This window comes from Hyperolius riggenbachi, chromosome 1 (genome assembly GCF_040937935.1).
Source record: "Hyperolius riggenbachi isolate aHypRig1 chromosome 1, aHypRig1.pri, whole genome shotgun sequence".
Taxonomy (NCBI): domain Eukaryota; kingdom Metazoa; phylum Chordata; class Amphibia; order Anura; family Hyperoliidae; genus Hyperolius; species Hyperolius riggenbachi.
This window is the reverse complement of record NC_090646.1, coordinates 442,722,258-442,791,134: the sequence shown is the minus strand read 5'-3', so window position 1 is coordinate 442,791,134 and position 68,877 is coordinate 442,722,258. Positions and strand designations below refer to the sequence as shown.

General features: G+C 45.5%; 1 protein-coding gene across 2 annotated transcripts; it reads right to left on the bottom strand.

Moving 5' to 3' along the window:
- Positions 1-17,921: 17,921 nt before the first annotated feature.
- Positions 17,922-28,653, bottom strand: LOC137519282 (T-box protein VegT-like). Of its 2 annotated transcripts, XM_068238206.1 has the most exons (9): positions 28,543-28,653; positions 28,297-28,444; positions 25,153-25,255; positions 23,899-24,063; positions 23,670-23,816; positions 21,746-21,816; positions 19,907-19,995; positions 19,624-19,801; positions 17,922-18,899 (listed from the first exon to the last, which is right to left on the bottom strand). In XM_068238206.1, the coding sequence occupies exons 2-9, from the start codon at positions 28,422-28,424 to the stop codon at positions 18,524-18,526; spliced, it is 1,257 nt and encodes a 418-aa protein (XP_068094307.1). In that variant the 5' UTR covers positions 28,425-28,444; positions 28,543-28,653; the 3' UTR covers positions 17,922-18,523. The 2 variants fall into 2 exon arrangements, with proteins under 2 accessions (XP_068094307.1, XP_068094318.1); XM_068238217.1 differs by lacking the exon at positions 28,543-28,653 and having other exon boundaries at positions 28,297-28,501.
- Positions 28,654-68,877: the final 40,224 nt, after the last annotated feature.

Here is a 68,877-nt window from a genome sequence, read left to right as displayed (position 1 = left end):
GTAATAGATACACTGGTCCAGGCAAGGAAGAACACAACAAATTCAACTTACTATCGCATATGGTCTAAGTTTATGGAGACAGCCATTAAAAATCAGACAGATCCATACAAACCAAGGGTGACAGAAGTATTGCAATTTCTCCAACAGGGTCTGGACCTAGGACTAGGAGTAAACACACTTAAAGTGAACCTAAAGTAAAAAAAAAATAAAAATGAGATGAACTCACCTGGGGCTTCCCTCAGCCCCCTGCAGCCGATCGGTGCCCTCGCAGCTCCGCTCCGATGCCTCTGCACCCGCCGGCGAACACTTCCGGCTTCGCCGTCACCGGCCGACAGGCATGGGAACGCGAGTGATTGTTCACGTTCCCAGCCTGTATATCGCCCCCTATGCTGCTATTGCGACCTCCTGGCCGCAATAGCAGCATAGAGGGGGATATACAGGCTGTCGGCCGGTGACGGCCAAACCGGAAGTGTTCGCCGGCGGGTGCAGAGGCATCGGAGCGGAGCTGCGAGGGCACCGATCGGCTGCAGGGGGCTGAGGGAAGCCCCAGGTGAGTTCATCTCATTTTTTTTTTTTACTTTAGGTCATCTTTAAGGTGCATATTTCGGCAATATCAGCACTTACAGATCAAAGGTGGGCACTCCACCCTCTAATCATCCAATTTATCAAGGCAGTTACGAAGTTAAGACCGGCAAAAAAGAATATGTATCCACAATGGAACCTGCCGTTAGTATTAAAAGGACTAATGAAACCACCATTCGAACCATTAGAACAATGTACGCTACAGAATCTAACAGCTAAGGTAGCATTCCTAGTAGCGATCACTTCAGCTCGCAGAACGTCAGAAATACAAGCACTGTCTTGCGCTAGTCCATATTTGCAATTCTTTCAGGATAGGGTAACGCTAAGACCTGTGCAGGAGTTTATTCCCAAAGTTGCAACCTCCTACCATTTTAACCAGGAATTGAACTTACCAAATTTCATAGATGACACTATGGAAAACCCCAAATCTCTCGATATTTCTACAATATTAAGGACTTACCTGGAAAAAACAAATGAGATACGAAAAACACAGAGGCTATTGATTATCCCGGTGGGGTACAGGAGGGGTCATGCGGCTACGACAAGGACAGTTGCCTCTTGGTTGGTGAGAGCAATTAAAATAGCATATAAAACGGAGGGCAAGGAGCCACCTGAAGAAATAAGAGCTCATTCGACGAGGGGAATAGCCTCATCATGGGCAGCATACTCGAAGGTTTCTCCAGAGACCAAATGCAGAGCAGCTAATTGGTCTACCATCCATACATTCATAACCCACTATAAAGTTGATCCAGCAGCAAGTACAACTGTGAAAATCGGTAGAGAAGTACTATCTTCCGTAAACAAATCGCATATTTGTTCAAAGAGTGATATTGTTTCAGCATTAAATATCGCCCACCCTGTATTTCTTTTATATTAATAGCTAAATCCCATGGTATGCTGACGGGGATTTGTATAGGAAACAGGAAAATTGTATACTTACCTACCGTAATTTTCCTTTCCTGTACAAATTCCACGTCAGCATACGGGATCTCCCACCCATATACAGTAAGAGGGAATAAGCATAGTTACAAAAGCAGTAAGGCAGGCAGCCATCTTTGAATTTATAACTACATGTCCTGAGGGGGTTAGGGGGCGGGGCTAACCCATGGTATGCTGACGTGAAATTTGTACAGGAAAGGAAAATTATGGTAGGTAAGTATACAAATTTCCTGTATGTCCTATGTCCTCCCCTTTGGCACCATCTCCCTCTGTCAGGCCACACATCTTTACTGACCTCCCTCCGGGCAGCATGATCCCTGCCTCGCTAATGCTAATTTCCGAAGTTTCGGTACCCCTCCTTCCATCACTGTTTTCACCCCCCCTCAACATCTATGCCTTTTTGGTGGTCAGTGGCAGTGCATCACTGCCTGCACACAACCCACTTTACTATAGTATGAAACTCTACAAGCCACATCCCTACTCAGTACTGACAGGTTGAAAAGCCATTATGATTCGATCATAGTGAAATAATCTGTCAGTAACAATTGATGCATGTATGGCCCGCTTTAGGTTATGGTTTCTAATAATAAGATTGGAGAGAGGAGAGAGAAGGCAAAGCAGGTGGTTTTGGTGCACGGCGCTCAGCACCGGTTACCCAAACCAGGAGCCCCATAGCAGCAATAATATGCTGCGCGGGGCACGCAAGGGAAATTCGGGGCTCCGGTGATCGCCGTACCCCAAATTACACCTCCCTCAGAGTTGAGACGACTGGGAGGGGGGAATAGTATTTATCGCCGCTGGAGAGTTTATTGGCAGCAGGAAGAGCCGTCATTCGGCGCTCCCACCGCCCAACTTACCTACAGTGTACAAATACTAAGGGCTCAGACACATTATAAGCGATTTTCTGAGCGCTTTTAGCCATCAGAGCTTTCTGAGAGCTTTTTAAAAAATGCTCAAATTGATTTACATTAAAATCATGGTAAATTGCGATCACGGTAAAAATTACAATCGTGGTAAAATCGATCAGAAAAGTGCTTATAGTTTGTGTATAGCTAGTGCCTGGATGGTGTAATGGTTAAGGGCTCTGCCTCTAACGCAGGAGACCAGGGTTCGAATCTCGGCTCTGCCTGTTCAGTAAGCCAGCACCTATTCAGTAGGGGACCTTGGGCAAGTCTCCCTAACACTCCTCCTCCACCCTATCCTCCCCTCACGCCTACTACCACTGAGGAAGTCAACCACCTACTGCAGACTTCCCATACCACTACCTCCCCCCTTGACCCTATCCCTTCTGATCTATTTCAGCCTCACTTCACGGATCTGGCCCCAGTCCTCACTACCCTGTTTAACCTCTCCCTATCCACAGGCACCTTCCCCTCAGACTTCAAGCAGGCCACAGTACTGCCCCTGCTAAAGAAACCCTCCCTCGACCCCTTGCTACCCTCCAACTACCGCCAGATCTCCCTCCTCCCCTTCGCCTCAAAACTCCTTGAGCGTCTGGTTCACAAACGCCTGACCCAGTACCTCAATGCCAACTCACTACTAGACCCACTGCAATCTGGATTTCAATGACCTTGCCTTAGCTAAAGCTGAAAGTAAATACTTCATTCTCCTCCTCCTTGACCTTTCAGCAGCTTTTGATACAGTAGATCATCCCCTACTCCTCCAGTCCCTCCAATCCATGGGCATTCACAATCTCGCTCTGACCTGGCTTTCATAATACCTCTCCAACTGCTCCTTCACGACCTCCTTCAATGAGTCCTCGTCCACCCCTAACCACCTTTCAGTGGGAGTCCCCCAAGGCTCGGTCCTTGGCCCCCTACTGTTCTCCCTATACACATCCTCCATTGGCAAGGTTATCTCCTCCATGGGTTTTAACTATCATCTGTATGCAGATGACACCCAAATCTACCTCCACACCCCTGACATATCCACCACTACCATGGACAAGGTCTCCTCCTGCCTATCTGCCATCTCCTCCTGGATGTCCACTAGGTTCCTGAAACTAAATCTAGACAAAACGGAATTTATGATCTTCCCACCCCAGTCATCCCTGAACCTCCCAGATGTGCAGGTCACTGTTAACCACACTACCATTCGCCCTACCTCTCAAGCCCGCTGTCCAGAGGCGTAGCTAGGGTTTTCAGCGCCCGGGGACAAAGACTATTAATGCGCCCCCTAAGGTGAAGGGTCGTGACCAAATGTGGGCATGGTTATGGGTGCTCCACATTTGGTCACGCCCCTTCAAATGTACATGGAGGTTAGCAGGCTCACGCTCACCCACCCTCCCTCAGTATGTACCTTCCAGCATGTTCCAAGACAAATTCAGCAATCATGAGCCCCCCCATCAAGACAAATTCCGCAATCATGAGCAAACAGGAGGCCCCTAACATGACCAACTCAGCAATCATGAGGCCCCCAACAAGACAAATTCAGCAATCATGAGGCCCCTAACAAGACAAATTCAGCGATCTTGAGGCCCCCAACAAATCATGAGGCCCCCAACAAGACAAATTCAGTAACCATGAGGCCCCCAACAAGACAAATTCAGCAGTCATGACTGAGGCACATAAATAGACATCATTTCACATAAATAGGCAGAATGCCCCCTTAATATGGTAGACACCTCTCACCTGGCAGCAGTTCCCCAAAATACACTCAATCTGACAGCAGTGCTTCCCCAAAAATAGGTAGCCCCAGGTCTATAGGTGTCCCCAGAATAGGTGGCCAGCAGTATAGATGTCCCCAGAACAGGTAGCCAGGGGTAGAGATGTCCACAGAACAGGTAGCCAGGGGTATATGTGCCCAGTATATGTAGACAGGGGTATGTGTCCCCAGTATATGTAGCCAGAGGTATATGTGCCCAGTATATGTAGCCAGGGGTATATGTGCCCAGTATATATAGTCAGGGGTATATGTGCCCAGTATATATAGCCAGGGGTATATGTGCCCAGTATATGTAGCCAGGGGTATATGTGCCCAGTATATGTAGTCAGGGTTATATGTGCCCAGTATATGTAGCCAGGGGTATAATATGTGCCCAGTATATATAGTCAGGGGTATATGTGCCCAGTATATGTAGCCAGGGGTATATATGCCCAGTATATGTAGCCAGGGGTATATGTGCCCAGTATATAATAATAATAATAATAATAATAATAATCTGAACATTTGTATAGCGCTTTTCTCCTGTCGGACTCAAAGCGCTCAAGAGCTGCAGCCACTGGGACGCGCTCAGGAGGCCACCCTGCAGTGTTAGGGAGTCTTGCCTTGAACTCCTTACTGAATAGGTACTTGACCTAGCCAGGATCCAGTATATGTAGCCAGGGGTATATATGCCCAGTATATGTAGCCAGGGGTATATACCCAGTATATGTAGTTAGGGGTATATGTGCCCAATATATGTAGGCAGGGGTATATGTGCCCAGAGTAGGTAGCCAGGGGTATATGTGCCCAGAGTAGGTAGCCAGGGGTATATGTGCCCAGAGTAGGTAGCCAGGGGTATATGCCCAGTATATGTAGTTAGGGGTATATGTGACCAATATATGTAGGCAGGGGTATATGTGCCCAGAGTAGGTAGCCAGGGGTATATGTGCCCAGAGTAGGTAGCCAGGGGTATATGTGCCCAGAGTAGGTAGCCAGGGGTATATGCCCAGTATATGTAGTTAGAGGTATATGTGCCCAATATATGTAGGCAGCGGTATATGTGCCCAGAGTAGGTAGCCAGGGGTATATGTGCCCAGAGTAGGTAGCCAGGGGTATATGCCCATTATATGTAGTTAGGGGTATATGTGCCCAATATATGTAGGCAGGGGTATATGTGCCCAGAGTAGGTAGCCAGGCCAGGTGTCCCCCTCCCCAGCAGGAGGGGAGCAGCGCAGAGAAGAGGAAGAGCTGCTCTCCCTCCCTCGCTCTCCCCTCCAATGTCCGGGTGGCTGGCAGCGGCGGGCGGAACTTACCTCCGTCTCGTCGCAGCGCCGGATGGATCTGCCACTACTCTGGTCTGTTCCAGACCAGAGCAGCGGCTGCGCACCCGAACTTCCAGCCGGCGCTGGAGCGAGACGGAGGTGAGTTCCGCCCGCCGCTGCCAGCCACCCGGACATTGGAGGGGAGAGCGAGGGAGGGAGAGCACCTAAGGTGAGGGAAGGAGGGGGGAGATGGCCCCCCTTCCCCACCGTCCGCACAGCTCTCCCTCTTCTCTGCGCTGCTTCCCTCAACCCCTGCAAAAAAAAATAAAAACCCCGAAGCTCAGCGGGGCGCCCTTGGGGACCAGGCGCCCCGGGGCACTTGTCCTACCCCGACCCCCCCCCCCTAGCTCCGCGCCTGCCGCTGTCTGGGTGTCCCCTTGGACTCCGCACTCTCCTTCACTCCCCACATCCAAAACCTCACAAAGTCCTGCAACTTCCACCTTTGTAACATCTGTAAGATTCGCCCTTTCCTGACCTCTGCCACCACCAAACTCCTCATCCATGCCCTCATAATTTCCCGCCTCGACTACTGCAATGCCCTTCTGTCTGGTCTCCCTATGACCAGAATAGCCCCACTGCAGTCCATCATGAATGCGGCAGCCACTCCTCCTATCTCTCCACCAGGGTGACTCCCCTCTGTGAATCCCTCCACTGGCTTCCTATCCGGTCCAGAATCAAATTCAAGATATTGTGTCTGACCTACAAATCCGTCCACAAAACCTGTCCAACCTACATTTCTGATCTTACTCAGAGATACACACCGCTCACTCTGCTCCTTCAATGAACCTCGCCTGACCGTCCCCCGCATCACTCAGTCCCATGCACGCCTCCAAGACTTCTCAAGAGCCGCTCCAACACTATGGAACTCCCTACCTCCACCCATTAGGGCAGCCCCCTCCTTCAACACCTTCAAGAAGGCCCTCAAAACTCACCTTTTCACTCTGGCCTATCACCCCTCACAATTGCTCTAAACCCACAGCTGAACGCTGGTCCCCTACCTCTCGTGTCCCTACCTCTCCCTCTTGATTGTAAGCCTTTGGGCAGGGTCCTCCTCCTTTAGTGTCCTACCTGATCATGCACCTCCATTACTGTGCACCCATGCTATGCATTTGAGTGAACCTAACTTGCCTAATCTCCATGCTTCCCTCCAGTGACTGACTAAGCTTTACCTGGTACTCATACTGTGCTGTGTGATCTGGTTTTCTTGTATTCCTGTATTGTCATATTGCTGTTTGTCACCCCTAAATATTGTCTGTAACCTAAATTAACCTTTTCGGGACCATGTGCATGAGATCCTACGCCGCACTTGTGGCTGTTCTAGCCTGATGCGGCGTAGGATCTACGCCGGCCCGCAATTTCCGCTCCCGACGCGATCGTGCGCACCCGGAGGGGGAGATTAAGCTGTCATATGACAGCCGACATCTCCCCCGAGTGATCAGCAGCCATCGCGTATGGCTGCTGATCACACGATCACTACGATCGCCGTCGGATCGTAGTGATCTGTTTGACAGCTGCGGCGGCAGGGGGGGAAAGAAGAGGATCCACTCACCTCCCAGCCGTTCCAGCGACGATCGGCGCCCCCCTCCGCTCTGGCCGGCATCTCCGCTTCATCTGACGTCAGCGCCGGGTCCCGGCTTGATGACGTCATCAAGCCGCGACCCGGAACTGCTCGTCAGACAGAACGGAGATGCCGGCCGGAGAAGAGGGTCCCGTGCGGCTCATCGCTGGAGCCTGGAAGGTAAGTGAAGGCTGCTGGCAGAAGGGGGGGCCCAGGCCACCAAGGAGGGACACAATGCCAGGCAGCCACACACGGGATCCGGCCGCCTGACCCCCCCAAACGTGCGCACCCCCTTCCCGCGCAAAATGCCTGGTCCTTAAGGGGGGGTAGGTGGCCGGTCCCGAAAAGGTTAATGTCCAGCACTGCGTAATATGTTGGTGCTTTATAAATACAATAAATAATAATAATAACACTGCTACTGCCTATAGAGAGCGTCCTAGTGGCTGCAGCTCTGGCGCTTTGAGTCCGCCAGGAGAAAAGCGCGATATAAATGTTATTTGTCTTGTCTTGTCTGAGCCCTTATGCAGTGAAGGGGAGAAACGGTGAGCAGAGAAAAGCTGAAAGAGAGGGAAGATGATATTTGCCTCACCAGGATTGCACTTTTATTTAGCTTTCCTGTATGACTCAAGAAGACACAAACACCCAGCACTAGGGGAAGAGGGAAACAAAGGTGAATGAGGGAGGGCTGGTGCACACCGAGAGCGATTTGAAAAGCGCTTGGCCAATGTTACCCTATGAGGGTGTTCCCACAGCAGCATTGTGATTTTTTCAAAATCGCAAGCATGCTGCATGTAGTATTTTTTGGAGCAATTCATTCAAAAATCGCTCTGAAAATCGCTTCACAAAATAGTAAATTGCAAATTGCTAGCGATTGCTATTGCGATTTTGGCGTGCACTAGCCCAGAGAGAGAAGGAGTGGAGAGAAATTGAGAATAGCCATAGAGATGGAGCAGAGAGCTTATCTGTATTGCAGTCCCACATCACACAGAGGCTACTTTCCTGTAATATGACTCCTGTCCCTGCCAGTCTCTCACACAAGTCAGAAAGCAGCCCTGCAGTCTAGGAACTGTCAAAAACTTTTCAACTTGTTTAACACCTTATCTGCACATGCAGTCATTATAACAATGGGGAGAGACCAGACAGATTTTTTCCCATAGACCAGGGATCTCAAACTCGCGGCCCGAGGGCCATTTGCGGCCCTCGATACAATATTTTGTGGCCCTCGCTGGCAAAAGCTTCCTTATAGTTCGCTTCAGTACTCCCAAGTAATCCGCCGCATCCCCGCCGCTAAACAAGGGCTGCAGAGCCCCCAAATCGCCCGGGGGGCAATCCGCTGCCATTTCCTGGAAGGGGCAGAGCTTTCAGCTTCAGCTCTGCCCCTCCTGACGTCAATCGCCTCCTCTCCCCGCCCCTCTCTGTGAAGGAAGAGTGAGAGGGGCGGGCAGAGGCGGCGATGCGCCGCGATTGTGAAATTCCTTATGCGGCCCAGCCTCATCCTGACTTTGCCTCCTGCGGCCCCCAGGTAAATTGAGTTTGAGACCCCTGCCATAGACCCTTCAGGCAAGCTTTGCATCATGCTGTGTATATTTACCAGCTTGCCTGCCCTCTAATTGCACTTTTATTAGCTAGCCTAGTGTTTCACATTGCCTTTGCCAGGGGCTACCCAACAGGTATGGTTAACAAAGCAATGGAAGGTGTGAAGAACATGGAGTGAAATTCAAAACCAAAAGTTAGAAAATAAACACAAATCACGCTTTTATATTTGATTACAATCCAATGACAGAAATGACATGGAAGATAATTAATGTCTGGCTTCTGTGCTTTTGAAGACTAGACCAAATAACCATTGTCCTCTGGTACCATTCTCTCTCACATTGATTTAAAGATTGCCCAGCAAGCTCATGGTGAACCACCAGGCGTATTTAAGGAGGTAAAAAGGATCAAAAAGCCCTCTTACTAAAATTCCATGCAAAACTGAAATTTGCATTACCTTCTATTGGAAGAACGCAAACTTCTGTTTTCCTCCCACATTGAATGACCATCTCATGGCGAGTGAATTTATGACTAGAAAATAAAAGGATCACTTCCTTAAAAACTGTAGGCAATCATAGATGTGGTCACTGCAATGAACTGATGATAGGAAATGCCATTACACTTGCAGGAAAAAAATGTTCCAGATTTTCCTAGCTGTAGATAGTGTTTTTAATGTCCAATAATCTCTCATTGTAAAAGATTCTACACAAGGAAACAATAAGACAAATGTGCTACAGTTAGCAGGAACATTTGTGATCAATCAGGATGGGAAAAGGATCTTCATTCATCACATAAATGTCTGGATACCACGTCTCAGCTCACCACAGCGTGTGCCAAATCTTGCAACAAAACACTCAGTTTTATACGTTGCGTGGGTGCGTTGAAGGTTGGATGTGTATCATTATTGTTAGAAACTGTTCTAAATCACCTTGCTTCGACACCATCAACTTCTTATAGTTGCGTCTCACAGACTGTAAGATAACTTGACTCTCAACACAGCAAGCAGGAGATAGACTTTTCGCAGGCTTCTTCAACGTTTACGGAGTTTATTCAGGAAACAGAAATACAGATAGATACAGTTCATCATATCCTAGCCACGCCAATCTTCATGTTGCGTTACAAGCTTCTTGATTAGACTTCCTGCTGAAGTCAATCAGGTACCTTCTTTCTAACCTAAGTTACACTAGACTATGTACAGCATACATTATATCAGATTACAGAAAAGAATGAAATACTTAGAAGTCCCAGTCAGCATTGTGAGCTAGTGTGAAAGTAAGAAGCAGAGTGAGCTCCCATAGCTCACTCAGGCTTTAATACCGACTAGGAAAGAGTTAAATATAACATCATCTTCGCCATCCCCTAGATCAGACTATTGGTGGACCCACTCGTGGTGTCATCATACACACCTACTCGATTAATATTCAATGAGGCTTCTGCCCCACTTACAAGGAATTTGGTTGTTTAGTAAATATGGCTGATGTTTACTGTTCTAGTGGCGTACATCCCCAGGTCAGGGAGACCTGTGGCCTTGTCCATAGAACAGCTTCTTGGTATGTTCTAGTTCTGCTGACAGAACTGCAGATTTTCTCTCTAAGAGAAAATCCCCTTAAAGGGCAGGTCTGCTCCTCAAGCCTTTTTGACTAACTCAGTCCAAATAACTGAGGCCTACTTAAATTATAACAATTATAATATGTGTGGACCAGTCCTTTAACCCCTTGCGTCCTAGCAGTCTCTCTGGCCCATAAAGGGCCAGAGATTGCTGGTACCAACAAACGCGGCTTACAGACAAATTGCCACATGGCTCCCGCCCGTCATGCCGCTCTGCCATCACTATAACAGCAGAGCTCTGTGAGCTGGTCACGGTCATCAACGTAAGCGAATGGAATTAGCTCACAGTGGTCACGTCTCCCACAGAGCTCTGTGGTTATACCGACAGCAAGGCGAGTGAGCTGCAGCGGGGAGAGCGATTGGCAGGAGTGATGAGAGCAGCGACAGTGTGTGGCGGGGGTGAGTGAAATCTACACCCTGGTAGGAATAACAGCCTCCAAATGGCTTAATTTCAATTAGAGTTGCCCGAAAGAGGTTAAGGAAACTCCCATTCATAATAATAAAGGACTACTGTAGGGGGAGGGGGAAAATTGAACTTACCCGGGGCTTCTAATGGTCCCCCGCAGACGCTCACCGATGTCCCCGCCTCTGGTTCACTTCTGAAATTTCCGACTTTAAAGTCTGAAAACCATTGTGCCTGTGCAGTCGTGTCCTCGCTCCAGCTGACGTCACCAGGAGGGTACTGTGCAGGCGCAGACCGTATTGGCCTGCGCAATACACTCCTGGTGATGTCAACGGGAGGGAGGGGCAGTGGATTTCCGACTTTAAGGTCTCAAATTACGAAAGTGAATCGGAGGCGGGGACCAGAGCATTGGTGAGTGGCTGCGTGGGCACAGGACGTCTGCGGGGGACCATTAAAAGCCCCAGGTAAGTTTAACTCTTTTCCCCCTACAGCAGGGGTCTCAAACTCGCTGCTAGCGGGCCATTTGCGGCCCTCGGTACAATATTTTGTGGCCCGCGCTGGCAAAAGCATAAGAGACATGGAAGCGAACTATTTTTCCTTATAGTTCACTTCAGTGCTCTCAATTAATCCGCCGCATCCCCGCCGCTAAACGAGGGCTGCAGAGCCCCCAAATCCCCCGGGCAAACATCCACGACTGCGCTGAGGGGCAGAGCTTCCAGTTGCAACTCTGCCCCTCCTGATGTCAATCGCCACCTCTCCCCGCCCCTCTCTGTGAAGGAAGAGTGAGAGGGGCGTGGAGAGGCGGCGATCCGCCGCGATTGACGTCAGGAAGGGCAGAGCTGAAGCTGAAAGCTCTGCCCCTTCCAGGAAATGCCGGCGGATTGTCCCCCGGGCGTTTCGGGGGCTCTGCAGCCCTCGTTTTGCGGCGGGGACACGGCGGATTACTTGTAATGGGAGCACTGAAGCAAACTATAATGTACAATAGGCAAAATAGTTCACTTTTTTTGTGAAATCCCTTATGCGGCCCAGCCTCATCCTGACTTTGCCTCCTTCGGCCCCCAGGTAAATTGAGTTTGAGACCCCTGCCCTACAGTATTCCTTTAAAGAGAGTCTGAAGCGAAAATAAATCTCACTTCAGACCTCATAAATAGCAGGGGCATGTGTGCCCCTGCTAAACCGCCGCTATCCCGCGGCTTAACGGGGGTCCCTTCACCCCCAAATCCCCTCGGTGCAGCGGGGGAGCACTTCCTGGTTGGGGCAGGGCTAACCGCCACAGCCCTGCCCCACGCGCGTCTGTCAGCGCATATCTCCGCCTCTCCCCCGCCCCTCTCAGTCTTCCTTCACTGAGAGGGGCGGGGGAGAGGCGGAGATGCGCCGCTGATAGATGCGACTGGAAGCAGGGCTGCGGCGGTTAGCCCTGCCTCCAGGAGCGACCAAATGTACGACCAAGTCGTGCAGGGGGGGATTTGGGGGTGAAGGGACCCCCGTTTAGCGGCGCGATAGCGGCGGTTTAGCAGGGGCACACGTGCCCCTGCTAACTTTGAGCTCTGAAGCGAGATTTATTCTCGCTTCAGAGTCTCTTTAAGTTTTCAAATTGGTTCATGAGTATTTGCCTTGGTTCGCAGTGGGTGTTGCGTTCCCTGTAACAGGGACTCAGGGCAGTTATACTCCAAATTGCAATTTGGAGTATCTATTAAATGCTTTTTTGTATGAAATAATAGAATTGTGTTTGGTCTACTAGGGAGGTAAGTCCACCACTACCTCCTCTTTTAAACAGTTTTTAACACGGTTTCATCCTATTTTGGCACTTCTGTTCAAGCAGCTACACCATATAATCACAAAAGATTGGCCTGGATGCTTTGAAAGAAGCTATCAGCATAGCTGGAATAACAGAGCTGTCAGGGGAAAACATATAGGACAACTTGTGTCCACAAGGATCACAACACTACTAGATCACAATCTACACCTAGTTTAGTCATGGATGTGCAATATAAATGCACTTATCTGTTATTTGCTTTGAAGTACCCAAATCGGTGCTAACTAAACTCCTGCAATGGGGAGGATTCAATAAGTGACAGGAAAAATGTCATTCGTAAACAGTGGACAGCAATTTTACCATCGTTTATGGCATCAATGTAATATACCACAATGCTATGTATATAACTCACATGCTGCAGTATGGGCGCATATATTGTAATGCGCGTTATAGAAGGAACGCATGCATAGTGTGAGTTGTCTGTGCACAGCAATTTTACTGTCATTAAGTGGACCAACCCCATGGTGTGGATCCCAGTTGAACATAAATGGGCATAACATAAGCTTTGACAGCAAAATAACATTGAAATCTCTGGATATGGTTCGGAGGGCTATATAGATGATTTGAGTCCCCAGACTGGCCATGGCTTCTCAGGCTGGGTGTTGGAATATAGGGATTGATGCTCTCTCCCCTCCTGTTTAGCCTATTTTGACAATCCCCGATGTATGATCCCAGCTGGGCCCATGGTTGCCTTCATTATTGTCAATGTTTTAGGGGGAGGCATTATCCTATTTATTGTTCTTTTCTCTTTTTAGTAAGCCCATATGTTATCTATGGTACGCTGCTTTGTTCTAGCTAGCTGTGCTGGTTTGCAGCTTTGCATTATACAGGGTTTCTGCTCAGAATGTACGCTTATTGTACTACTGTGTCCGTTATTTACTGCCTTGTGATTTCATGCCAGGTATGGCATTGTTTGTGATTGTCTTACTTCTGTTTATACTTTTTTTTTGAAAATTAAAGAATCTTTAAAAAAAGAATAGTGAAGAATGGTGTAGTGTTTGTATGTGCTCCCTGTAGTTGCAGAAATTCCTCTTAGCATTTTACATGGATGAATAGTGTACTGGTTAGAGACAACACCTTTGCTAACATATAGGCTTTTTTTCTCCTAGGATTCCTCCTAGGTCATATATTCACACTTTACTTACTTGTTGGTGGCTTAAGGCATTTTAGTAATAAATACTCAGAATAACAGTGTTTTCACCTACTTTTTCAATTGAAGAGTACTGAACAGGGGCATACCAATAGACCCTGCAAGGGATGCCTCCACAGGGGGGCCCAGAAGCCACAGGGGGCCCCATGGGGGAAAAAGTTTGAGAGACTGACAACTAAGGGCATGGAGAAAAAACTTATTCTACTCTGGTACCATTGTTATGTTGACTGCATGTGTCCACCACACAGATGGAATCATACACACTTTGGAATTTGTACACTGTCTCTGCTCCCTAGGGTTCGTAAAAAAACATCTGTCTCACACTGCAGCAGAGTTCTGATGACTTCATGTACAACTTTACAAACAAAGGAGTCACAGTTGAAAAAAAGTTCTAGACCATCCCTCAGAAGAGATTACTAGATTCTTATCACACACAGGCTAGTGATCTTATGGTGTCTAATTACTGGACAAAGTGGAATGGGTAAGATTGATGTCTGACTGTCTGCTGCCTCATTGAGAGCTTGTTATCTCATACTGAGTACAATATCCTGTAATTACAGTATCAATCAGTGACATTTTGAATGTTTTGCCAAAGTTACAGTAAATACAATATCTTATGTTCAGCATGTCATTGTTGTTCCTCCATATAGCATGTGCTCTCATGAAGTAAAATAATACGGCTGTGTGTGTATGTATGTACCGGGAGCAGAGCTGCATTGAGGGACTTGTCGGCTGCAAGGGGCTGGAGGAAGCCCCGGATAAGTAGATCTGGGGGGTAGCATAGATTGTCTGACATTTCGGGTCGGGAAATCAAGCAGTTTCAGTATGGCCACAAGATGGCAAGCTGCGTAGTAACTGCACTACCACAGAGAAGCAGTAGCATTGTAGTAGTATTGGGAAAACATACAATACACAACACTATGGGCAATTTGCAAATCCCCTTTTCTCCTAAAATTTCTCCTAGGTGAAATTTTCTCACCTTTGTAATAAAATAGCTTTTAGGACACTAGTAAGCAAGAAAATACTAAGAATAATTTTGACAATACTTTTTCACCTACCTTTTCATACTTTTTCAATTGCAAAGTGCTTAAAAGTTAGTTAAAGCAGAAGATGAAAAATTATCTCCTAAGAGGAAAAAAAAAACGGTCGATAAAGTGAATTGCATATGGCCGAAATACAATTCACTTTCTCCTGTTTTCTCCTAGGAGATAATTTTTCATCTTTTGCTTAAAGGGATACTGTAGGGGGGGGGGGGGTCGGGGGAAAATGAGTTGAACTTACCAGGGGCTTCTAATGGTCCCCCGCAGACATCCTGTGCCCGCGCAGCCGCTCACCGATGCTCCGGCCCCGCCTCCGGTTCACTTCTGGAATTTCTGACTTTAAAGTCAGAAAACCACTGCGCCTGCATTGCCGTGTCCTCGATCCCGCTGATGTCATCAAGAGCGCACAGCGCAGGCCCAGTATGGTCTGTGTCTGCGCAGTACACTCCTGGTGACATCAGCGGGAGCGAGGACACGGCAACGCAGGCGCAGTGGTTTTCTGACTTTAAAGTCAGAAATTCCAGAAGTGAACCGGAGGCGGGGCCGGAGCATTGGGGAGTGGCTGCGCCAACACAGGATGTCTGCGGGGGACCATTAGAAGCCCCGGGTAAGTTCAGCTCATTTTCCCCCGACCCCCTACAGTATCCCTTTAAAATAACTTTTCAGCACTCTGCAGTTGAAAAAAGTACCAAAAATTAGGTGAAAACTACTGTCAAATGATGTACTTTCTTGCTTGCTGGTGGCTTAAAAGCCATTTATGGATAAGATGTGATAATATCACCTAGGAGAAAAAGTGAATTGCATCGGGCCTAATGCCTCATTTTCCACTATAATCGTTTGAATAATGTTCAGCAGCATACTATATACAAAGCCTGTCAGGCCACAGCAGGAAAGAGCATGGAAGAGATAAGACTATCTTGTTACTACATGAGGCAGCCTTCCTGCAGGACACCACACACTGCTGGAATGATGCTAGCCTGGAACTGGTTGCCGCTGGCACTGTGAGATGCTTTGTTTCAGGTGTGAGGACCGTCACATACAACACAACGGTTTCGTTACACTGTTCATTTATTGCAGATGCAAAATGACAATGACCCCAAAGTGCACATTTCAGCCTCAGCTATTTAAATTAAAAAGTACATAAAAACACCCCCCTTTAGAAGGACAGGTTCCTACAGAATAAAAATCTTCAAATACTATCTATTTAGAGACCTTGCGTTCTGAACACAGGATACAAACTACAATGTCAAACAATATTTCGGGGTAACAAGTAGACCTGGTCAAAGAGATGCTAATAATGCCAGCTGGCATGCAGATTTCATGCTAACTGTATGCAGCTTGGTAACGGACTAGTCCAAATGGAAAGGAAGGTCCGGAAGCAGCATTCAGTAAGATGGAATTACTAGCATCACATTGTTTGATTAATTGGTATGTAGCATAAACAAGCCCTACGCAGCCTGAATGGCGTTCTGTAGTGGTTGACATGCAGCTTCGGTTGTATATTTGGGCAGCAATGGACGGTACTAACCTATCAGAATTGATCTATCAGTCTGCCCACTCTATTGCTACAGTTGGTCTGTTGTGGGTTGAAAAACCCAAATGCTTTATGTGAAATATAATGAAGGCAGGCAAAACATTAAAAGTCTTGCTCACACAATGGAAAAGTGTGGTTGAGAATCCCCCCCCTCCCCCCCCAGGCTTCAGAGTTGCACCAGTACGGATGGTCAAATTTATGCAGCTTGAAAATGGACCAATCATTTTAAACCTTCATGGGACTTTATTGGCCCATTTTTATGCTGCATTTTTGCACATTTGCATACAAAATTTACATAATCCTGTGTCAACTCAGAATGATTTGCAGCTCATCGACCATCCCAGCCACTAGTCTCTGATCAGCATAAGATGCAAAGTGGTGGTGATCATCAGGGTGAATAATAGGGAAGAGGACCGGGAAATTCTTGTCCAAAATGGTCCCTCCCTTACCCATCACCAAAGCTATGTGAAGTGATGCCGGTGACTTGGACAGAACTCCTGTAGCCAAAAGGCGAGTTATGTGAAGGCCCACTGAGGAGGCATTCTCTGCAGGGTCACTACAGCATTAGGAAGGACTTCGGACAATACTACCAGTTGCACACTGAAGAGTGAGGGGAGTATGAAGTGATCTCCCTCGGGGTGCGTACTGACTGTATGACGGAGGCTATGCTTTAAGTCACTTTGGGGTGTATGCAGCAAACTATGTTAAGGAGAATCACATGCGTAAAGTCTTCCCGCATGTGGAGTAGAGCATAATGCATTGCTTTACACACGTAATTTGGCTTAATGCAGTTTACTAAATACACCCCTTCAAGGGATATCTGTAGGGGGGGGGGGGGGGGGGGGGGGGGGGAGTGCCCCAAATGGATACTCACTCTAATAGCAGGAAGCCTCTGTTATCCAGATGCTTCCCCTGTCCTTCCCCATCAGTCCGTTCCAGTGCAGCATCCCCAAAAGACCATCAACAAGCTGTAGTCGATAACTCATCCCAGTAACACAGACGCGACTGAGCTTGGCTTTTTCCATCAAAGCCAGAGTGGGTCTGTGCCACCATGCAGGCACAGCGTTGCCACGCCGCGGAGGTCTCTGCGCTGGAATGGCCTGATAGAGGACGCCTCTGAAGGCCGTCTCCTCCAGAGGTAATTATCAAACCTTTTTTTTCTTTAAACAAACCTCACAGGTTTGCTTTAAGTCATGCCTAATAAAGTGAAATATGGGTACCGCAATTGCTAACCTCTTAAAAAAAATAAAAATAAAAATGTATTAAAGCTAGATTTTTCATTGTAATGCTGAATGTCAGTTACAAGAAGTACTACCCAAAGGGACACAGAGAAAAAGCCAGGGCTAGCAAACTCATCAGGTCAGCAACAGTAACCCCTTTGTTCCTGTCATGACCGTTCCTTAAAGTAATCCTGTATAGAGAGGGATATGGAAGATGCCATATTCATTTCTTTTTAAACAATGCATTTGGCCTGGCAATGCTGCTGATGCCACTTCTACTTTAAACCACTGACCCAGAAATGGTATGCAGATCAGGGGTTCTCACAGTGGCTGCCTGCCTGTTTTAGGTGCGTGATACAGACACTTGTAAAGCCAGTAAAATCAGCAGAACATACAAGCAAGTGGTATGGTTTAAAGCAAATTATGGCAGCCTCTATTATCCCTCTTAGTATAGGGTCACTTTAAAAAGGCCAGCAAAGACTACAAATAAGAAACAAATTCCCACTTACAACTGATAGGTCATAAGACACTAACACCTTTGTGTAAAACAATTAAATTAATGGCCTATGTGCTTCCCTTACATTAACTTATAATAATATCACAGCCAGAAAAATGTGCAAAATTCAAAGAAGATTAAATAGCATTAGCAAATAAGATTAAACCACACATTAAAACATGACAAAGGAGTGTGCAAAGGAGTGTTGAAACAATGGGGTTTTGTTGGCGAGGTGTACATCTACACATCTGTAGCTTCACAGAGATCCTTCTTGGTGTGTCCTCTGTGCCGTCCAGTGGCAGCCCAGTTCCTGTTGCTGGAAATGGCTCACTAGTTGCTAGAAATCATTCTGACCACCTCTGGAAAGGTTTGTGCTGTACATACAACCTTAACAAGTCCATTGTGCAGTCTCTGTTCCGACTATTGATAGCTAGTCCATGAAATAAATAAAAAGGTGCAAGTCCCTAAGATCTGGTCCCTCCTCCTTAGGGGATCTATCCTCCTGAATTATACTTGTAGCAATCCTGAGATTCTGTTCCTTTATTCCCAGGAGATGGCTATGGTCGTGGTTTCTTAACATACTGATATTTACGGTACTTGGATCAGCTTCGTCCAATCCCAATCTGAGGGGAAGCTAAAATCCTCCATTAATGGCAGAGGGGTCTCATTAAACCATTGTTTACCAGCAGGTGTATGGAAACAGAGAATACTGGCTCCAGTCTGACATGCCACTGTGTGGGTGGTTCACAGGTCCCTGTGTGCCAAAGTCTGATGGGTAGGAGTAGCCCACAGGCCGATACTGCCCTTGTGTAGGAACCATCCACTGTTCTGTGGCATATGGGCTATACATGGGACCACGCAATGCCTGCCTTGTACTTGTGTCCAGGGGAATGTTCATGCTGCCAGGGCGCTCCTGTACAGAGTGCTGTGGAGGAAATGCTGAAAGATGGCTGGCATCAGATTCTGGCACTGTGGCCACATCAGGAGTGAGGCGTCTGCCTGATACGTTATCCAAATGGCCTGAAAGTGGTTGAAGGCATCGTCTATTGGCGCTCCTAGAAAAATAAAAGGCATTATTAAATGGAGTCCTTTCAAAAAGACAGCTTTTTCAACCGAACTATAACACAGTAAACAGTCCCATTATCCCCACTTTCAAGCATGGCATGCAGTTTGGATAATGTGACAGCGACTCTGCGATATACAGCTTTGCTTTAAAAGGGCACCCAAAGTGTATAAAAGATGCCAGTATAACTTACTTGGGGGCTTCTTCCAGCCTCCTGAAGTCCTCCTTGTCCCTCGCTGTCATTCTGCTCTGCTCCGTTCAGCAGCAGTGTCCTTCTGAAAGCTGGTCGACTCTGCCAGTCGTAGGCAGGTGTGCATGCGTGGCCCCACGCCTCCTCGATCGCACTTCTGTGGCCAAGAGCATTCTGCGCATGCACATTTTACAAACTGTGCCAACACAGAACACTCCTGGCCATGGGAGCTTGATCACGCATGCAGCCATCAAAAGGCCATTGCCGCTTATCAGAGGGTGGAATGATGGTGAGGGCACAGAAGAACTGCAGAAGCTGGAAGAAGCCACAGGTAAGTTCATCTGGCCACTTATTTCATTTAAGTATCCATTCAAAAGGATTTAAAAAATTATTTTATATACAAACTGGTACTCTTTACGGTGAATTCATGATTGTGCCTGACAAATAAATCAGCGTAATACCAGATTACTAAACTGTAGCTACAACAAAAGCTAAAAGAAGGAAGTAAGAAAACATTGATGTTTACCTATATAGGAAGCTGGAGGACAATGAGGGAACCTGCTGCTCCTGCTGTGGGGACTCTGTCAGCTCCGGGGAGTTTGGAGTCAGGGTCAGACTTCCATCTTGCTCTGCAACCCAGTGGGAATACATCCCTACTGGAACCACCCCAGGCTCCTCCTTCACACGAGCAACTTTGCTGCTAACTGCAAGAAAATAAACATAATAAAGGTTTTACAAGACTGAGCGTAACCAAACATCTCCAAGTAATTCCATCAGTTAGGCGACTAATGCATCCCCTGTGACATTACCTTCATCTTCTAGATCAGGGCTGACCTCCCACTTCTTTCTTTTCAGACGCCGGTTTGGACTCTGTGGCAGCAGCCTCAGCAAATCATCTCTACAAAACAAACATTCAAGTCAGTGTTCTGAGCAGCCAGAATGTCTCTGCAGGTGCAAAAAGTACATGACAGCTCTACCTCTTCAGAGACTTTATACAAACAACCCCTTGCCAAGACCTCTGCTATAGCAGCCATAATATGGCCCTTAATATTACTTGATTTGCAACACTGATATCACAGAGATTCATTCATAATGATCAAATCTGACAGACATCAATGTTGCAACATGGCTGCCTGGTAATCATTTTGATAAATTTATTGCAGAAATCGATTGAAACCATCCATCCAGCATGCTGGAAGTATCTCGCTTGACAGCGCTCGGTTGGGTGCACGGTAGTAGCAGTGTTTGATTTCCCAACGACCGAGGTATTCCCGACCAGTCTCCCCCATATGTAATATGTACCCCCAGATGCGTGGTGAGTGTGCAGTGTAGTTTTGGCCACTGCTGTGGAGTCGGTACAAAAATCATCCGACTCCTCAGTTTATGAAACCTCAGAGTACCCAAAATTGCTCCAACTCCGACGTCTAATATTTACAAAGGCTATGGACTTGGATCAAAAATCTGACTCCGACTCAGACTCCTCAGTTTATTGAAACCACTGACTCCAAGTACCCAAAATTGCTCTAACTCCACAGCCCTGGTTTTAGCTCACCTCCTATGTCCCATTTCTTCTCTGCATTGCCGCTGCTAGTCCTGTGACCCCCATCGCATGTACTGACCACATGTGACGGGGTCACTGGGTACAGGCCCCGAAGTGGTAATGAAGAGAAGACATAAGACATAGGAGGTGGTGTGCCAACAGACAGGTGAGACAAACACATTGCACCTGGGGGGCCGGCGTGCGGAGGCAACTTCACAGATTACATGCTGAAATCCTTTGGAAATCTGTGTGCACTACACAGGCAGCAATAGATCCCTCTATGATCAAAATAGATCAGAAAGGGATTTATCTGATGATCAAATCTACTGCACCATCTGCCAATGTATGGGCACCTTCACTAATAATGCAACTGCACACCGTACAATTTTCACAGTTCGCCAAGAGAAATACAATGGCAGCAAAAAGGAAAAAAACCTGTAAAAATTACCATCTGGAAGAATCAATGTTTTTGTCAAAAAATTCAGTCAAAACCAGAAAGCTCTGCTTGCTGTAATCCTGTTGTGTGGTTCACCTGACTGAACTAAAATATTAGTCCTATTCCAGCCTCATTTATGCAAATGTGTGTGAAATATATCATTTGCAGTGTACAAAAAAAGTTTGCTTCAAAAAGTAAACCATTTTCACAAGATTTATTTCCGTCATATCTAGTTGGCTATTTTTGCAAAGGTGACTTCTTAGTTAATTTCATATGCAGCTTGGTTAGACTGAATAGCAGTATGTACTGTCAAAACTCCTACCCTCTTCTATCCTCCCCCCACATGAGCTAGGAAAGTGCCTGGGGTCGGGACAGCTACAGCCAGTGTTTTCCTGTGTATGCAGAGCTGACCCCGCCCACAGAAACTCCCACTCTGATTGCAGCTGTATCCTTTATGCATAGATCTGGGAGTCATGTGACTGACTCTGCCAAAGATAATTAATGTGAATAGCAGCAAGTTTGAAAACTGTGTGAGTAATGGCATAGCCCCCTATTCACCTTTACTAGCCATGGCAAATCCAGAAGGGGGAGCTAGGGCTTTAAAAGTGCTTACTGAGAAATCAAATAAGTCTATATAGCAGCAAAGTAGATTGCCTTATGAAATGTACACACCTCTTATGGCCTCTTTCCTGCTCCCTAAATCCCTTGGCAAATGGATTGTGATCAATTTTCAGTTTTGTGATCTGCAGAAAGACAAAAGTAAATCATTATGAAAAATGCCGTAAAATAAGCCTTACCCTCAGAGGAGCTCACAGTTATAATAAATAGCAAGTAGCCTAGATCAGTGTTTCTCAACATTTTATTGGTATGTACCCCCTTTTAAAACCCTGTACTCACCAAGTACCCCCTAGCATAGTAAACATTATCACAAGTACCCCTTGACAAATATATATATTTAATCCTAGTACATGATAATTAGTTCTAAACAATTTCCAAGCATTTACTATTGCTTTTAATTAGCTAAAACACTAATTTGGTGTTATTTAAATAAGATTTATCATTTTCTAAAACTCTAAATTTGTTATTCTTGGTTAAATATATCAAGCCCAAGTACCCCCTGGAACCATCAGAAGTACCCCCTGGGGTTTGCGTAACACACGTTGAGAACCTAGGGCCTAGATAAAACAATGCACTGCATAATCAGCCAGTCCAGAGTGCCATTCAGTTCTTCCTGATAAAAGCTCTCACAAGAAAACCGCACTCCAATCCAAATGACAAAACCAACGATTTATTGTAACAAACAGAACAACAATGCCCATAAAGTACAGGTGCTTGAAGCATAGAACACTACATATAAAAATGGATGCAATACCATCCGAATAAAACAGTACGACTCCTGCATCTGCATTATGCGTACAACACGCGTGTTGTAAATACAATAAAGGTTACGGCAAAAATCCAGGTTGCATTCACAACACGAGTGCGTTATTCGTGCAACGCAACTTTGCTTAGCTGTTTCGAGACACTGTGGCTCTGGCGTTTTAAAGACTAGACCCCAGTTTTCCCCAAGATTTCAGCTGTGATGACTGACTGGCTCACAGTGATCACAGGGTAATTGGCTCCTGACCAGTGCACAGAGCCCAAATTTCATTAGACAGCAACGGGAGATTGAATTCTACTCCCTAGCAGGAGAGGCTCCAAATAGGGTGTAGATTTCCATCATTTGCTTTCGCAAGAGGTTTAATACCCGAAAAGTTGTTGTGCATGGCAATTTTTCTACAGTTTGGTAAATATGTTCCGTAGTGTTTACTTTAAGGACATTGAAGGTAAATAAATAATATGAAGCTTTACTTACCTGGGGTATTTTCCAGCCCCTAGAAGCCTGTGTGTCCCTCACTGCAGCTTTTGTCTTTTCCAGCTAGCAGTTCTGAAATGGATTGCCAACATCTGCGCATGTGCATGACGCTTGTGCTCCTGGCAGCAGTGGTGCACGCACCCACGCATGTGCAAAAGTCACTGACTTGATGGGTCAGCGATCAATTGAGGAACTGACAGTGGGACCCAGGAGAAGACTGATGCTTCAGCGAGGGACACACAGACTTCTAGGGGCTGGAAGAAGCACCAGGTAAGTAAAGGGGTTTATCATTTCTTTACCTAGGAGGTTCTTTAAATGAATAAAAAACTGAGCAAACTAAATCACTCAAACACCACATATACATTCTGGAGCGAACTACAGATTTATGTCACCTGGAAAATATATTTTACGATTTGCTCAGGTGACAGTGTGCCACAAATCACTGTACAGACCTGCTGGCATGACTCTATACAAAGCAACACGTACTGTCCTACAGACAGGGGAGGAAGGACAAGTAGAGGATGTCCTAATGTTAGGAAACAGAACTCTTCTGAATTAATCCAATATATATACTTTATAAATCAATACATAGTATGGGAGACAGCTGAACTTCAAGTGGCCGGGGATGGAGGACACCTATATAAACAGTACACTGTCACCAGAAGAGATCATGATCTATCATTTAGGGTGCAAGAGGGCTACTGCTTTAGGTTTGTTATACGCAGGCAGTGTTCTAGTTACCTTGTCATTCTGGTAGGCTGTGACTGCAGTAAACTCAGTCTCCGTGAAGCTGAACACCTGCAGAAGTCCCCATCGGGCATTGTATACATCATCAGATTGAATGACATGGAACCGAGGTTTGTACCGGTGCATAGAGTGCAAGATGATCTGGACAGAAAGAGATACTTGAATAAGACCGCTATACACAACATGTTCTTCAGGCACTTTTCATTCCATATAGAATTCTTACATGTCCATGTTGGTCTAACGTGTTGTTGGTCAGTTTCAGCTTTTGGAAGCCAATGGCATCTTTCATCCAGTGTGCCCCGGGGGCTGGAGAGTCACTGTGGACATAAGTCCTGCATGGAGGGGGCGGCTCTGCTTTTCCTGCTGCCTCCCACTGATTCTTGTTCCACTGCCGGGAGGAAAAATACATACTTTAATAAACTGCAGAATTCTAAAATATATTGTCTTTGATAACTTATGCCAAAATCTTGCTCAGCAATTGCTAAGTAAATGTAACTGAAAAAAACCTCTTTGAAGACTATCTTACTATTGTGGAAGTTTGGGTACAAGCATTGTATAGACACAATGATCAGCAACTAGCTCTATGGAGAGGGGAGGCGGAACAGGAGGGGCCAGGCTGCAGGAATTGGCAACAGGAATCAAGAGTACAGTGTTAGGCCCAGTGCACACCAAAACCGCTAGCAGATCAGCAATACGCTAGCGGTTTTGGGAGCTGATTTCAGAGCGATTCTAGGTATGTTTAGAGAGGTTTTCTAAACATACCTAGCGGTTTTGCGTGCGTTTTTGTGTAGCAGATTACACATATTGTTACAGTAAAAGCTGTTACTGAACAGCTACTGTAACAAAAATGCCCGGCAAACCGCTCTGAACTAGCGTTTTTCAGAGCGGTTTGCGTTTTTCCTATACTTTACATTGAGGACGAAACGCTTCCGAAAACCGCAAACGCGCAGCAGGAGGCGCGTTTGCGGCTTGACAAAAACCGCAAACCGCCGGTGTGCACCATCCCATTGCAATACATTAGACAAGCGTTTTTAGAGGCGGATGCGGCCGGCGGATCGCTCCAAAAACCGCTCGGTGTGCACTGGGCCTTAATCACGTCCACTTAGAGGCAATTATGGTGTTTCCTGCCACAGGTAAGCAATGCTGAAGCAGGTAACTTTGTTGCATGGCGCTTAGCGCAGAGCGCCGTCACAGCAGCGTGCCCTGCATAACAGTTATTCAGAGCTCCAGCGATCACCACACCCCAAATTACACCTCCCTCCGAGTAGCTACAACTCAGAGGGGGAATAGTATTTAACGCCACCGGGGAGTTTAGCGGCAGCAGGGAAAGGCGTTGTTCGGCTCACCCTGTGCCCAACTCACCGGCAGCCGTACTTTATGTATGCAGCAATGCTCATCACCCCCCCCCCCCCCATATTTTTCAATATGTTTAAGTTTAAGTAGAATTTGTATTAACCACCAAGTTCCTCATATTTACCTTATATCGGCAGTTGTCCAGAGGGACAAAATCCACAAGAACCACATATTTGCTGTAGGGCTGAAGCCCAAAGAGTCGGATTTTACACTGTGGGAACATCCGCCTGTGGAAAAAGAGGGACACTTATTAAAAACTAGGTAAATATTGCTGCCATTTGAATTTTACCAAGTGAGTTAATAGTTAACTAATAATTCTATAACACCTTAAATCTGGACTCCCAGCTGTTTTCCAACCAGGGACATAGCAATAGCAACTGCTATGGGGCCCTGGAGAAAAGGGGGCTCAGATGGTACATGGTGTGTTACTATTAACTTTGCTTTGTTGCTCCACCCGCTGACTTTGTCTCAATGCTCATGGACTATACACAGTGGCCTCAATTCACTAAGCTTTATCAAACACTTTATCAAACGTTTGATAATTTACCTCATGGATAAGCTCTAACTTTGAATTCACTAAGGTGTTATATATTTATCGAATGTTTTATCGATAAAACGTTCAATAAATCTATAACAGCTTAGTGAATTCAAAATTAGAATTTACCCATGAGGAAAATTATCAAACGTTTGATAAAGTGTTTGATTAAGCTTAGTGGATTGAGGCCAGTGTGCATTGCATGAGAATGTAAATTGCCCAATTAATTCATATTCATAGGGTAGGGACAGGTAGCATTGCTCAAGAGTGCCTAGATACGATGGTGCCACAAAAAATGTGCTATAGGGCTCCATAATGTCTAGCTACGCCACTGTTTCCAACGTACATTGTGATTAATTCTACTTCAATTAAAACGCAAAAAAAAAAAAAATCAGTGGAAAAAGATATGTGGGTTGATTTAATAAAAGCCATTAAAAAATTGCTACTTCTTGCGTACCATTGAGACTCCCATTTTATCCATGTAATGTGGTTGTGCCACTTGTGTAAGGCTCGCTTCTCTGCTGGCGCAAGTACCAGTAACATTTCCTTTTAAACAGTAGTAGTTGCCTGGCAGCCCTGCTGATCCTCTGCATCTGATACTCTTAGCCATAGACCCTGAACACGCATGCAGCAGATCAGGAGTTTCTGACATTGTCAGATCTGACAAGATTAGTTGCATGCTTGTTTCTGGTGTGATTCAGACACCACCACAGCCAAATAGACCAGTAGGGCTGCCAGGCAACTGGTACTGCTTAAAAAGGAAAAAAAAATAAAAATAAAAATAAAAATAGGACAGCCTCCATATACCTCTCACTACGGTGGTGCTTTAAGCTGGCCATACACAGGTTAGTTTTCAGTTGAAATAAGCAGATCATCCAATCCCTTCACTGAATAAACCACAAGTCAACAATTTTTAAATCCCAATGACCAAATCGGCTGTGATCTGTCAAGTGAAGAACTGAATGAAGTTGGGTCAGTCAAGTGTAATGAAGGCGCAGGGCGAAGCTGAAAGGCTCACCCAACTCCTGCAAAAGTCCCAGCAGCGTTAATTACCATTTCCCCTCCAGGCTTCTGTGGACTCAGTAGTAAGACTTAATTCAGCTGCCAGCTATTGCTGTTGGACAAAATATGCAGCTATTACAGTACATTTGGGAACCGTCTTCTGACGGCGCCCAAATTACCATCTGAGTGCCGCTATAGCCTTAATTCACTTGACTAAGGGTCAGTCAAGTCGGAAAATCTCTGTCAATAGTACAAGAATCAAATGGGTAAAGTAGACCTTTATCTACACTACATTCCTGTGTGATGAAATTTAGGAACGTACACACACACCGACCCTCAATGCGCTTTTCTCTTGGTTGAGACGCCCTCACTACAGAATCAACTGTATAAGACTCCGGTTCACATCAGAGCCGCATCTCCAACAGCCTAGCGCACAGTAAAGTATTTTTTTTCTATAAAAAGGTTATTATGCTGTTGCTCATCTTTTAGAGCAGAGAGAAAGTTCTGAGTTCAGGTCCGCTTTAATTAAGATGTCTGCTTTAAGGGCCCTTTCACAAATTGCAATCTTGATCTGGTTACAATGCTTATGCGATTTCCTCTAGTGTACGAGAGATTATGGGTGCGATTAAGATTCTAGACAGGAAAAAATAAACGTTTTTCTAATGAGAGATTGCAAAGCAATTGGCACAGCACTCACTCCCATTCACTTACCCCAACCGCAAGCACAAGAAAGGGGCAGCAGGCACTATGCTTGCAATTGGGTGCAAAACAATCACATTGCATGTGCAGGGCACCACGTATACTATGTTATTCAGCCTTGCAATCGCCAAACTGCATACGCCTTGAAATGTGGATCGAAGCGTATGCCATGTGGAAGGGCCATAAGAGTTCAAAACTTTTGCCTAGGTCATATCAGATCACAGTGAGGGTTGCTGGCATTTTGGTGACGCAGTGGTTATGCCTGCATGTACCTTCCCACTGTCTGCCAAGAGCAAACTGACCTGCTCTTAAGGATTGACCAACTGTGAATGCCTACACACAACTGCCATCAGAGAACCACCAATCTACCAACCTATAGCCACATACATACATATATATAAGTGTGTCCTTAATGGCAATACTGGCGTTACAGCTATTTGCAGTGTTCTTATTCCCAGATGAACTGTCAATGAGGGAATAGTCAACTGCTTGCTAGACCAGGCTTTTGTCAACCCTCCATTCTCTGCTATTAGTTGGGAAAAGACTGTAATCCTTAGCCAGATCATGTCCTGGATGCAACTACAATGTCACAGAATTCACAAATGCTTCAGCACCCCTTGCCACAATGTGACCTGACTCAAGCAAGGGTTGCACACACTAAAGCCTGGTACACATTCCCAATTATACCATTTCCATGTAGTATGAGAGCTTACCTAGACAATCTCGTTATAGTATTCAAAATCTGTTTGCCTTCATACTACATGGCGGTAGTAGAATTGGCCAGTGATTGACCAATCAAAATTGGATATTTGTACCAGGCTTTACTCTCAGACTGCTTTTACACCACACCTGCAGCAGTACCCTGTCTGCAGCATTTAGAGAATCAAAATGGACAATGTACAACACACTCCTATGTTCACATGGACTTGTTCACACATGTCCGGTGTGGTTCCGTGTGCTGCAGTAAATCAATCTCAATATATACAGATGAGGTTTGAGCAGTCAGTGCCCCAGAACACATAAAACACTCACCTGCCAGACTTGGTGATTATCATCTCCGTGCCTTCCTGGTGGAATTGTTTCCATAATTCCAAGTCCTCCAGGACTGCAGTCACATTGCTGGACAAGTAAAGGGGATCGTGGCTGGTGGCACAGTCCATGTCTGAAGTCTTCCTCACATCTACGAAGGAGAAACAACATTAAAGGGCCACTATCGCGAAAAAGTTGGCAGTTAAAATCTGACAGAACCGACAAGTTTGAGGCAGGGGTCACATTTACCGGCTTTTGTACGCGTTTTCTGCACAGAAAAACTGACTTCAACTGAGAACTCATGTTAATCAATAAGCAAGGTCACACTTTAATGCAGATTTCGCATGCAGAAAAAAAACTGACATCTTGCGCAATTTGTCAGTTTTCTCTATAAATTACATTAGCTGCTGTAAGGCAGGGGTCACACTTGTCTTTCAGTTTTCTGCAAAGTGTAGAAACTGAAAGACAAGTGTGACCCCTGCCTTAGACCAGTCCATCTCCTCTTTGGGGATTCTCAGCGTTTTCTTAGTTTTCAACAGCATTTCCTGAACAGCAGTTTAACTGCCAAAATAGTAAGATACCAGCCAGCCTTCCTACTCACTTGCACACTATTTTGGCAGTTAGATTTTGCAACTGCTGTTCAGGAACTGCTGTTGAAAACAGAGAATTCCCCATGGAGAGATGGACTCGCCCAAAACCTGTAGGTTCTGTCAGATTTTAACTGCCTACTTTTTTTTTCGCGACAGTGGTGCTTTAAGGGCCATGGCCCACTAGAGTGATTTTAGCCGCATTTTGGGAATGCTGAAGATACCAAAAGCGCCATTATCGATTTATAATGTGCCAACATCTTCTGTGGTACTGAACAAAGTAAATAAACATTGGGTGCATAATAGAGACAACTGTATAAACCAAATATAAACACTGGTGCATAATACAGAATTAGCAGACGGTAATTACAGTGACAAATGAGACGAAAGTCAATGGAAGCAAATCCACACAAGCGATTTGGGGGGGGGGGGGGGGGGGGGGTTGGGGGTAAATCGCAATCGCTTGAGATAAAATCACTGCAAAAACAGCAGAAATCGCAATACAAAACGCTAGCAAAAAGCACTGAGCAACTGCGAATGGGCGCCGTGCTTTTTCCACAAGCGACAGAACTGCGCAGTCAGAGAGCAGTTACCAAGCAGCAGCAGGCAGTAGCTAGAGTTTGACAGTCTTTTCACTGCTCATGGAAAAGGTTCCTAAATGTTTGCAAAGTCAGTATGTAAGTCAAGCTCAGCCTAACTACATACTGTAGCATTTCCTGCAGTGCTTTATAAGGGTCACTTTCCACAAGCAGTTGATAGGCAGTGAAAAAGACTGTCAAACTTACAATTGCTTGCTGCTGCTGGTAACTACTCACTGAGAGCTCAGTTCTGCCGCTTGGGGAAAAGGGCCCTTTAAGGCCCCGTTCACACTGCACGCGTTTCCAGCCGCGTTTTGGAAACGCGTGCAGGTGGCCGACACGCATGACATCAGACATTGCATAGAGTGCAATGTCTGATGTTCACACTGCATGCGTTCCGGACCTGTGCGGTCCGGGAACGCATGCTGCACGCATTTTTTGCAAAAACGCATGGCTGTCCCATTCACTTTTCAGTGATGGGATCAGCCACGCAACGCATACAAACGCGGATGGCGTGCGTTCGTACGCGTTGCGTTTCGTGTGCGTGCCCGTCCGCGTTTGTAATGTGAACGAGGCCTAAGCATGTCAATAAATTTACTTTTTAACGCTTTAGTAGGGACAGTTGCATGTAAACCCCATGCACATTGCCCTAGCTGGAATTTAAACCTGCAGCATAAGAGTACTGACCACATAGCCCCCCAACACATATGTGCATCACTGTTCATTTTGGAAGCACTTTACAGAACATACTGGAAAATTTCACAGAACACTTTTTTTTCTGAGCACTTTACAGAAGCACTCTGCCACTAGAGCTGTTCTGGCCACACACTGCAATCTGGATGTACAATTGTATGCAATGCTGTTACAATGGCTATACTGTGTTCTACAAAGTCTTGAAATGGAGTTCAGATCCTAATAGCCTGCCACACAGCTGTGTGCATGAAAACTGTATTGGATTGCATTTCTTTTATGCAAGGACAACCTGAAGAAACAAAAGTCTGATTTCAGGAGCACCTCACTTTTTAGGCACTTGAAACTGGTCTGCTACAGAAAGTTTGATAATCTAGGAAATCCAAGAGAACATCAAGTAGCTTAAAACTAAAGAAAAATAAGTGTTCTCTCCACACCACACAGGTTTACATTCCATTTCCAATCTGTTGGCTAAAATTCAGATTCACTGTTCATTTGGCCTGATCTGATAAGTAGGAATAGAATAGTCACTACACCCCTTCCCCGTGTGTACATACCAGGCATCAAGCGCATAATCCAGCAGGAGCCACCAGCGAGCGTTTCTCTATGGGTCATATTGAGTGGACCATTTATAAAGGGAAGGGGACTGGCTACATCTGCATCGCCCCGCCTACACCTCATGCCCCAGCGCGGCTCTTTGATGTCTGCAGGACACAAAGGGAGGAAGGATCCGCTTTAATGACAGGGGCAGGAGTGGGCTGACCAGTGATTAGCATGAGCCTGATACACAGGAAACCCTGCAGGGGAAATGCGACTTCATTTAGTGCTAACATACTGCAAAGTAAACAGAGGCTGTAGCCCATGCTGGCATGCAGGAGATTAGCCATCAGATCCCTGGCATACAGGACCTGCCCTGCCATCACCAGACACAGTTATGCCAAATAGGGACTGTTGCCATTACAGGAAGCTGTAGCTTTCTGCCTAATATGCAAAGGTGATTGTAATAGTAGCTGTATTTTATTAATGGGTATTATTTATAATTTATTTAGTGTTGACATCATCTACATAGCATGTCACTAACTGTTGCTCATGGGGGCTCACAATATAATCCCTACTAAAGTCATATTTTTATCATTTATGCCCAATTTATTTATAAAGTGCCAACATATTCCGTGGCACTGTACAAAGTAGGAAAACAACAAGGGGTACATAATGATACAGACAAGGATATACATCAAATATGGACACTGGTACAACATACAGAACTGGTGGTACAATGACAGATGCACCATGATGAATAAAACAGAGTGCAAGCTATGAAACGAATAACAAATTCCAAGACATAAAAAGGATGAGAGCTCTGCCCTTGCGAGCTTACAATCTAATGCTGGGCATACACGGCTCGTTTTAGATCATCAATCGAGCCGCTGATGGCTCGATTGATAATATTCAACCTGTCCGAAACCCCGCCGGATCGATTCTGCGCTCGATACCGGCGGGGAGAACAATGGGAACAAACGAAACGCTGATTAGCAGCACCCGCGGGGACGAGCGGGAATCTATCAGCGCGCACGAGCGGTGACGTGCCGATACCGGCGCATTCTCGAGCAGTGTATGCCCAGCATAAAGGTATGGGGGAAAACAAGAGGTGGGGAAGTATGCAGTTAACTTATCTGTATATTTTTTTTTTTTGGGGGGGGGGATATGGGAGGAAACCAACAGAGATGCGGGAGAATATACAAACTCCATGCAGATAGTGACCTGGCTAGGATTCAAACCGTGGACCCAGCGCTGCAAGGCGAGCGTGCAAACCACCATGCCATACTATATATCCTACATACATATGCATGTTATATTCAGCGACCAGAAACGCATGCTCTTATGTTAGAGACACACAACATGCTGTACAGAACAATATACCGGTGCTAATAATTAATAGTAAAAATAATTAGCATGAAGAGTTATAACTTATTTCAGCAACTGTTATTGATTACTACAGTGCCATCATGTTGTACAAAAGTAGGAGAAAAACCAAAACAAAGCGTGTGCGTAGTGTGACAGTAACTATTCATGTCTAACAAAACATACAGCATAATATTACAGGGGGCAACAAAATCTGCCATTGCAAGATTACAGTCTAGATTTAGCAGTGATGGATATATACCAGTCTATGTAATGGCTTGTCAATCATTTGTTACATCTTTAGAACCCTTTTCTACTGAGCGTTGCAATCAGAGAATCGGATCACACATACTAGATGATTGCTTGGTTGGGCGACACTTTGGGAAATGAGCGCTGCACTGTCTGGGCAGAAGGGAGGAGGGGTGACAGAGCAGCGCATAAACAAGCAGCTTCTGGCAGGTGGAGTAAGAAAACAATGGCCTCATTTGTCCTGGTTTATCCCTTGTCCATTAGCGATCCAGCAGGAAAGATCGCTAAAGATGTTGGGGGCAACTGTACACATACTTGAGTATTGCATGACTGTCTTGGCCAAAGATGGTCTAGGCTTTATAGTGGACCTCACACAAGAGTTAAATCAGTGGTTAGCTTCGGTTCCCTTACTTATTGCATACTTGCTGAACTGGGCTGGCGCTCTTCTGCTCCTGGTCCTCGTTTGTGTGCTTGTTATGAGCAGGCGAAACTGGAAAAATTTGAATATCGTGCAAAAGTCCATTTATTTCAGTAACTTAACTTAAGTAAAACTAACATAGTATATGAAATAGACTCATTACATGCAAAGCGAGATATTTCAAGCGTTTATTGGTTATAATTTTGATGATTAGGACTTCCAGCTCATGAGAACCCCAGTATCAAAATCTCAGACCATTATAATATGAAAATGTTCAATATTCTAAGCAGCTAACGAATCCAGAACACATGCAAAGGGTTCCTATGTCACATTAGTTCCACCTTTTAAGTTATTTTTCATTACTACAGATCATATGATATTTCTGCTATGGGTGACTGGTAAGCGATTAGAAGCATCTGAACAATAAGTTTAAAGGGAACCTGAACGGAGTCAAATTATTTAAAATAAACACAAGAGATAACTTCAAATAAACATCACATAGTTACCTTGCCATCAGTTCCTCTCAGAAGCTCACCATTTTCTTCTGACAATAATCCCTTCCAGTTCTGACAACATTTTGTCAGAACTGAAATATATCAGTTGCTGTCAGCTATAGCTGAGAGGACAACTGATGTGCCAGGTGATGTCCATGTTTCCCTATGGCTCAAGTGGGTGATGTTACAGTTTAACTGTGTGCTGACCATAAAGCTGTTATGGGGTAATGGCCGTTTTCAAAATGGAAGACAGAGAATTCCCTTGATAACAGTGGACAAACAGGATGCAGGACAGAAGAAAGACACTGAGGAGTAGACTACATGGAAGGTAAGTATGACCTGTGTATGTTTATTTTGACTTTTCATTTTCAGTTCAGGTTTTCCTTAAAGAGGCACTGTAGTGACATAGAATAATGGCAGTATTTGTATAGCGCCTTTCTCCTGTCGGACTCAAAGCGCTTGCGAGGCAGCCACTAGAGCGCACTCAGTAGGCAGTAGCAGTGTTAGGGAGTCTTGCCCAATGAACTCCTTACTGAATTACTGGCTTACTGAACAGGCAGAGCCAAGATTCGAACCCTGGTCTCCCATGTCAGAGGCAGAGCCCTTAACCAGTACACCATCCAGCCACTATATAGTAGAATGTAGCAAATTATTCAGGATACCCAGTCTTATAGTAATTATCCTGGTTTCAGTATCAGGAATACGCCCCTATATCAATATATTGCTGCATATTGAATGTCGTCAGGGCAGTTTCTAGGCTAAATTGCACCCAGGGCGAGGGTGTAAACATTGTGCCCCCTTCCCCTCCACCCCCGTGGACTCGCGAACCCTCACTCTTTAGGGACAGTCACACAGCCACAAGTAACAAGTAGATCTGCCTACTTACTAGTGACAAGCCACACATCCAGGAGGAAGCAGGAACCAGGAAAACACAGGCAAAGAGAGCCCAGAAAGCAGAATCCTCCATGGGCGCCGCACACTGACAGCCTGCAGTACCGCTACAGAACATCAGGTGTAATCACGCGGTGTTGACGCAGGGCCGAGGCAGAGGTGAGAGAGGCTCCAGTCTCAGAAATACAAAAAGGGGATACATAGCAGTGCCTTCAAGCCAGATACCAAGAGATTAAGGTGTTGGGGGCCCTGGGGCGCCTCTTACTCTAATAGCAATCAGTGTGTGAAGGCTGGGGTGGGAGGGATGGAGAAGCGCAGTTTGGTGTTTCAGCCTTGGGTTAAACATTCCAGACCATTAGAAGCCCCAGGTAAGTTCAACTCTTTTTTTTTTTTTTTCCCTTGCCCCCTACAGTAGTCCTTTAGTCACAATGAACCACTAGCCTTTTGTAAGGACATACAGGATCTTCTCAAAAAATTAGCATACTGTGATAAAGTTCATTATTTTCTGTAACGTACTGATAAACATTAGACTTTCATATATTTTAGATTCAAATACACACAACTGAAGTAGTTCAAGCCTTTTATTGTTTTAATCTTGATGATTTTGGCATACAGCTCATGAAAACCCAAAATTCCTATCTCAAAAAATTAGCATATTTCATCCGACCAATAAATGAAAAGTGTTTTTAAAACAAAAAAAGTCAACCTTCAAATAATTATGTTCAGTTATGCACTCAATACTTGGTCGGGAATCCTTTTGCAATAATGACTGCTTCAATGCGGCGTGGCATGGAGGCAATCAGCCTGTGGCACTGCTCAGGTGTTATGGAGGCCCAGGATGCTTTGATAGCGGCCTTAAGCTCATCCAGAGTGTTAGGTCTTGCGTCTCTCAACTTTCTCTTCACAATATCCCACAGATTCTCTATGGGGTTCAGGTCAGGAGAGTTGGCAGGCCAATTGAGCACAGTAATATCATGGTCAGTAAACCATTTTCCAGTGGTTTTGGCACTGTGAGCAGGTGCCAGGTCGTGCTGAAAAATGAAATCTTCATCTCCATAAAGCTTTTCAGCAGATGGAAGCATGAAGTGCTCCAAAATCTCCTGATAGCTAGCTGCATTGACCCTGCCCTTGATAAAACACAGTGGACCAACACCAGCAGCTGACATGGCAATTCAGACCATCACTGACTGTGGGTACTTGACACTGGACTTCAGGCATTTTGGCATTTCCCTCTCCCCAGTCTTCCTCCAGACTCTGGCACCTTGATTTCCGAATGACGTGTAAAAGTTGCTTTCATCCGAAAAAAGTACTTTGGCCCACTGAGCAACAGTCCAGTGCTGCTTCTCTGTAGCCCAGGTCAGGCGCTTCTGCTGCTGTTTCTGGTTCAAAAGTGGGTTCATGCTTCCATCTGCTGAAAAGCTTTATGGAGATGAAGATTTCATTTTTCAGCACGACCTGGCACCTGCTCACAGTGCCAAAACCACTGGAAAATGGTTTACTAACCATGGTATTACTATGCTCAATTGGCCTGCCAACTCTCCTAACCTGAACCCCATAGAGAATCTGTGGGATATTGTGAAGAGAAAGTTGAGAGACGCAAGACCCAACACTCTCGATGAGCTTAAAGGATACCACAACTGACATGTGGCATAATGAGATAGACATGGGTATGTACAGTGCCTAGCACACAAATAACTATGCGGTGTTCCTTTTTTTCTTTCTCTGCCTGAAAGAGGTAAATATCAGGTATGTAAGTGGCTGACTCAGTCCTGACTCAGACAGGAAGTGACTACAGTGTGACCTTCACTGATAAGCAATTCCAACTATAAAACACTTTCCTAGCAGAAAATGGCTTCTGAGAGCAAGAAAGAGATAAGAAATTCCCCCTTTTTTATCAGGGTCACACTGTAGTCACTTCCTGTCTGAGTCAGGACTGAGTCAGCCACTTACATACCTGATATTTACCTCTTTCAGGCAGAGAAAGAAAAAAAAGGAACACAGCATAGTTATTTGTGTGCTAGGCACTGTACATACCCATGTCTATCTCATTATGCCACATGTCAATTGTGGTATCCTTTAAGGCTGCTATTGAAGCATCCTGGGCCTCCATAACACCTGAGCAGTGCCACAGGCTGATTGCCTCCATGCCACGCCGCATTGAAGCAGTCATTTCTGCAAAAGGATTCCCGACCAAGTATTGAGTGCATAACTGAACATAATTATTTGAAGGTTGACTTTTTTGTTTTGAAAACACTTTTCTTTTATTGGTCGGATGAAATATGCTAATTTTTTGAGATAGGAAATTTGGGTTTTCATGAGCTGTATGCCTAAATCATCAATAAGAAAACCAATAAAAGGCTTGAACTACTTCAGTTGTGTGTAATGAATCTAAAATATATGAAAGTCTAATGTTTATCAGTAGATAAGATAGTAGATTACAGAAAATAATGAACTTTGTCACAATATGCTAATTTTTTTAGAAGATCCTGTACAAGACACACCTGACCATAAGACACACCTAGGTTTAGAGGACTAAAACCAGGGGAAAAAAAATACTAAACCTGGTGCATCCATGGTGAAGGGGCATCTTGTGGATTATGCCTCCTTTGAACCTCTTGCCCCTTGTACCTCTTGTGTCTCCATGTCCTCCTCTGTCCCCCTTGTGTCCACCTCGGTCCTCCTCGTTTCCTCCTCTATGCCCCTTTGTGTCCCCCTTGTGTCCTCTTTGTCACTGTGCCATCCTCTGCATGGGCACAGTACAGGGAGTCCCCACCATTTCGGCCGGTTGGAGGTTCATATTGGCAGGCGTTCACAAGTCAGGAACTCCCTGCATTTGGACTATAAGACAGAGTGACTTTTTCCCCCACTTTTTTTTTTGGGGGGGGGGGGGGGAGGGAGCTGAGGGAGTAAGGCTTATAGTTAAAAATACAGTAAGTGGAATTCCAGTGAAATTTTGTTTTGTTTTCAATAGAGCTGGTAAAGGTTACCATCAGATTATTATCGCTGTTTGGTTGGTAGATTCACTTTCTAGCCAAGTGAGAAATATGATCAGCAAGATGCTAATAATCCCAGTGTGTGAAAATATAATGCAAATGTATGTAGATTGGAAGTGGTCAAATAAAAAATGCTAGGCAGTGCATTTGATTGGGCTAATTTAAAGCTGCGTAAAATTTGCACACATGTAGGAATGTTTTAGCATTAGAGATGGCCCGAACCTCAGATTTTCGGTTCGTGAACTTCCGCAAAAGGTTCGGTTCGCATGAACTTTCACAAACCGCAATAGACTTCAATGGGGAGGCGAACTTTGAAAATTAGAAAAAATTATTCTGGCCACAAAAGTGATGGAAAAGATGTTTCAAGGGGTCTAACACCTGGAGGGGAGCATGGCGGAGTGGGATACACGCCAAAAGTCCCGGGGAAAATCTGGATGTGACGCAAAGCAGCGTTTTAAGGGCAGAAACCACACTGAATGCTAAATTGCAGGCCTAAAGTGCTTTAAAACATCTTGCATGTGTATACATCAATCAGGTAGTGTAATTAGAGTACTGCTTCACACTGACACATCAAACTCACCGTGTAACGCACCACAAACAGCTGTTTGCGTAGTGACAGCCGTGCTGGACTGGTGCTCAGTGATGAGGTGGGTTCACTGAACACAACAGGTAGACATATGCAGTGATGAGGTGGGTTCACTGAACGCAACAGGTAGACATATGCAGTGATGAGGTGGGTTCACTGAACACAACAGGTAGGTATATGAAGTGATGAGGTGGGTTCACTGAACACAACGGGTGAACCGAACTTCCGGAAAAATTCGCCTTACATGGCGAACGCGAACCACCGGACGTTCGCCGGCGAACCGTTCGGGCCATCTCTATTTAGCATCTCATTCACCAGCCTTAGTGAAAAGGCCACCAAGAACAGGAAGTAAGTACTGTAGTATATAAGTAATTGAAATTTAAATTAGCACTGCGCTCAGTAGAGGGGGATTATTTACCTATGCCGCCTATATCCAATGTGTTTCACCCGTGATCCACGTAACTCCACTACTTCCTTCTTCCGTTTTGAAGGAAGTAATGGAGTTATGTGGACCATGGGTGGTCCACGTAACCCCCCCCCCCCCTCGGCTATCCAATTTAAATTTCAATTACGGGTCGCTACGTACTTGTATCGCCCAGCACTAGAAGTAAGGTGAAATCTCTTCATTTCACAGACACTAATGACATCGAGTATTACTACTTTGTGGTACTGGTAAGATGCACACTTCGTGTACCTAGGTACACAGTCTCTGAGAACAATTATTAAAAGTTTAAAGTACTTGAAAGGTATATAGAACATGACTGAGGTTATTCTGTAAAATGATCTATCAAGACAGGTGCAGAGAAACGTGGCATAATTAAACAGGACAACCAATAAAAATCCTTGTTTTATTAACAGCTAACGCTTGAATGGTTGCTCAGGGTAGCTGCTACTCCACCGTCGCGGTCTTTCAAAGGATCTGGCATGCCAGATCTCTAAACAACCCATGAGACACCTGTACACACACACACACTACATTCTTGGCCGACATGGCCGTGAACGGCCGCGTTCCACCCATTGTCCACCCCATATATCTGGCTTTACCTCTCCTCATCCAGTGGAACTTCCTCAGAGGACACAAATCAGACAGGTGTTCTGAAGCGTACACTATAGATTTTCTGTATCCAAAACAATCATTCTAAGGCCTCATTCATGCTATATGCATTGCAGTTCACATTTCCGTACCGCCCAACTTTTTGAGATGAGAAAGAGGGACACTGAAGCCACGCCCCCTGCCACACCCCCAATCACTCCTCTGTCACACCCCTAGTCACGCACACCATAAAGATTTCATAAGGAAAATATGTTGTTTTATAAATCAAACCATACTGGTCCTTTCTATCCTGGTTCATTTTCCTTCATAGTAACATTTTACAATTAGTAATATATCAATTAAAAGGATGGGAATAAAGTTTAGAGTCAAACACATTTTTAGTAGAGAAATATATATATTTACATAAAAAACGGGACAAAGTGAGGAGGAAAGAGGGACAGAGGGACAGGGTTCCCAAAGAGGGACTGTCCCTCCAAAAGAGGGACACTTGGGAGCTATGCATTTCAGCAGCATGCATGGTGTGCGATAAGCAAGGATAAGCATGGTGTGCACTGATTACTCTTTATGTGCTGCTAAGCCGTGCAATGTGATATTGCATTGCTGCATGTATTTTTGGCAAAACCCAACAATGAATGAGATCAGCAACGCACAGCAACACTTTCACATTGCGTTCTGATCAGACGGCCACCTGTGTTTTCCAGTGTGAATGAGCCCTTAACCCTTTTGGACAGTCTCTAGCAGCCTCTTCCGTAGTCTCCCAGGACAGATATCCTCACTCTGTTACATCTGTTTTCTATGGAAACTTACAGGGAAGTTCCTGCAGTATGATGCTACTTATCTTTCAAAGCGCTATTATTATTATTTAGTATTTATATAGCGCCGACATATTACGCAGCGCTGTACAGTGTATATATATTGTCACTAACTGTCCCTCAAAGGAGCTCACAATCTAATCCCTACCATTGCCATATGTCTATTATGTAGTGTAAGTACTGTATTCTAGGGCCAATTTTTAGGGGGAGCCAATTAACTTATACGTATGTTTTTGGAACCGTGTCGCCACATACGCTATACAGAGTATATAGTCTTGTCACTCAACTGTCCCTCAGAGGGGCTCACAATCTAGTCCCTTCCATTGTCATATGTCTGTTTGTATAGTGTAATGCATCTATGATAGTCTATGGCCAGTTTAGGGGGAATACAATTAACTTACCTGTATGTTTTTTGTATGTGGGAGGAAACTGGAGTGCCTGGAGGAAACCCAGACAGACACGGGGAGAGCATACAAACTGTCCAGATAGTGCCCTGGCTGGGATTTGAACCAGAGACGCAGCACTGCAAGGCAAGAATGCTTACCACTACAACACTGTGCTGCCCACTTATGTGTCCTCCCCCTCTCCTCTCCATAGGGCAGAGCAAGCTCCTTGACAGACCTGAGCATTATGTCTGTACACCCCTCAACTACCGGTCATTCGGATTCTCTGCTGGTGATGCCAGTGAGCCCCCCCCCCCCCCCCTACACACACACACACAAACACTTTGGACATGAGTAATCTTGTCACAAATTGATCCAAATTGCCATCAATGCAACATGTTGGGCTATAGATTTGTCAGATTTATTTTTATTTTTTTTATAAATCGGTGCATGCATAGCTTCCAGAGACAAAATGAAGCATTTACACAGGAGCCCTGTTATCTTCTGTGTCCTGGCAATGTGAATGCACCTGTGTCCTGGTTTGTGTATTGAGCAGTCTGGACTCACAGGTAGGCAGCTTTGTGAATGGGGGCAGCTCTTCTGTTCTCTTACTGAAAGCAGGAACTACCTCACATAGCTACTAGAAGGTCTGTGCAGCAGCCTCAGGCCATGGACAATGCCACAGTCAAATGCAAACTCATTCAAGGACTTCAGTCTCCTTTCAACCTCTAATGTCCCTAAAATGAGGCAGCTAGAGCTCTATTGTGGAAACATACAGTTCTGGGACCTATTGTCTCCTCCAATACACAGACTGGAGGTATTGTCTTCCAATACACAAGAGTGGCCCTGTGTACTGCTGAACAGACAGAGAGAGACTCCAGTACAATGGTCATCACATCTCAGTACACATCCTGCTTCTCTTCAGGTATATGTGGTTTTGCAGACATAACCACTCTTCTACATGGACAGATTTATTCTCTCTCATTGTTCTGCGCCAATAGCATTGTGGTCCTGCAACCAACTCAAACCCTCAGCTTTCCTGAACTATGGCTTATACTGGATAGTTTTTGCTGAAAGCAGGCCCTATTTTAGGCTCACCCACATTTGTGTAGATCTCTGTATGTTTTGATATAGGAGGTTTATTGAAAAACATTCCTTGCTGCAGTTTATGCTTGCGATAGGTCTTTGAGATGACAGAAGTCAGGGCAAAAAAAGAGGAGGAAAGGAGGCAAGTGCAGGAAAGGAGGAAACACTACACAGAACTGTTATTTTTGGGCTACATTATGGGAGGAAAAAAATAGAAATCCATTTAATTTTTTTTCCTTTAATCTTGCATACACCATTTGCAGAGGAGGAGGGAAGGTGCGGTGGAAATGTGCAGAGTGAGCATTAGCAATTTTACTGTACTTTTGTGAATATGCCCTATTGCATCTCATCATCAGATCAGCAATTAGTGGGAAACATGACTTGACACATGCACTCTTATGTTGTCACCAGCACCTTCACAGAACTAACAGCTATTCAGCTTCTGGCTCTTATTTGTGGGTGCAGCTTTCAGTGCCAGTGAATGAGAATAGCCATAAGTCTCTGTGCACACTGTTGTGTTGCTGAGCGGATTTCACCAATGTGTAAATACGCAAGGACACTAGGCAGTGCATAATTGGGGCGTAGTTATGTGTTGCGTAGCAGTGCATTCTGACAATGTACTGCTATTTCTGTGCACAACACAGCGCTGTCCCATTCAGTGTAGTTGAATGTGAACAGTGCAACACTGGAGAGCAATGATTCCATGAAACTGACAGCCACCTGTGTTTCAGAGCAAAGCAAGCGTGTGCCCACTTACCCTGTCCGCCAAGCATCATTGCATCTCTGTTGCCACTCCTCCCTAACGCCATATAGCACCAGTCTTGCACAGCCTCAGCCCTGCAATGTTTCCTGAGGGATCAAGTATGGATCTCTGCCAGGAGACATGCCTCATACATGCATACGAGGCTTTAGAAAGCAGAAGCATTGGAAGAGCTGCTCTTGATTATTTTCAGGATTCAGAGATATTGTGATATTTCCTCTCAACTTGGCTGCCGTATGGCATAAGTGGGCACCAGTGAAGTGAGGCTGTTTAGGTCATTCATGGGCAGAAGCAGATAATCCTGTGTAAAAGGAGAGATTTGCAGTGAATGCAGACTCACTTCATGGATCTCCTCTTAAATACTCACATTGATAGAGATATTTCAGTATGGAAAATTGACAGATTCACTGCTCACAGGTAGCCATTGTTTGAAATATAAGCTGTGCAATTGGTCAGCTGTAGCAGGTAAGGGGTCATAAGCCAAGGAAATAGGTCTTCATAGTCCGGTAAAGAGGCTTCACCAGTCTTAGCCAAAGAAATATACAGGCACGATCTCCATAACCTACACGTGTGGTAAATGGTCCACAGCCCAGCTCCAAAACGAGATTACCAATAGGACTTCAGTTCAGTACTTGTAGTCCAAAAATGTGAGGGCTAGAATGTAATATCCCATTGGGGGATCCAAGAGGGTCCCCAAAGTATATCTAGTATGGGCACCCCAAAATATTGATGTATTCTGAACAGATTAGGAAGCAACACCTGTTATCCTTTGTTCTCTTAATACCAATTCTTCAGTGTTGTTCTCTATGCTTCACTGCACAAACAGGGATGCTTGGCTAAGCTGAGCGTTCCTGTTCATGCACAGACCAGTCAGTGCAAATGTCAGTGCGCATCTATATTATGTTCTCACCATTGGCCGGCCTTTGAGGATCCCCATAAGTAGATCCATAAAAGCAGTCATACAGCTCTTTGCAATCAGGTGGCCAAACATGAATTAAATCAGCTCCAATGTTTGCAAGGAAAATTTGCAATACAGTTGTAAAATCAGTAACCAATAGCTGAGCACTGCATGTTCTCAGCAGAAAGGAGACGCACATATGCACGGTGCTTATGGCATACTAACATCAACTGAACACCACAATGGCTCCTGGCTCTGCTACGGTCTGAGGGGAGCAAAAGTACACTTCTCATTAAAGTGTACCTGAGGCAATAAGTGACAAGATGAGATAAGCATGTGTATGTACAGTACAAAACATAATAACCATTTTTTTCTTGTTTTAGTTTGCTGCCTGAAAGTTAATTTTTAGGCATGAAAGTGACAGCTTCTGACTTGTCAGTTTCTTGTTGGGAATATAGTAAACACTGATAAGCAAAGTACAGCCACAGCCATTTTTCTAACTCTGGGACACTTAATAGGCTGCCACTGATTAGAGACAGTAAAACATTCAACCTCCTTTGTAAAGGTTTAAATATAAAAGAAAACCTTGGGATACTTAACGACTGCCTAACGCCGATAGGCGGCGGTAGGTCGTAAGTGAATTTGCATGGAAACGTTCCATGTCAGTTCACAGAGGGTGTCTCCGTGAACAGCCTGCGAGCCTCAGATCGCAGCTCGCAGGCTAAATGTAAACATGTAGGGAAGAAATCCCCGGTGTTTACGTCGCAAGGAGAACGGCGATCCCCGGCCTCTGATTGGCCATGGGAAGGAGGGGAGGGAGGGTAAGAGAAGGAGGCCGAATATCGCTGCGGAGGGGGGCTTTGAGGAGCCCCCCCGCTAGGCCACACAGAATGGCGGTGATCAGACCCCCCCCCCCCAGCAGGACATCCCCCTAGTGGGGAAAAAGGGGGGGCGGAGGAGACTGATCGCCCTGCCTCAATCCTGATCTGTGCTGTGGGCTGAAGAGCCCACCCAGCACAGATCTGCCAAAAATAGCCTGGTCCTTAAGTGGTTAAAAAAAAAAAAAACATTTTTAGGAGGATAAATATAATTGTTTATATCATCAGTTTATTTTCACCTCAAGTTCACTAAGTATTATTGTGATTTGGTGACCATTTATGTTCAGCCTAAATCCATCCTAATCAAGGCAGACTGGAGACAAGTCCAAGGAGCTCATTTCAGCTGAAGACCACCAGTTACTTTTAAAAACCTGTAACAACAGTTTCTCTGTAAACCCTTAGATCTTTTTTTATTGGCACTTGTTCCCCACTCTTGAAAGGCCAGAGCATTTATAAAACATCCTCCTGGGCACACTAGGCAGTCTGTCTGAATAATGATGCACTTTGCTCTTAACACTTCAGAAATGGGAGAGCTAAATGGCTCAGTCAATCAGTAAATTGATCATGGTTGTCACTTACAGCTTTATGATGTGTGTGGAAACAGCTCAAAGTACTGAATATCAATATATCTCACAACAGAGCTTCTTCTGAGTAGAAGAGGTCTTTCGTTTACGATGATCTATCTGCTTACTGGCTGGTTCAGGTTTTAGAATATAAGGTGTGGAGGGTATTTTCAGAGACTAAAAGTGTCCATCATTAACTTACTGACATTTGACTGCATTGAAAATGGATCCTACCAAATCACTTAACCTCACATAGTAAACATTATCAGTTGCAGTGAATATCTAGCAGGACATATTACCTGTGACATAGTATAGATGTGAGGTCTGCAGCCCTTCAGCCTATCAGGGTTGAGTAAGCCCGATTGCACCACTCTCCGGGTGAACGTTACAGGTCTTCAGGCAACTCATGCACTTATCAGATCAAACATCAGTAGGAAACCCTAATTTACAAAACATACATCTTAAAGTCTGGATGTAACACCTTCCCAAGTCTGCCCACATGTACATCAAACTGAGAGACCGCCCCCAACTAGAATTCCCAGCACGTATATCATATCAGAATACCCAAGAAGCTTGGGGTGACCCAAAACTGCTAGGAAAGTATAGGACACTAAAAATGACCAAAAAACCCTCCTACTAAAAACAATGCTCAGTGCCTTCTTAAAACAGAAGGTATTTGCGATAATTCAGCTTTAAGTGAATGACTGTGGTCTCCCACAATGCAAATGATCTCTTTATGCCCCTAAAGCCAGGCTTGCATCCAGAACCGCTGGTGTGTAACAAGTCTATAGCTTATACAATTTTCAGAGCCACATCAACCCAACATGCAGACAGCCTGTTTCGGACTGTTGGTCTTCCTCAGTGCATGGCAGGGAGTGATATGGCTCTATGGGATAGGGCTAGTGTTGTGACTGTGAGTGAGTTATGTGTTAAATATGCCACAATAGCAAAGCTCTTGAAAGTTAAAGTGTGTGTGTGGGGGGAGTGTCCTTGTAAGAGACCAGCCATTGCTTGCCCTGTAATTCATAACACTTGGCACAATGATCATCTTTAAACGTTTTGTGATGAGATGCCAGTATTCCTGCGCTTACTACAATGTGTTTTTGCTGCCCATAGCAAACAGATGAGAAAGTGAAAATCTGAAAACTACATGCCATTGCTACATGCTACATTGACAATACAAACACGACAACTACATAAGGTTGACCAGTTGATGTCAAAGATGCAAGCACCAGGGCTGTCATTCTGATCCTGGCAACCCTATGTAATGAGTCACAAAGAACCAGCATGCAGGACAGGAGTTGAGGCTTGCAAGCTTTCAAAACTATGTTTCTTCTTCAGGCATGGTACAGACTTGGATCAGAACCATTTAAAGCCATTTCATAATTGCTCAAACTTGATTTTCTAGGTGTATCCAGCAACATCATATATACATTTGTGCATGCAAGAAATCGGAGCAGTGCTTTTCAGCGCTGCTAGCTTTGGGCGCAGCCAGCGCCGCCATAGACTGTAATGGGAATCAGTCTATAGCGGCGCTCAGTGAGGAAGGTCGGCTCCGTCAGAAGACGGAGCCGAAGTTGTTTAAAAAACACAATAATTCGGCCTCCAGCAATCGCTGGAAGCCGAATTATTTCATTCCCCCACTATCCATGTCGGCCTGGAGGGGGAATAGTAATTAAAACGCCCCGGACTTGTGCAGAAGCAGGACCAGCCATTTAACAGCTGGATCCTGCGCCCAAGTCTACCAGCGCCGTATTCAAATGTACGCGCAAGAAATAGCCATGACACCTCATCACATACAAGAGTTAAGTACTAATGCAAGTATTCTGACAAGGAAAGGGACTTCTGAAAGCTAATCCTATAACAATTGCTGCTAGTGCAAATAGACTACCTAAGTTCTAGAATGTTTCCACACCTTCCAAAATTAAACTTCTTCTACAGCTCTCATCCAACACAACTTGGGATATACAGAAGTCAACTTTTAACTGAAGCAGTATAGCAAAGCTTAATGCCCCCTCCCCCACTTCAGGTTAAGGCATTAGCAGGTGACAGATCTAACACTTATGTTGTAAATCTGCCATTAGCAAGAGCTTCTGAAAAGTCTCTTCTATTCTAGTATACACTGGACACTTCATTATATAAAGCCCAATCTACACGTTACAATTCCCTGTGCGATCGATCAAATCAATTCAATCCAACAGGTCTGATCGGGACTCGATCGATAATGTGATTGATTTTGGTTAGTTATCAATGCAAAATCTACCACACTATCGATCGAGTCCCGATTGGACCTGACGGATTTAATATATTCGATTGATCGCACAGGGAATTGTAACGTGTACATTGGGCTGAAGACTGTGTACATCTGACACACAGTACTACTACAGTTCTTGGTACAATGCAACTTTAAAGGGGAACTGAAGTAAGAGGTATACGGAGGCTGCCATATTTCTTTCCTTTTAATCAATACCAGTTGCCTGGCAGCCCTGCTGGTCTATTTATCTGCAGTAGTATCTGAAGAACACCAGAAACAAGCATGCAGCTAGTCTTGTCAGATCTGACTTTAAAGTCTGAAACACCTGATCTGCTGCATGCTTGTTCAGGGGCTATGGCTAATAGTATTAGAGGCAGAGGATCAGCAGGGCTGCCAGACAACTGGTATTGATTAAAAGGAAATAAATATGGCAGCCTCCGTATACCTCTTACTTCAGTTCCCCTTTAACAGTGATCCAGCTCCATATCATGTTGTATTATACAGTACATTTCTGACTGGCAACAACAATTCTGTATGTACAGAATGGCAGTCTGGGGTGATGTACAACTAGCTAGAAGATTCCTCATTGGGATCTTTGGAGAAACACCTACAGTAGTTTTAGCTCATCATGGGGTACATATACATCCTTTCTTGCCAATGGGTTTGTCACCAGGAACGATTCCCCTTCCAGATTTTTTTTTATGGTTATACAAATATACAGTTTGAAACAATTAGATTTTTAAAAAGTTATTTTATACCATAATTGCCCCTTTAGCCCATATGCAATTTTTGCTCATGAGTTTTCTCTTTGGTTTACCTTTCCACTTACTTTTTGATACTCTTTCAGTAGCAGAGTGCTGAACTGGTACTTTAAAGATATGGGGCCAAATGCAATTCACTTTTTCACCTGAAATATCTCCTAGATGATAATTTTCCTCTTCTCTTTGAACTAGCTTTTCAGCATTTTACAATTGAGAAAGTACTTGCAAGTTGGAGAAAATGTACTAGTAAATTTATTTTATTTTATTTCTTGCTGGTGGCTTAAAATGCATTTTATGACAAGTTGTGAAAATATCACCTAGGAGAAAACTCAGGAGAAAGAATTACATTAGCGCCATGAAGTACATTAACTCTTTAGGAGAAAACTCGGGAGAAAAAGTGATTTGCATATGGGACTTTTGATTGTCTGTGTGTCTGTCAAAAGTACCCCATTCCCTCCACAATTGGCAGGGTCAGACCTTCCTGTCGAAGCTCCATCTTATTCCTCCTCCTGATGCTGTGGGAACCCTCCTACTACTCCTTTCCCATTTGCCTCTTCCCTAGGCTAGAGTATGCAGTAGGTAAGGATGGTGGTCAAAACCCATAAACAGGAAGTCTAAATCTAACCACCCTCTACCATCTATGGGGCTTTCAATCCTGCAGATATATTCATAGGTCCCACATGAATGCTGGTATTGGGTCACATTGGCTACAGTACCATAAATCAAAGTCAAAGTGCTGATCCATAGAACTAAGTGCAATGCAGACCTCTTGAGTATAAGATCTTCTATTTAAAGCAAACAGTGTTTCCCTAGAGGTGGTGACCTCTCTTGTGACTTCTAAGTGCCATTTACTAGTATATTACAGGGTGTGAAAAGGATTCATTTCTACTTAATGCCCCCCATGAGCTCTATTTAGTCTGCTGGGGGTCAAGCCAAAGACACAAAATAGGCAAACAATGTTCTCCAGCACTCAGGGATAGTGGATAATTATTGCTTCATTTAATGCAGTTCTAAAACGATGTACACAAACTAGATTTGAGCTTACAGCTCATGATAGTCTAGATAAACATCTAGAAAGAGGACATCTGTCTGTCACAAGTCATTTCAGGATCTGTTATAATATATCAACTGTACTCCCAAAGACTGGGCAAAACGGTCAGTTAGGGTTAAGCATCAATGGGATGTATGTTAGGGTTAGGCAATGGTGGGGTTCGGAGGGGGGAGATTAGAGTTAGGCATCAGTGAGGTAAGGTTGGTTAGACATCGGTAGAGGGAAGGCTCATGTGAGAGTAGGGTTAGGTTTAGCGATAGTAAAATATTGGGAACATTTACCAATATTTTACTAATCAGAATTACCTTTGCCCAATAGTAGAATATTTTACCATCATTCTAATAGGGGCCATTTCCATCACCCAAATTTCCACAGCACCCATTTTGCATGTCCGCCTTTATCACCCCAGTACTTATTGATTTACTGCTTGCCAGGCTGTGCACAATTCTCACCCTTTTGACACTCAAGCACTTTAATAAACCCGGGTTTCAACCCAGGTGGAACTTCTTTGGAACCTGGTGTTATCTAATGATATAAACCAAAGGTAGATACTTACCAACACAATTTTGCTATATTTATTATGCATATATGAACTAAATTTTTCTTTAAAAGTATTTTTATCAAATCAGGTTTTGTAATTTTCTGTATGTAATAAAGAATGTGATGCATACTTATAAGTGGCACTATATTTTATTGCTCTTTGGGGCATAACATTGGGAGTCTTTGGGAGTATACTGTATATACTCGCATATAAGCCTAATTTTTCAGTACAAAAAATGTGCTGAAAAGTTAACCCATACAAAAAGTGCTTCCCAATAGGACTCAATCCAGGTATATACTGGGTTGAGTCCTATTGGGAAGCACTTTTTGTATTGGATCCACAAGGAGGAGTGATGGACCTCTTGGCCTAACAGGACTCCCCAGTATACATCATTTTTCATCCCAGAGGCGGGCAGATACACCTTTGATTGCGACTGAAAAGTTACCCCCTCAGCTTATATGCGAGTCAGTGGAGCAGAACAGATGGTGGAGCAGGTTTTGTTACTGGCAGGTTTTGCTAGCGGCTTCCTGCTATGTCCGTGCCTCCCATCCCCTGCAACATGATGTGCAGAGTGCGCTGCTTAGGACTACCTGTGTCCCCTGACTTGTGGAGCGGAGCATGCAAGCAACGTGTCAGCAGTGCAATGACCGGGGATTCTTTCAGTGTGGCAATCGCTGTGTATCATATCTATGACACCATCTAGTGGGGTCTTGAGACACAGCTGTATCATCCTTGGGGCACATCTGCCTATGGGGAGGGGGGCTAACTTGTACTGGGGGCACACCTGGCTACTGTGGGAGGGGGCCAGGGGCGTAGCAATAGGGGGTGCAGAGGTAGCGACCGCATCGGGGCCCTTGGGCCAGAGGGGCCCCGAAGGGTCCACCCTCTATCACAGTATTAGCTCTCTATTGGTCCTGTGCTGGTAATAATCACTTCTATAGATGCTTTGAATAGTAGTAATCCTTAACACACTGTTCCCCATCCCCTTCTTGCACCTCTGACACTGGGGTTGTCCTTGGCAGGTTTTGGTGCGCCGTATCAATTTTTATGTATAGAGTGCTTGGGGGGCCCCATGTAAAACTTGCACCGGGGCCCACAGCTCTTTAGCTACACCACTGGAGGGGGCTATACTGGGGAGGGAGCTTATATGCAAGTCAATCACTTTTTCCTGGTTTCTGAAGGAAAAGTGGGTACCTTGGCTTATATGCGAGTATATACGGGTAGTTGATCCATTATTGTGAGCACTGAGCACACTTATAGTTGGTACGGATCATACTGTGTTGATGATCTGTCAAAAGGATGACTAGCTAATCAATAAATGAGCACTGCTGTCTTGCACCGTTCTTCCCACCATAGGGTATAATTTGCTTTTTCTCCTTGAAAAATCAACGACAGCCCTTAAATGGTGAGGATTACATAATGCATTTACAGAAGTTAAAGTGAACCCGAAGTGAGAGTGATATGGAGGTGGTCATATTTGTTTTCTTTTAAAAAATACCAGTTGCCTGGCAGCCCTGCTGATCTATTTGGCTGCAGTAGTGCCTGAATAACACCAGTAACAAGCATGCAACTAGACTTGTCAGATTTGACAATGTCAGGGACAGTGATATGCTGAATGCTTGTTCAGGGTCTTTGGCTAAAAGTATTATAGGCAGAGAATCAGCAGGATAGGCAGGCAACTGGTATTGCTTAAAAGGAAATAAATATTGGCAGCCTCTATATAACTTTTACCTTGGGGTCACTTTAAGAGCACTGGTCACGGTACTGACCGATCTGCATCATCATCATAACACCTTGGTACTTCCATTGCTCCTAAATGCTGTAGGAAGGCTGTTTAGGGTTTGCTATGACTGGCCTTTATGTGAAAGATGTACTGATCAATTAGCATTTCTTTAACCATGAACATGTCTCTACATGTTGTAGCTCTACAGTCCAATCCCTTACACAGGTTATTTCCACATTCTGTTTTGAAATGGCCATACACTAACCAATGCTAACCAAATACAACAAAATGTACATCTCGATGTTGTGCTGAATTTACTGCCTAGCACCAATTGATATCTGTAAACAAAAAATGAACACCACAATCACTAGATTTATACCAAACTGTACCTAACCAGATTTTGATTGACATTCGGACTGATATGGAAGGACTGGTTTCTAATAAATTGTTGACTTATGTTTTATTGAATGGAGCATCTAAACATCTAATATATGGCCAGCTTTATATGGACAGACTGCAAATATGCTGAAATGGCAGAATGAAATGGCACCTTCAATATTTATTCTGCAGCTCAAATGCAATCAATGCAGATTATTTTTAATGGTGGCAACATTCAACTGGGCTGAGCACTATGAACTTTCTAATTGACTCTACTATTTTACCTGGAAGACAATAGGCCATTAGCCTTCTCATACTTGCACATGCTGGTTACTGCTCAGCAGGCCACCTTTAATCTATGTACAGACATTACATGGTTGTTAGATGTGCAGATCATCCTCCTGCTACTTGTCACAATTATTGGTGTGCAAACCAGCATGATAGATCCAGCTAGAAGGGCATGCTGTCTCCCATCAGCATGCTCTATTCATCGGGGCTGGGGAAAAAGGGCGCCGGCAGCTAGTGGACAAAAAGGGTGCCGCCATTCACTCCCATAATAAATATTGTTTGATGGGCGCCGAACAGGAAAAAAGGGCGGCGGAGATAAACGTTTTACAAACGGCGCCCGGAGATTTTTAATGTTTTACAACTGTGCTTGTGATGATTTACGTTTAGAAAATGCACCCGTGACGAATAAAGTTTATAAAAATACAAAACATATTTAAGCTATTTAACTAAAACATTATTTAACATTTTATCCCTTACTGTTTGTAAAACATTATTCACAAAATAAAGCGATCAGTACGTAACTTTAAATTGCAAAATATTTTTTACAGTTCCTATTTGTAAAATATTATTCTCCACACAAAGCGATCACTAAGGGGGGTGTGGTTAGGGTTAGGCACCACCAGGGGGGGTCTTAGGTTTAAGGCCCATACACGTCTGATTTTTTGGGACGACGGGTCGTTTGAACGTCCCGTCGTTCAGACGTCCGCCCGCTAAATCGGGCATGTGTACAGACTGTCGTTCGCGTGATAAGACTGAGTTTGAGCGATTCGCCGGGCGGATTGCTCAAACTCAGTCTTATCACACGAACGACAGTCTGTACACACGCCTGATTTAGCGGGCAGACGTCTGAACGACGGGACGTTCGAACGACGGGACGTCCAAACGACCCGTCGTTCCCAAAAAAATTAGACGTGTATGGGCCTTTAGGCACCACCGGGGGGGGGGGTCTTAGGTTTAGGTACCACCAGGGGAGGGGGTTCTTAGGTTTAAGCATCACCAGGGGGGGTCTTATGCTGTATACACACCATACGTTTCCGTGTCGAATGCGTCCGTCGATACGCGACGATTCGATTATTTCCGAGCATTTCCGAACGAATTTCGATGATTTTTAGGTCGATTGCCATGTAAAGTATGGCAAATCGACCTAACGATCCATCGAAGCTTGAATCGGACATGTCGGAAATAATCGAATCGACACGTATCGACGGACGCATCGAACGCGGAAACGCATGGTGTGTATCCAGCATAAGGTTTAGGCACCACCAGGGGGGGGTCTTAGGTTTAGGCACCACCAGGGGGGGTCTTAGGTTTAGGCACCACCGGGGGGGGGGGTGGGTCTTAGGTTTAGGCACCACCGGGGGGGGTGGGTCTTAGGTTTAGGCACCACCAGGGAGGGGTCTTAGGTTTAGGCACCACCAGGGGGGGGGGGGGTCTTAGGTTTATGCACTACCAGGGGGGGGGGGTCTTAGGTTTAGGCACCACCAGGGGGGGTTCTTAGGTTTAGGCACCACCAGGGGGGGGGGTCTTAGGTTTATGCGCTACCAGGGGGGGGGGGGTCTTAGGTTTATGCACTACCAGGGGGGGGGGGGTCTTAGGTTTATGCACTACCAGGGGGGGGGGGTCTTAGGTTTATGCACTACCGGGGGGGGGGGTCTTATGCTGGATACACACCATGCGTTTCCATGTCAAATGCGTCCGTCGATACGCGTCGATTCGATTATTTCCGAGCATTTCCAAACGAATTTCGATGATTTTTAGGTCGATTGCCATGTAAAGTATGGCAAATCGACCTAAAGATCTATCGAAGCTTGAATCGGACATGTCGGAAATAATCGAATCGACGCGTATCGACGGACGCATCGAACGCGGAAACGCATGGTGTGTATCCAGCATAAGGTTTAGGCACCACCAGGGGGGGGGTCTTAGGTTTAGGCACCACCAGGAGGGGTCTTAGGTTTAGGCACCACCAGGGGGGGTCTTAGGTTTAGGCACCACCAGGGGGGGTCTTAGGTTTAGGCACCACCAGGGGGGGTCTTAGGTTTAGGCACCACCAGGGGGGGTCTTAGGTTTAGGCACCACCAGGGGGGGTCTTAGGTTTAGGCACCACCAGGGGGGGGGGTGTCTTAGGTTTAGGCACCACCAGGGGGGGGGGGGTCTTAGGTTTAGGCACCACCAGGGGGGGGGGGTCTTAGGTTTAGGCACCACCAGGGGGGGGGGGGGGGGGGTCTTAGGTTTAGGCACCACCAGGGGGGGGGGTCTTAGGTTTAGGCACCACCAGGGGGGGGTCTTAGGTTTAGGCACCACCAGGGGGGGGGTTCTGTGTGAGAGTAGGGTTAGGTATAGTTTTAGTAAAACTTTAGTAATACTTACTGTTTTACAGCACTTATTACGAACGTAGTTATATTTATATCATCGTTCTAAACAATATTTTCAGATTTTATTATAAGAAGAAACGATAAATGAAGGTTAATCACAATTATACAATTTTAACGATTAAACATATATTATAATTTTTTTAACAAACAATTATAAGTTTCACTTTTGAATTAGAGAAGATTAACGTTTTAACTATTGCCGATTTCATACACACTATTTAAATGATTTACAGATTTGTAAAACATTTGTACACTAAATACAAAACAATATCATTTACACCCCGCGCCCTTTTTTCCCCCCGACTCCCTTTTGTACGTACGCCTATTCAGCTAGGTCGGCATGCAGTCTCCCATCAGCAGGCTATATTCAGCTAGGAGGGCATGCTGTCTCCCATCAGCATGCTATATTCAGCTAGGAGGGCATGCTGTCTCCCATCAGCATGCTATATTCAGCTAGGAGGGCATGCTGTCTCCCATCAGCATGCTATATTCAGCTAGGAGGGCATGCTGTCTCCCATCAGCAGGCTATATTCAGCTAGGAGGGCATGCTGTCTCCCATCAGCATGCTATATTCAGCTAGGAGGGCATGCTGTCTCCCATCAGCATGCTATATTCAGCTAGGAGGGCATGCAGTCTCCCAACAGCAGGCTAGATCCAGCTAGGAGGGCATGCCGTCTCCCATCAGCAGGCTAGATCCAGCTAGGCATGCATGATCTCTCCCATCAGCAGGCTAGATCCAGCTAGGAGGGCATGCTGTCTCCCATCAGCAGGCTATATTCAGCTAGGACGGCATGCTGTCTCCCATCAGCAGGCTATATTCAGCTAGGGGGGCATGCTGTCTCCCATCAGCAGGCTAGATCCAGCTAGGAGGGCATGCTGTCTCCCATCAGCAGGCTAGATCCAGCTAGGAGGGCATGCTGTCGCCCATCAGCAGGCTAGATCCAGCTAGGAGGGCATGCTGTCTCCCATCAGCAGGCTAGATTCAGCTAGGAGGGCATGCTGTCTCCCATCAGCAGGCTAGATTCAGCTAGGAGGGCATGCTGTCTCCCATCAGCAGGCTATATTCAGCTAGGAGGGCATGCTGTCTCCCATCAGCAGGCTATATTCAGCTAGGAGGGCATGCCGTCTCCCATCAGCAGGCTAGATCCAGCTTGGAGGGCATGCTGTCTCCCATCAGCAGGCTAGATCCAGCTAGGAGGGCATGCTGTCTCCCATCAGCAGGCTAGATTCAGCTAGGAGGGCATGCTGTCTCCCATCAGCAGGCTATATTCAGCTAGGAGGGCATGCTGTCTCCCATCAGCAGGCTATATTCAGCTAGGAGGGCATGCCGTCTCCCATCAGCAGGCTAGATCCAGCTTGGAGGGCATGCTGTCTCCCATCAGCAGGCTAGATCCAGCTAGGAGGGCATGCTGTCTCCCATCAGCAGGCTAGATCCAGCTAGGAGGGCATGCTGTCTCCCATCAGCTAAATAAATCCATCTGGAATAAGTGCTAATCCCTCATGTAGGTTTAGCTGTAGAGATCAAAGTAAAGTGCATACAGATGCACATGGCAGCCATCAGGGAGGGGGGGGGGGGGGCACTGACACTGCAGTGAGGGGCCCAGGGCTTCTGGGGGCCCTGAGCTCACCACAAAGCGCTGGAAGGGCCGCATGTGCAGGCTGCGGTTCACTAACCAGCACACCGCATTCCAGCACGTGGGGAGCAGATGAGTGAGCCAGCTGCAGCGGACTTTCTATACTGGGGCACCACATATATCTGGCTACAGGATGCCTATACTGGGCCATCACCTATACCTGGTTACCTATACTGGTGCAGGAACCACCTATACCTAGCTACCTGTACTGGAGCACCACCTATACTTGGTTACCTTTACTGAGGGCACCACCTGTACCTGGCTACCTATACTGGGACACCCCCTATACTTGGCTACTTATACTGAGGCGGCTATAGCTTGCTACCTATACTGGGGGCACCTGTACCTGGCTAACTTATACTGGTGCACCACCCATACCTGGCTACCTATACTGGGGGCAACTATACCAGGCTACCTATACCAGGGCACCTATAGTTGAATACCTCTACTGGAGTACCTGTATCTTGCTGGCCTATACTGTGGCACCTGTATCTTGTTGGCCTATACTGGGGCACCAACTATAACCAGGCTACCTATACTGGGGGCATCTACACCAGGCTACCTATACTGGGGCACTACCTATAGCTGGCTACTTATACTGGGGGAACCTATACCTGGCTACTGATACTGGTGGCACTTATGCCTGGATACCTATACTGGGGGCACCTATACCTGGCTACCTATACTTGGGGTACCTATACCTGGCTACCTATACTGGGGGCACCTATGGCTGGATACCTATACTGGGGGCACCTATACCTGGCTAGGGCAGTGGGACCAGCTGAGACAGAAGGGGACAAGAGGTAACACAGGGGGATAAAAGAGGCACAGGGGGAACAGAGGCAGACAAAAGAGGCACAGTGAGAAAAGAGATGAGACGGGAACATGAGGTCACACAGAGGGACACAAAAGAGGCACAAACTGAGGTAAGACAGAGGGAGACAAAAGAGGCACAGGAAAAAAAGAGGGGGACAAAAGAGAATGGATAAAAATGGACCTAAAAGTCCCCATCTCATTTGTTAACCAGGGACTACCTGTATTTTGGCTCTGCCCACAATATGCCACTTTTTGCCGCATCACGCTGTGCATGCCACTTTCTTCAGTGTCGGAGCCATGCACATTTTTCGCAGCAGCACACTTTGCACACGGACATGGGGGTGGGGTAGCTAGTGGGTGGGCACAGCAACCAGTGGGTGGGCCCTGCAGATGCATGATCACTGCCCAATCAGACCTCAATGCTAGCTACACAGGATTTAATTTCCCATCCGAATGGAGGGAATTGGACAATTATTTCTAACATCTCCGATCTGTTTCTGATCGATAAAGCCGCTCTGCAAGCGCTCCATCTGGCAGATCAACTTGGCCCAGCAGCGGCCAACTCCTTTGTCCACGCCGCTCCTCCACTCAATACACGGCTGAAACATGTCTGTACAGGCCCTCCCAGCTAAGTCGTCCAAGGGGATTGGGTACCAATACCCGACAGGAGGTATAAGTCAAAGGTGTTTATGTACCTCAACCTATTCCAAGACACAAAAGGGTGAGAGCCCTGCCCTTGCACGCTTACAATCTAAAGGAATAGGGAGGAAACAAAATGGATCACCGACAAATACAAACTGAACAATATGTCAGCAAAAAATTAAAAATACTTGTGTTGCCACTGTAAAACTCGGCCTCATGGGATCTGAGCTGATGTGAGATCAAAACACCTGAGTAACAAATTCCCCTACATCCTTCAAGTGACAGCAGCCTTTGCAGTGTTCCCATCACTTGATCCTATTACACAATTAGGCCTAGTGCACACCAGAGCGTTTCGGCTGCAGTTTGCGATCCGCTTGCGGGTGCGGATCCGCTAGGGTAATGTATTTCAATGGGCTGGTGCACACCAGAGCGGGAGGCGTTTTGCAGAAACGCATACTCCCGGGCTGCTGCAGATTTTGGATTGCGGATGCGTTTCTGCCTCAATGTTAAGTATAGGAAAACTGCAAACCGCTCTGAAAAACGGCACTTCAGAGCGGTTTGCCTGGCGGTTTTTGTTACAGTAGCTGTTCAGTAACAGCTTTACTGTAACAATACATGAAATCTACTACACCAAAACCGCTACACAAAACCGCAAAACGCTAGCTGAAACGCTGCAGAAAAAGAAGAAAAAGCGTTTCAAAATCTGCTAGCATTTTGCGGATCTGCTAGCGGTTTTTGGTGTGCACCAGGCCTTACAACTGATTAGAACATTCACACACACATTCATTAAGTGCTAATGATTATTCATTGAGTATATCAAATTTTAAGGGCATAGAAAAGACAACCCTGAAAGGGAACCTAAACTGAGAGGTATGTGGATGTTTCATTTTAAACAATACTAATTGCCTGGCTGTCCTGTATTTAGCTGCAGTCAGGCCCGGCCCGCTCATGAGGCGGGGTGAAACTTTTGCCTCAGGCGGCAAATTTCCAGGGGCGGCACCCGCCTGTCCGTGGGTGCGGGGAGCCAGCCGGCAAGCTGGAGGGGTAGCTGGCAGGATGGGGTATTGGGCCTAGCGGCGGGGAGGGGGGGTCGGACCCCCCCCTCCCTCGCCTGGGTCCCCCGATCTGCGCTCCCCTCCAGCCTTAAATAGAAGCAGCCGCTATTTGTAAGAGGCACGGGCGGGGAGGACTCACCTCTTACTCGTTCCAGCGTGCGCTCCACTGACGTCACTTCCTGCAACGCTGCAGGAAGTGCCGTCAGTGGAGCGCACGCTGGGAAGAGGTGAGTCCTGAGTCCTTCCCGCCCGTGCCTACAAATAGCGGCTGCTTCGATTTAAGGCTGGAGGGGAGCCCAGATCGGGGGACCCATGCGAGGGGGGGGGGGGGGGGCGGCGGTGGCGACAATTTTATCAAAATTTGCCTCAGGCGGCAAAAAGTCTGGGGCCGGCCCTGGCTGCAGTGGTGGCTGAATCATACGCCTGAAACAAGCATGCAGCTAATCCAGTCTGTCTTCAGTCAGAGCACCTGATCTGCATGCTTGTTGAGCAGCTGTGGCTAAAAGCATTAGAGACACAGGATCAGCAGGAGAGTCAGGAAACTTGTATTATTTTAAAAGGAAAAATCCATGTCATTCTCAGTTTAGGTTCCCTTTGAAATATATAAAAACTGACACTGATGGGTGCCTTAACCACTTCAGGACCACAGTGCTAAACCCTCATAAAGGCCAGGCTATGCTTAGTTAAATTGGCCACTGCAGCTTTAAGGCCAAGCTGCAGGGCCGCACAACATAGCACACTAGTGATCCCCTCCCCCTTTTCTCCTCCCCAACAGAGCTGTCTGTTGGTGGGGTCTGATCGCCCCCCGTGTTCATTTTTTAAATCAATATTTATGTAACTTTTTTTTTTTTTTTAATAAATATGACTTTTTTTTCATTCTAGCTCCGCTCCATCCCTCCCCCAGCCAATCAGCGTGATCAGCTGCCATAGGTTTCAGCCTATGACAGCCGATCACTCCCCAGCCTCAGGAGGGGACAGCCATGTCACACGGCTGTCCCCAGTACAGCGCTGCTGCTGGTCGCAGTGCTGTACATGTTAGACGGCGGTTTCACCGTCTACAAGTCTCCCGGGACTGAAGGCATGGGCTGAGCTCCGCCCCCCAAGCAGGAGATGCGCGCTGTCTCCTGCAAACTGCAGCCCCAGGACTTGACGCCAATCGGCGTTAGGCGGTCCTGGATCTGCCACGCCCATCGGCGTTAGGCAGTCGTGGAGAGGTTAAAGCAGACCTGACCTCATTACTTCCTCTGCTCTAAATGATAAGCAACAGCATAAAAACTAGGGATGATCAATGATATGCGAATACTTCCGAGTTTAAGCACATTTATGTACATTTTTATGCAAATATATACAGCATGAAAATGGGCCAATCAAGTCCCACCTAGGTTTAAAATGATTGGTCCAATTTAACCACTTGAGGACCTAGGGCTTTCTACCCCTTAAGGACCGGCCACTTTTTTTCCATTCAGACCACTGCAGCTTTCACGGTTTATTGCTCGCTCATACAACCTACCACCTAAATGAATTTTGGCTCCTTTTCTTGTCACTAATAAAGCTTTCTTTTAGTGCTATTTGATTGCTCCTGCGATTTTTACTTTTTATTATATTCAGCAAAAAGACATGAATTTTGGCAAAAAAAATGATTTTTTTAACTTTCTGTGCTGACAGTTTTCAAATAAAGTAAAATTTCTGTATACATGCAGCGCGAAAAATGTGGACAAACATGTTTTTGATAAAAAAAAACCCATTCAGTGTATATTTATTGGTTTGGGTAAAAGTTATAGCGTTTACAAACTATGGTGCAAAAAGTGAATTTTCCCATTTTCAAGCATCTCTGACTTTTCTGACCCTCTGTCATGTTTCATGAGGGGCTAGAATTCCAGGATAGTATAAATACCCCCCAAATGACCCCATTTTGGAAAGAAGACATCCCAAAGTATTCACTGAGAGGCATAGTGAGTTCATAGAAGATATTATTTTTTGTCACAAGTAAGCGGAAAATGACACTTTGTGAAAAAAAAAAAAAAAAAAGTTTCCATTTCTTCTAACTTGCGACAAAATCTGCCACGGACTCACCAATAGCTCCTCTCTGAATACCTTGAAGTGTCTACTTTCCAAAATGGGGTCATTTGTGGGGTGTGTTTACTGTCCTGACATTTTGGGGGGTGCTAAATTGTAAGCACCCCTGTAAGCCTGAAGGTGCTCATTGGACTTTGGACCCCTTAGCGCAGTTAGGGTGCAAAAAAGTGCCACACATGTGGTATTGCCGTACTCAGGAGAAGTAGTATAATGTGTTTTGGGGGGTATTTTTACACATACCCATGCTGGGTGGGAGAAATATCTCTGTAAATGACAATTTGTTAATTTTTTTTACACACAATTGTCCATTCACAGAGATCTTTCTCCCACTCAGCATGGGTATGTGTAAAAATACACCACAAAACACATTATACTACTTCTCCTGAGTACGGCAATACCACATGTGTGGCACTTTTTTGCACCCTAACTGCGCTAAAGGGCCCAAAGTCCAATGAGTACCTTTAGAATTTCACAGGTCATTTTTGAGAATTTCGGTTTCAAGACTACTCCTCACGGTTTAGGGCCCCTAAAATGCCAGGGCAGTATAGGAACCCCACAAATGACCCCATTTTAGAAAGAAGACACCCCAAGGTATTCCGTTAGGAGTATAGTGAGTTCATAGAAGATTTTATTTTTTTGTCAAAAGTTAGCGGAAATTGATTTTAATTGTGTTTTTTCACAAAGTGTCATTTTCCGCTAACTTTTGACAAAAAATAAAATCTTCTATGAACTCACCATACTCCTAACGGAATACCTTGGGGTGTCTTCTTTCTAAAATGGGGTCATTTGTGGGGTTCCTATACTGCCCTGCATTTTAGGGGCCCTAAACCGTGAGGAGTAGTCTTGAAACGAAATTTCTCAAAATGACCTGTGAAATTCTAAAGGTACTCATTGGACTTTGGGCCCTTTAGCGCAGTTAGGGTGCAAAAAAGTGCCACACATGTGGTATCGCCGTACTCGGGAGAAGTAGTACAATGTGTTTTGGGGTGTATTTTTACACATACCCATGCTGGGTGGGAGAAATACCTGTAAATGGACAATTGTGTGTAAAAAAATCAAAAGATTGTCATTTACAGAGGTATTTCTCCCACCCAGCATGGGTATGTGTAAAAATACACCCCAAAACACATTATACTACTTCTCCCGAGTACGGCGATACCACATGTGTGGCACTTTTTTTGCACCCTAAACTGCAACTAAGGGGCCCAAAGTCCAATGAGTACCTTTAGGATTTCACAGGTCATTTTTGTTTCAAGACTACTCCTCACGGTTTAGGGCCCCTAAAATGGGCCAGGGCAGTATAGGAACCCCACTAATGACCCCATTTTAGAAAGAAGAACACCCCAAGGTATTCCGTTAGGAGTATGGTGAGTTCATAGAAGTTTTTATTTTTTTGTCACAAGTTAGCGGAAATTGATTTTAATAGTTTTTTTTCACAAAGTGTCATTTTCCGCTAACTTGTGACAAAAAATAAAATCTTCTATGAACTCACCATACTCCGTACGGATTACCTTTGGGTGTCTTCTTTCTAGAATGGGGTCATTTGTGGGGTTCCTATACTGCCCTGGCATTTTAGGGGCCCTAAACCGTAGGAGTAGTCTTGAAACCAAATGTCGCAAAATGACCTGTGAAATCCTAAAGGTACTCATTGGACTTTGGGCCCCTTAGCGTACTTAGGGTGTAAAAAGTGTCACACATGTGGTACCGCCGTACTCAGGAGAAGTAGTATAATGCGTTTTGGGGTGTATTTTACACATACCCATGCTAAGTGGGAGAAATATGTCTGTAAATGACAATTGTTTGATTTTTTTACACACAATTTGTCCATTTACATAGAAATTTCTCCCATCCAGCATGGGTATGTGTAAAAATACACCCCAAAACACATTATACTACTTTTCCTGAGTACAGCGGTACCACATGTGTGACAATTTTTTGCAGCCTAGGTGCGCTAAGGGGCCCAACGTCCTATTCACAGGTCATTTTGAAGCATTTGTTTTCTAGACTACTCCTCGCGGTTTAGGGCCCCTAAAATGCCAGGGCAGTATAGGAACCCCACAAGTGACCCCATTTTAGAAAGAAGACACCCCAAGGTATTCCGTTAGGTGTATGGCGAGTTCATAGAAGATTTTATTTTTTGTCACAAGTTAGTGAAAAATGACACTTTGTGAAAAAAAACCAATAAAAATTAATTTCCGCTAACTTTTGACAAAAAATAAAATCTTCTATGAACTCGTCATACACCTAACAGAATACCTTGGGGTGTCTTTTTTTCTAAAATGGGGTCACTTGTGGGGTTCCTATACCGCCCTGGCATTTTACAGGCCCAAAACCGTGAGTAGTCTGGAAACCAAATGTCTCAAAATGACTGTTCAGGGGTATAAGCATCTGCAAATTTTGATGACAGGTGGTCTATGAGGGGGCGAATTTTGTGGAACCGGTCATAAGCAGGGTGGCCTTTTAGATGACAGGTTGTATTGGGCCTGATCTGATGGATAGGAGTGCTAGGGGGGTGACAGGAGGTGATTGATGGGTGTCTCAGGGGGTGGTTAGAGGGGAAAATAGATGCAATCAATGCACTGGGGAGGTGATCGGAAGGGGGTCTGAGGGGGATCTGAGGGATTGGCCGAGTGATCAGGAGCCCACACGGGGCAAATTGGGGCCTGATCTGATGGGTAGGTGTGCTAGGGGGTGACAGGAGGTGATTGATGGGTGTCTCAAGGTGTGATTAGAGGGGGGAATAGATGCAAGCAATGCACTGGCGAGGTGATCAGGGCTGGGGTCTGAAGGGCATTCTGAGGGTGTGGGCGGGTGATTTGAGTGCCCTGGGGCAGATAGGGGTCTAATCTGATAGGTAGGTAGTGACAGGGGTGATTGATGGGGTAATTAGTGGGTGTTTAGGGTAGAGAATAGATGGAAACACTGCGCTTGGGTGGTGATCTGATGTCGGATCTGCGGGCGATCTATTGGTGTGGGTGGGTGATCAGTTTGCCCGCAAGGGGCAGGTTAGGGGCTGATTGATGGGTGGCAGTGACAGCGGGTGATTGATGGGTGGAAGTGACAGGGGGTGATTGATGGGTGGCAGTGACAGGGGGTGATTGATGGGTGATTGATAGGTGATTGACAGGTAATCAGTGGGTTATTACAGGGGAGAACAGATGTAAATATTGCACTGGCGAATTGATAAGGGGGGGTCTGAGGGCAATCTGAGCGTGTAGGCGGGCGATTGGGTGCCCGCAAGGGGCAGATTAGGGTCTGATCTGATGGGTAACAGTGACAGGTGGTGATAGGTGGTGATAGGGGGTGATTGATGGGTAATTAGTGGGTGTTTAGAGGAGAGAATAGATGTAAACGCTGCGCTTGGGTGGTGATCTGATGTCGGATCTGCGGGCGATCTATTGGTGTGGGTGGGTGATCAGATTGCCCGCAAGGGGCAGGTTAGGGGCTGATTGTTGGGTGGCAGTGACGGGGTGATTGATGGGTGATAGGTGATTGGCAGGTGATTGACAGGTGATCAGTGGGTTATTACAGGGAAGGACAGATGTAATTAATGCACTGGCGAATTGATAAGGGGGGGGTCTGAGGGCAATCTGAGCGTGTGGGCGGGTGATTGGGTGCCCGCAAGGGGCAGATTAGGGTCTGATCTGATAGGTAACAGTGACAGGTGGTGATAGGGGGTGATTGATGGGTGATTGATGGGTAATTAGTGGGTGTTTAGAGAAGATAACAGATGTAAACAATACATTTGGGAGGTAATCTGACGGCGGGTTTGCGGGCGATCTAATGGTGTGGGTGGGTGATCAGATTGCCCGCAAGGGGCAGGTTAGGGGCTGATTGATGGGTGGCAGTGACAGGGGGTGACAGGGGGTGATTGATGGGTGATAGGTGATTGGCAGGTGATTGACAGGTGATCAGTGGGTTATTACAGGGAAGAACAGATGTAATTAATGCACTGGTGAATTGATAAGGGGGGGTCAGAGGGCAATCTGAGCGTGTGGGCGGGTGATTGGGTGCCCGCAAGGGGCAGATTAGGGTCTGATCTGATAGGTAAAAGTGACAGGTGGTGATAGGGGGTGATTGATGGGTGATTGATGGGTAATTAGTGGGTGTTTAGAGGAGAGAATAGATGTAAACAATGGATTTGGGAGGTGATCGGATGTCGGATCTGCGGGCGATCTATTGGTGTGGGGGGGGTGATCAGATTGCCCGCAAGGGGCAGGTTAGGGGCTGGCTGATGGGTGGCAGTGACAGGGGGTGATTGACGGGTGATTGATGGGTGATTGACAGGTGATTGACAGGTGATTGACAGGTGATTGACAGGTGATTGACAGGTGATTGACAGGTGATTGACAGTTGATCAGGGGGATAGATGCATACAGTAAACAGGGGGGGGGTGGTCTGGGGAGAATCTGAGGGGTGGGGGGTGATCAGGAGGGGGCAGGGAGCAGGGTGGGGGATAAAAAAAAAAATAGCGTTGACAGATAGTGACAGGGAGTGATTGATGGGTGATTAGGGGGGTGATTGGGTGCAAACAGGGGTCTGGGGGGTGGGCAGGGGGGGGTCTGATGGGTGCTGTGGGCGATCTGGGGCAGGGGGGGGGGAAATCAGTGTGCTTGGTGCAGACTAGGGTGGCTGCAGCCTGCCCTGGTGGTCCCTCGGACACTGGGACCACCAGGGCAGGAGGCAGCCTGTATAATACACTTTGTAAACATTACAAAGTGTATTATACACTTTGTATGCGGCGATCGCGGGGTTAACATCCCGCCGGCGCTTCCGTATGGCCGGCGGGATGTTGTGGCGGGTGAGCGGCGCCAGGCGGAGGCGGAGGATCGCGTCACTGATGACGCGATCGCTCCGCCCATGCCCCTACAAGGACCGCCGCCAATTGTCAATACGGCGGTCCTTGCGGGGTGCACTTCCCGGCCGCCAATTGTACATACGGCGGTCGGGAAGTGGTTAAAGCTGCACATATTTGCATAAAAATGTGTATACATTTGCATAAACTCAGAAGGATTTGCATATCATTAATCATCCCTAATAATAACCTTTGAAGAATTTTTTTTTGTTACCCCTGATACACATTTTGCAGTAAATTTGCATTGTGTCTACTTCCTGTTTTCATAGAAGCAGACGTAGGGTTCACATCCTGTGTTTACAAATTAGCTGCTCTGCTGAGGCAGCCAGCTGAGAGATCAAATTACAACTTGTGCTTAGTCACAGATGAGGGAGGAATTAGCCTAAATTCTCTAAGGCTACTTACACACTAGGATGTTGCATTTTAGGGGACGTTATGGTCGCATAACGTGCCCCTAACACAACGCCTGGTGCTCCCTGCTTTGGACGTCGGAGTGAGCTGCGTTGTGCAGCTCACTCTGGCGTCCGTGATGCCGTGATGCGTACTCTTGTGCGCATGCGGCATCACGTGGTCCCGCCGGCCAATCGCTGCACAGAGCGGCCGCTCCAGGAAGTAAACACTGCACGTCACTGAGTGCAGTGAATATTAATTAGCCATGTGCCTGGCCGCTCTCCGCTCCTCCCCAACGTTACTGAGCATGTGCAAGCAGTCTAACGCGGCTCTGCCGCTTAGGGAGTACTGCATGCAGTACGTTGTCTGGTGGCGCAGCGTTACTATGTAACGCAACGTGGGCACTGTCAACAGCCCATTGATTTTTCATTGCTGTGCGGTGGGGTGCGTTACAGGCTGCTCTAACGTGCGCCTGTAACGTCCCACTGTGAAACCAGCCTAAATACACACAGGGTGCATTTCTCTATATTCCTTCTGTCCAGTACAAGAGTTCAGGCCCACTTTAAAAAGGCTACTTTCCTGGTTGTCATAACTAACTGTTTTTGGTCCCTATTCATTTAACTGTTTCCTGGGCTTTTCTTCCAGGAGATCATTTTTCATTTCACCTAAAAATAATTTTCAGCACCTGGCAACTGAATAAGTACTAAAAAGTAGGTAAAAAGTAATATCAAACTTATGAGTATTTTCTTGCTTAGCAACTGAAAATCTATTTTATTGATTCAGTGTGAAAATATCTCTGAGAGAAAACTCAGGAGTAAAGTTAATTGAAGCAAGAGGTTCTTCACCTTCTTGCAGAGTAGAGGAGTAGTTAGTATGACACTGAAGCGAAAAAAAAACAAAAACAAAAAAAACACAACAACTTATGATATATGAATTGTATGTTTAGTACAGATAATTGAATATTAGTAACTTAGTAACAGCGAAAAGGCTCATTTTTATAGCTGTTTTTCTGTAACATTGCATCATTCTTTAATTAGCAGTTTACAAATTACACTTTGTATTTTAAATGATGAAACAGAGCAGAGCTAATGACCCTTTGAACTTCCTGGCAGAAAAACCTTGAGCAAACAAGCAAAGTGAGAGATAGGTTGAGATATGTGCTTCAAAAAATAGCATTGCTCTCTGACTAAATTAGTCGTAGAGCTCAGAGAAGCTCTTTTGCATAGATAACTGAATTTTAACTCTTGCTGTACTAAAAACAATATGAGACTCATGAACACTGTTCTATTTTCTTTACCACCTTACTGATTACATTTATGTCAAGTAAAGCATATCAAGGTGCTTATTGGGTAATTGACACCAAGCAAAGCTCCGCCCACACTTTGCTGCTCTATTGCTCTTCAGTGGAAAAAGCTGTTTCTTTCAGTAAATTTGTACTTTGTGATTGAGTCAGTTAAAGACCTATTCATCTTGTTTAGTAGACCAACAAAGTAGGGCCTTAGATAAGAATTATCTGAATTATAGTACACCTGACCCGAGGCAAAGCTACCTAAGGTCATCACAGAGGTATGTTCATGCTGGGTCCGCATACCTCTGTGCGTTGTCTGTTCCTCTCCTTGTCACCCCCTATCCCCATAATCACACCTTGGAAATTTTTCCAAGTCACATTTACAGACAGGAAGAGGCAGGATAATTGTGGTAATGTTCCTTCCTGTCATCTATTTCCCTTTCTTCCCTGCCCCATTCATTCCCTTTAAGATGAAGGAAAGGGAGGGTGATGTGTGTCTGAAAATGTGGCTGTAGCCGAGGAATGGACACCGCACAGAGGTATGTGCATCCAAGCATGAACACCAGGGCCGGCGCTACTATAGAGGCAAAGGAGGCAGCTGCCCCAGTGCCCCAGAGCTTGTAGGGGCCCCCAGTGGCTACAAGAGGAAAAAAAATTCAAATCGACCTTATAGTTTTTGAGAAAATCGGTTTTAAAATTTCAAAGGAAAAAAAAATACACATTTAAATACCTGCCGACTTCAATGGTTAATAGCAAATCCACCTTAAATTCTAGAAACCCTAAATTTGCAGGATATGTTAAGGAGATCATTGGGAATAAGAGGAAAATTTTTCTCAAAAAGACCTTATAGTTTTTGAGAAAATCGATTTTAACGTTTTCGAAGGAAAAAAGTATACTTTTAAATGCGGTAAATGTCACTTTTAGTACCTAACGGTAGTGTAATTTTACATGTGTCAAAAGAAAGAGCAATACATTTCCTGACGGGGTTTCCAGGGGGTCCATACGCAGCCGCAGCGCTTTGGCCAGGGATCGCTATACAGCCGCAATATGGCTGTATAAAGATCCCTGGCATTTTTTTCCTATTTTCCCAATTTTTTTTTATGTTTAGAGTGTGGGATTTTTTTTTTAAATTATGTGGTGTCCCCCCACCTGAAACTTTTTAACCCCTTGTCCCCCATGCAGGCTGGGGTAGCCAGAATGTGGAACTCCGACCGATTGAGGCTTCAAACCCTGACTAGGGCCCTGATTGGGGCTTCAAACCCAGCTGCAAAAAAGGTCCCTTAATGACAATTTTTGCTCCGGGGTATCTGTTGGGGGGTCCCCCAGGTTTATTTTGCCCTGGGACCCCATTGTTGCTTAAACCGGCCCTGATGAACACATTTCTGTGCTTACACCAGGTGGCCTTGCTCAGGGGCCCTTTATATTGTGAAATGATTGTATCTATTGACACATTCAGACTTCATAAGAGCCCTTTTCGAACTGTGCACATTTTTGCACACACGTGGTTTTAGAAACGCATAGCATGAGATATTCCATAGGAAAACCATATTAGCTTTCAGCATGCTGACTGAGTTTATTTTTTTGTACTGCATTGCATTTTTAAAGGTGCAGCATACTGCTTCATTTGGGGAAAATGCACATGGTTTAATATTACGGATGGTGATGAATGAAAACACAATCATGCATGACACTGCACACAAAGCATTATGGGAAAAGTGTATATGCTAAATAGGAAATTTATATAAGAAAAATCTCATTTAGTGGAAACAGGCCCATAGGCATTCATTGGAGTCAGTTTTCTGCATCCAGATTCCGCGTGTGGTGGAAATGGGCCCAAACACAAACTGGAAGTGACAAAGAGGCCTCAATATCCACTGGGCTACCTCTGCACATACAGCTGCCATGTGAGGTCTATTGGTACTAAGCACTTCTGTCAAAAAACTGAGCTAAAAAAAAATGTAGTGTTACCTGTTAAATCATAAGATGTTTAATCTATGGATTTCCTGCTTTTATTGAGAGAGAATGTATTGGACATTTTTTAAATATTCTACAAAATATACAGTACTACGTACAGAGAGGCTGAAAGGAAAGTGCTATTTTCTGTACAAAGTGCCAGAATACGCCGGCTTCTTCAGGCCTAGAAAGAGTTAACACTGGTACAGCAATGGGACATTCAGTGTCTGTACAATAAGTGGATGTTTGATGTAAGTTGGTGTTAATGAAGCTACTTGTGTGATATTTAACTTAGCTCAATCTAGAAGCAGCTGATGGGAGCTGGGGGAGCCATTGAGTGTTGGGGAAAGAAGCCAGCTCTCACACACAACAACTTTAGCACCTCTCTCAAGGCTCCCAGCGGGACACAATGGCTATTGATTGAGACAGATTAAAGCTGCCAAGAAATTGGTTTCCTGAGGCACAGAGGAGAAATGAAGCTGCGCCTGGATACAATGCAGTCTGGTGCTTTGTATGATCACAATGCAGCTTCCACTGAGTACCTGTGTGAGTCAGAGGATTCTTCTAGTTATACCTGATAACCTTTCCTATAACAGATCGCGGCATCCGCTGCATGGAAGAAAGGCTTATATACACACTGTGCTGATTTCTCACTGCTCATTCCCCAGCTATAAAGAATGTT

Bases quoted from the DNA above. Each gene is read 5' to 3' on its own strand.
- LOC137519282 (XM_068238206.1), bottom strand. From the start codon at position 28,424: ATGGACTGTGCCACCAGCCACGATCCCCTTTACTTGTCCAGCAATGTG. The intron at 23,817-23,898 runs GTAAGAATTCTA...CTTTCTGTCCAG, and splicing joins CGTTAGACCAACATGGACAT to ATCATCTTGCACTCTATGCA. The intron at 19,802-19,906 runs GTAATGTCACAG...ATTTTCTTGCAG, and splicing joins CCCTGATCTAGAAGATGAAG to TTAGCAGCAAAGTTGCTCGT.